A 72,089-nucleotide genomic window follows, 5' to 3' on the forward strand; every position below is an offset into this window, starting at 1 on the left:
ATTTTAGGGATGGTGGTAATGGTTTGAGCTCGTGTTTAGGAGGTTTCTCCTCTTCCTGAGGGATTTTTAAAGGTTCTATTATTCTCTTTGATTCCTCCAGATCAGGCTAAACATCTCTAAAGATGTCCTCTAGCTCTGATTCGGGACTCTCAGCCATATTGACCTCCCTTACCAGAGAGTCAATAATATCAACACTCATGCAGTCATTTGGGGTGTCTGGATGTTGCATAGCTTTGACAACATTCAACTTGAACTCCTCCTCATTGACTCTCAGGGTTACTTCCCCTTTTTGGACGTCAATGAGGGTTCGGCCAGTTGCTAGGAAAGGTCTTCCTAGAATGAGAGTTGCACTCTTGTGCTCCTCCATTTCCAGCACCACAAAGTCAGTAGGAAAGGCAAATGGCCCAACCTTGACAATCATGTCTTCAATCACGCCTGATGGGTATTTAATGGAGCCATCAGCAAGTTGAAGACATATCCGGGTTGGTTTGATTTCTTCAGTCAAACCAAGCTTTCTGATAGTAGATGCAGGTATTAGGTTGATACTTGCCCCAAGATCACATAAAGCTTGCTTAGTGCAATTACCTTCTAATGTGCATGGTATCATAAAGCTCCCGGGATCCTTAAGCTTCTCAGGTAAGCTTTTCAGAATGACTGCACTGCATTCTTCAGTGAGGTAAACTTTTTCAGTTTCCCTCCAATCCTTCTTATGACTTAAGATCTCTTTCATGAACTTAGCATAAGAGGGTATTTGCTCAAGTGCTTCTGCAAACGGAATATTTATTTCAAGAGTCCTGAGATAGTCTGCAAAGCGAGCAAATTGCTTATCCTGTTCCGCTTGGCAGAGTTTTTGAGGATAAGGCATTTTGGCTTTATATTCCTCAACCTTAGTTACTGCAGGTTTATTACCTACAGAAGTGGGTTGGGAAGCCTTTTTAGAAAGGTTGTTATCAGCACTTGTATATGATTGATCCCCCACTGGCGTTTGAATGCCAGGGGTGGAAGCTGGAGTGGCGTTAGACGCCACCTCCTTATTTGTTACTGGCGTCTGAACGCCAGAACTGTGCTCCCTTTGGGCGTTCAACACCGGATTTTCATGCTTGTTTCTGGCGTTGAACGCCAGGAATGAGCATGGTCTGGGCGTTCAGCGCCAGCATTATTCCTCTCTGGGCTCTGATTGTCCTCAGAGGGATTTTGAGTAGCCATTTGTTCATTTCTTGGCTTCCTGCTGCTTTGAAGTGAGGTATTTAATGTTTTCCCACTTCTTAATTGAACTGCTTGGCATTCTTCTGTTATTTGTTTTGATAGTTGCTTTTCTGTTTGCTTTAACTGTACTTCCATATTCCTGTTAGCCATTCTTGTTTCCTGTAGTATTTCCTTGAATTTGGCTAGCTGCTGAGCTAGAAAGTCTAATTGCTGATTGAATTCATTAGCCTGATCTATAGGACTGAGTTTAGCAGTTACTGTTTTAGCTTCTTCTTTCATGGAAGATTCACTGTTTAGGTACAGATGCTGATTTCTGGCAACTGTATCAATAAGCTCTTGAGCTTCTTCAATTGTTTTTCTCATGTGTATAGATCCACCAGCTGAGTGATCTAGAGAAATCTGAGCTTTTTCTGTAAGCCCATAGTAGAAGATGTCTAATTGCACCCACTCTGAAAACATTTCAGAGGGGCATTTTCTTAGCATCTCTCTGTATCTCTCCCAAGCATCATAAAGAGATTCATTATCTCCTAGTTTGAAGCCTTGGATGCTCAGCCTTAGCTGTGTCATCCGTTTTGGAGGAAAATAGTGATTCAGGAATTTTTCTGACAGCTGTTTCCATGTCCTTATGCTATTCTTAGGTTGGTTATTTAACCACCTCTTAGCTTGATCTTTTACAGCAAATGGAAACAGTAATAATCTGTAGACATCCTGATCCACTTCTTTATCATGTACTGTGTCAGCAATTTGTAAAATTATGCCAGAAACTCTGTAGGTTCTTCATGTGGAAGACCGGAATACTGGCAGTTTTGCTGCACCATGATAATGAGCTGAGGATTCAACTCAAAGCTACTAACTCCAATGGAGGGTATACAGATACTACTCCCATATGAAGCAGTAGTGGGGTTAGCATATGACCCCAGAGTCCTCCTGGACTATTCATTTCCACTTAGTTCCATGATGGAATAAAGGAGATGGTATGGATGTTGATATTATTTATTTTATAAAAATTTATTTTATAAAATAAAATAAAAACGAAATAAATAAAAGAAATTGAAAATATTTTGAAATTGAAATCTGAATTTTTATATAAAATTTTCGAAAATGTAGTTCAAAATTAGTTAGAAAAGATATTTTTTTTTGAATTTTGAATTTTATGATGAAAGAGAAAAACACACAAAAGACACAAGACTTAAAATTTTTAGATCTAATGCTTCTTATTTTCGAAAATTTTTGGAGGGAAAACACCAAGGAACACCAAACTTAAAAATTTTAAGATCAAAACACAAGAAAGACTCAAGAACACCTTGAAGATTCACAAGAACACCAAGAACAAAAGAGAGAACACCAAACTTAAAATTTTTAGAAAACCAAGACAAATTTTCGAAAATAAAAAAAAATTAACAAGAAAACACCAAACTTAGAGTTTGGCACAAGATTCAATCAAAGAAAAATTATATACTTTTTTTTGAAAAAGATTTTAAAGAAGATACCCAATTATCAAGAACAACTACTAATGCTCCAGCCAATTGGGCAGTAACTTCAATGTTGATTTTAAAGATGTATTATATTTATGGATAAAAGTATAATTTTTGAAAGTTAATGTTTTGAAACAGCACAAGAAAAACAAGAAAAGACACAAAACAAGAAAAACTCAAGATCAAACAAGCAAAATAAACAAGAACAACTTGAAGATCAATGAAGAACAAAGAACACAAGTTCAAAAATTTAAAGAAAAATATAAAATATGTAATTAACACCAAACTTAGAACAAGACACTAAACTCACAAAAATTAACAATTAATTAAGAAAAATAATATTTTTGAAAAGAAATTTTTGAAAAGAAACTATCCTATCAGGATTTAATGACTCTATAACAATAAAAATAAATTATTCCTAATCTAAGAAATAAAATAAACCTTTAGTTGTTCAAACTCGAACAATCCCCGGCAACGGCGCCAAAAACTTGGTGCACGAATTTGCAATCCGTACAACTAACCAGCAAGTGCACTGGGTCGTCCAAGTAATACCTTACGTGAGTAAGGGTCGATCCTACGAAGATTATTGGTTTGAAGCAAGCTATGTTTATTTTATTATTCTTAGTTAGGATATTAATTAAAATTATCAGTTGGAATTATTAGAAAAATAAAAGAGTGTGAAATAGTTACTTGTTGTGCAGTAATGGAGAATATGTTGGAGTTTTTGGAGATGCTTTGTCCTCTGAATCCCTGCAATATAATGCTTACTCACTTTCATAAATGCAAAGCTCCTTCCATGGCAAGCTGTATGTAGGGAATCACCATTGTCAGTGGCTACCTCCCATCCTCTCAGTGAAAACGGTCCAGATGCTCTGTCACAGCACGACTAATCAGCTGTTGGTTCTCGATCATGTTGGAATAGGATCCATCGATCCTTTTGCGTTTGTCATCACGCCCAGAAATCGAGAGTTTGAAGCTCGTCACAGCCATTCAATTCTTGAATCCTACTCGGAATACCACAGACAAGGTTTAGACTTTCCAGATCCTCAAGAGTGGCCGCCATCAGTTCTAGCTTATACCACGAAGATTCTGATTAAGGAAGCTAAGAGATACTCATTCAATCTGATGTAGAACAGAGGTGTTTGTCAGGCATACGTTCATGGATTGAGGAAGGTGATGAGTGTCACGGATCATCACCTTCTCCATAATTAAGCGCAAATGAATATCTTAGATAGGAACACGCATGTTTGAAAGGAGAAACAGAAACAATTGCATTAATTCATTGAGACGCTACAGAGCTCCTCACCCCCAACAATGGAGTTTAGAGACTCATGCCGTCAAAGTGTATAAAATTCAGATCTGAAAATGTCATGAGGTACAAAGTAATCCTCTAAAAGTTGTTTAAATAGTAAACTAGTAGCCTAGGTTTACAGAAAATAAGTAAACTAAGATAATTGGTGCAGAAATCCACTTCTGGGGCCCACTTGGTGTGTACTGGGGCTGAGACTAAAGCTTCTCACATTCTTGGGCTGTTTCTGGAGTTGAACGCCAGGTTGTGACGTATTTTGGGCGTTGAACTCCAACTTGTAACCTGTTTCTGGCGCTGGACGCCAGACAGCTGCATGATACTGGCGTTGAATGCCAGTTTACATCATCTATCTTTGCGCAAAGTATAAACTATTAGATATTTCTGGAAAGCCCTGGATGTCTACTTTCCAACGTCGTTGAGAGTGCGCCAATTGGACTCCTGTAGCTCCAGAAAATCCATTTCGAGTGCAGGGAGGTCAGGATCCAACAGCATCAGCAGTCCTTTTTCAGCCTAAATCAGATTTTTGCTCAGCTCCCTCAATTTCAGCCAGAAAATATCTGAAATCACAGAAGAACACACAAACTCATAGTAAAGTTCAGAAATATGATTTTTGCCTAAAAACTAATAATATTCTACTAAAAACTAACTAAAACATGCTAAAATCTACATGAAATTACCCCCAAAAAGCGTATAAAATTTCCGCTCATCAGGGATGATTTGAAATCAGCCGCTGAGGTGGTTTAATTTGGCGTCGCATGCGATGCGTACGCGTTAGGAACGCGTCTGCATGGTGGGACTTGTGTGCCCAGCATAGTTCCAGTCCCACACCGGCATAACTTTCTGGCCAAACACCTTTTACGCCGATTTTTCTCATCCACGCGTGCACGTGCTTTACGCGTACGCGTGGAGTGCCAAAATCGTAAATGACGCACACGCGTCATGGACATGTACGCATGAGCCAATTTGTGCGCGAGGCACACATTCTGCGCCACTCTCGCACAACTCTATGTTCACTTTTATTTTTCACGCACACACATATGACGCGTACGCGTCAACAACGCTTGCGCGCCGTGTGCTCATTTTTTTTGAAATATTTTTCGAAGTGTTCAGTTCCTTTTCTCATTTAGCTGCATGATCAGATAGAACTTAACAAAAATCTAATAAGTAAAAAAACTACTACTACGAAAAATAACTAAGAATGAAAAGGAACGATCATACCACGGTAGATTGTCTCCCACCAAACACTTTTAGTTAAAGTCCTTAAGTTGGACATGTGGTGAGCTCCTTATCATGGTGGCTTGTACTTGTACTAATCCAGGAATCTCCACCAATATTTGTAATTCCAATGGCCACTGGGATTCCAAACTAGGCGCATAACGCCTTCGATCAAGTTGAAGCAAGTGACAAGGCCCCAAGAGTGTTGATTGTGGGAATGAATTCCAGGGTCCCAAACCTTGCTTTTTTTACATCCGTCTTCTTGTGGATCACCATTGTTCCCACCGGGTGGCAAGCAATCTGAATTCTCACAGAGACATCCAAACAACCTTTTAGACCCATTTAATTGAGCTCTACACCAATTCTTGCACTTCAATTTAGAGCATGCAACCATATTGAACCTTGCTTGACAACTCTTACCACTAACCATCTTCCTCTTACTCTTAATGCCATAAAGAGCTCTAAGTTGACCATCCGTCTCTAGTAGCCCATATTCAAGTTGGAAAGTAAGGGTTAAGGATAGGAATTTTACCCACTTGAATGTTGTATTGGATGGTAATGGCTTTGGGAGAGGTCTTGCAAGCTCCACTTCCTTGTGTTCTTCTTTGAATTCTTCCACCTCTTTGCAAGCTTCCTCAATTTCAAACTCTTTCTCTTGGTAGCTTTCTTCTAATTCAATCTCTTCTTTATTGCTTACCATGGGCATGGGAGGTTGTGCATCTTTCTCTTCTTCCATATATGAGGGTGGAAAATTCTCTAATTCACTGGAGTATAAACTCCTTTGATTGATTTTCTCACTTTCATTCCTAGGATCTTGCATTGTATCTTTTGGGAAGAAATTTGCTTGTTCCTCTTCCTCGTTCTTGATTAATGACTGCACATGTTTCTCTACATTTTTGACACTCGTCTTTATATCATGTAGGAATTCTTTCATGAGGAGCTCAAGATCTGATGGTATTTGAAATGAATAGGGAGATGGTGGCTCTTGGTATGGGTAGAAAGATGATGGTTCTTGATATGGATAGAGAGGTGGTGGTTCTTGGTATGAATATGGAGATGGTGGTTCTTGATATGAATATGGAGGTGATGGCTCTTGATAGTTGGAACATGGAGCATTGAAGTTTCTTTGGTTTTGACTTTGCCAACCAAAATTTGGATAGTTTCTCCATCCACCATAATATGAATCACTACGTGGGTGTGAGTAGTAATCCATGTGATCTCTCTCCATTATTTTTCCTTAGCACAAAACACCAAAAAGGATTAAACGCACCATGTGGTAAACAGGAAAGCAAAGAAGAAAGAATAGAATTCTAAGAATTAAAATAAAAAAATTAAAATAAAACTAACTAGGAAACACCAAACTTAATTTCAGAAATTAAGAAAAATATTAGTGCTATTTATTTATTAAAATTTTTGTCGAAATTTTTTTAAATAAAATTTAAATAAAATTAAAACTAAAATGCCTAATCTAAGCAATCAAACAACTGATAGTTGTTAATCACAGTCAATCCCCGGCAACGGCGCTAAAAAACTTGGTGCGGTGTTAACAACCACAAACTAACCGGAAAGTGCACCGGGTCGTACCAAGTAATACCTCAGGTGAGTGAGGGTCGATCCCACGAGGATTGACAGACTAAGCAACAATGGTTGGTTAAACCACTTAGTTAGGCAAACAGAAAAGTGTGTTGGATGTTCAAAGTGCATTAAACAGTAAATTAAGAGTTTGAAAACAGGAGGTGAATAAGTTGGGAATAAAATATGGAGAAAATAGTTAAGGTTTTAGAGATATCTATTTCCAGATTAACGTTTCTTATTAACTATTTTAATCATGTGAGATTTAATTCATGGAAAACTATATATGACTAGACCCTAATTCCTTAGACCTTTCTAGTCTCCTCTAAAATTCATCAACCGCCAATTCCTTGGTCAATTAATTCCAATTAGAGGGTGAAGATCAAATTCCAGTTTATATGCCACAAAAATCCTAATTACCCAAATATAAGAGGATTATATGTCACGTATCCCCTTAAGTCCAGATAATTAGAAATTTAGGAGAATATGTTTTCAAGCTGTTGTTCAAGTAAAGAGCATTTCCAGGTTATACAATAACTCAATTAGAATATGGGTCATACTTCCGTTCCACCCAAATTCATAAAATAAAGAACCAAAATAATTCTTGAAATATAATTCAAAACATGAATTAAAATAGAAAAATAATAATATTAATCCATACAATAGACAGAGCTCCTAACCTTAACAGTGGAGGTTTAGTTGCTCATGATTCAGAGAAGAAAACTAGGATTGTAAATTGTAAAGTACAGAATGTAAATTAAAATAGAATTCCCTAATGGAATTCTCCTCAATCCCCCTAATAGAAGAAAAGTTTTTTTTCTTTTTATAACTAATCCTAATTAATTTAAAATATAATAAAATTAAGATAATATCTTTTCCTCTTTTTTAAATTCAAATTTGAATCAGAATCAATTAAATAATCCACGCCTTGTAACGTGGAGACCACTTGGCTTCACTGGATCCGTTCCTAACTTGGCAGAGAGCTGCGTCTTACTTGAGTGCCAAAATAGGGCCCAGAAATCGCCCCCAACATTTTCTGCTTTCTCTGCATGTCGCGCATGTCACGCATACGCGTCGATGTTCTATTCTGCGTGTCACACGTACACGTCAGGTACGCACACGCGTCGCTGCACAAATTCGCTTTTCACGCGTACGCGTCAGGTACGCGCACGCGTTGATGATTAGATTTTTGACAGTTTAGAATTTCTCAAATAAAATCTCGTCGAAGTATAGTTTCTAAACCAAGCAATAATCCTTTCATACAAAAAGTTGTTTGTCACTAAAACAAACCCCTAAATTTATAAACCGAAGTATTCAAACCTCGGGTCGTCTCTCAAAGGACTTGCAGGGTAGTGTTCTTGTTATTGGTTACGGACTTGTTTATTTTGGGGTTTTAGATGAGAAACATGAATAGTAAATGGTAAGAAAACTTTATTAACAAAATGGTCTTGGTAAGATTTGGTTGTCAAGGGTCTTCATCATTATCACTAGCCACAAGTATGGTAGTTGCAAGGATTAATCCTACTTAGTCATCCTTAAATCAATTAACAAAGGAAAGTCAAGTGAGTTATATCAATCCTAGTCCATAAATCCTAGCTTTCCACTAATTGGATTAATGAAGGCTAGAGTCAATGGCTATCAACTATCAATCAATTGGACACTAGTAATTCAAGAAATCCTAAGTCACCTTCTCAAACCAAGAACATAGAATTTTACTCTAACATCCTCTCAAGCATTTCATCAAACACTTGGAGGGTAATGAAAGAAAGCATTTTTATTTGTAAGAATAAAATGAATCAACAACTAACAATTACAAAGAATTAACAAAACAACAATCAACAACATCACAACCACATGAATTATCTCAAATTGCATTATTAAAAGAAAACAAAAGAACAAAAATATCTCAATTACAAAACCTAGAAACAAAATAAGAGAAACTACAACAAGAGAATAGGGATAGAGAGAAGAACCAAAGTGTAGCAATCATTAATTGAAGGTAGAAGTAGAAGGAGACTTGAATTAAACCTAGAACTATGAGATCCTAATCTAACCCTAATTCCTAATCCTAATTCTAGAGAGAAGTGAGAGCTTCTCTCTCTAAAAACTACTTCTAACTACTAAACTATGACTAATGATCAAAAGTATCTAAAAGTATCTTGATTCCCCTTCAATACTTGACTTAAATAGCATCAGAAATGAGTTGGATTGGGCTCACAAGGCTCCTAAAACCGCTGGGGACGATTTCATTAAAGTGGGCAAGGACAGAATCGGCGCGCGCGCGCAAATTGCACGTGCGCGCCCCTGAACGCGAAGAAACATGTGGCAAAATTTATATCATTTCGAAGCCCCGGATGTTAGCTTTCCAACCCAACTGGAACCGCATCATTTGGACCTCTGTAGCTCAAGTTATGGTCAATTAAGTGCGAAGAGGTCAGGCTTGATAGCTTTTTGGTTCCATCATTTCTTCATGAGTTCTCCAACTTTACATGCTTTTTTCTTCATTCCCTTGATCCAATCTTTGCCTCCTAAATATGAAATCACTTAACAAACATATCAAGGCATCTAATGGAATCAAGGTAAATTACATTTAGCTATTTTAAGACCTAAAAAGCATGTTTTCACTCTTAAGCACAATTAAAGGAGAATATACAAAACCATGCTATTTCATTGAGTAAATGTGGGTAAAAGGTGATAAAATCCCCTAAACTCAATACAAAATAAACCGTCAAATTGGGGTTTGTCAACCTCCCCACACTTAAACCAAGCATGTTCTCATGCTTAAGCCAAGAGAGAAACAAAGGGTATCAACATTTATTCCATGTAAATGAGCTATATGCAACCTAAACTATATGCAACTAAAATGCAAAATGGTTTTACCTACTTGGTTAAAAATAAATCAATCCTCCAAGTCATACATGCACAAGTAGGGTCAAGATCATATAATGATTCATGAATCCTACCAATTCAAATATAAAAATTGAAGTTCAAATAGACTTGCAAGAAGAAAGCTTATGAAAGCCGGGAATCATGGAATTGAGCATCGAACCCTCACCGGAAGTGTTTGCACTCTAGTCGCTCAAGTGTTTGGGGTTGATTCACTCAATTCTCCCCTAATCATGCTTTCCAAAATTTGTTTTTCATCTAACAATCAACAATTATTCAATGCATGCATGCATGTATCATGAGGTCTTTTCTTTAGGTTGTAATGGGGCTAGGGTCAAGGTAGGATCATATATGGCTAGTGGACTTAGGATTTGAATCTTTGATTAACTTAAACTTTCCCACCTAACCTATATAATGACCTATATAATTAAGTACTAATCTAACTACCCATTCTTCACTTTTTCACATACTCATGTATCCCTTTTCATTTCACAACACTTATGCATTGATTTTATTGAACTACACTTTGCTTTGAGGCATTTTGTCCCCTTTTTATTTCTTTCTTTTTCTTCTTTTTTTCTTTCTTTTTCTATTTCTTTTTCTTTTTTTCTTTTCCATATTATTTTTTCTTTTCTTTTCTTTTCTTTTCTTTTTGTTTTTCTCATTTTTTTCTTTCTTTATACAAGAGCATCAATGCATAAGGTCTATACATTTGATCAATACATGAGCATGTACCCAATTCCCAATAGTTTTAATAAAAATACAAAATTACCCTTTTATTCACCCAATGTCCCAAGATTCTCACACTTGAATGGTACTCACACACACTAGCCTAAGCTAATCAAAAATCCAAATTAAGGACATTTATTGTTTTCCGCTTTAGGCTTGTAATGTGCTAAAATAAGAACAAGTGGGTTAAGCGTAGGCTCAAATTGGCTAACAGAGGAATATAAAAGGTTGGCTATTTGGATAAGTGAGCTAATGAAATGATGGCCTCAATCATATAAATACATGAATACACAAAATAATGGACATAAAGAATCAAACAAATCAAAGATTACAATCATAGAAAGAGAATAATTCCACACAAGAATGGAAAATAAGTGGTTATAAAATGTAACCACACAATTATGCTCAAATCTCACAAGCTTGTGTTCTTAGCTCAAAAACCATGTTCCAAAATAAATTCTTTCAAGCAAGTTCAACAAAAATTTTGAAATTGGTAGGGTGCCCTAAAAACATAGTTTTTTTTTTGGGAAAGAAATCATCACCCTAACCAAGTAGTCCTAACAAAAAAGAGAAGTGGTAAAAATATGTACAAATTCTAACTAACATGCAACCTATCATGCAATACAATAACTAATCTAACAAAGAAAACTAAGAATTGGTGTTGGACAAGGAAATTGTTACCCATGGAGATCGGTCGACGACCTCCCCACACTTGAAGATTGCACCGTCCTCGGTGCATGCAAAGAAGAGCAAGGTGGACGGGTTGCTACAATTGATGAGCTTCTTCAAAAGGTTGTGCGGATGACTTGTTTGTTGCCCCATTTAAAAGCTTTTCCTTTCTCCCTTATTGGTGGCCAACCTAAAAGGAAAGAAAAGGAAAGAAAATTAAGCCTATAACAAAGATATCAAGGCAATTAGAACATAGGCGGGGGCTAATGCCAAATAAGAGTATGATTCCCTACTACATGTTAGCTAAGCATGTGAGTGAGAAAACAATGTAAGCTAAGGCATATTATTAAGCTCGATGCAAGAGGAAATTTAAAGCATGAAGAGTGTATTGAGCATCAAGTTCAAATGAGAAGAAGTGGGTCATGAAAGACAATAGGAGGTCATATCAATGCACCAAGACACAAGAGTCATACAAGATGAAGCATTGATTTAAAAGTTTCATCACCCAACAATATCAAACAAGTCAAGAAGCACCAAAATAATGTAAAAAAGTCTCAACAATTGAGTAGGAAAGTTCAACACCATTATTAAAATGGAAAACTTAGAAAATAAAATGAGAACAAGGTAGAAAAAAAAAACAAAATTAAAATGCAATGAATGAAAATAAGCAAATGCAATAAAAGAAAATGGAGGAAAAGAGAAAAAATTTTTGTTTTTTTTTAGTATTTTATTTATTTATTTATTTATTTATTTATTTTATTATTATTATTATTTTTTTAAAAATATTTTCATTTATATTAAAAGAAAAAAATTTCTAAGAGAGGGAGAAGAAGAAAAAAAAATTAGAAAGAAAGAAGAAGAGAAGAGGAAAGAAGGAGAAAGGAGGAGAGAGAAAAGCAGGGTGCAAATCCGCGCGCGCGCGCATAGCGCGCTTACGCGTGGATGCAGCAGGGACAATCCGCGCGCGCGCGCACAGCGCGCTTACGCGTGGATGAGCTTGGGACGATCCGCGCGCGCGCGCACAGCGCGCTTACGCGTGGATGAGCTTGTGCTCCCAGCACAATGCTGGCACAACGCGCGCACAACTCTCTGGTTTTTGTACCAGAAGTTGCAGAAGTGCAATGTGCGCGCGCGCGCACAGCGTGCTAGCGCGCCCATGGCCGTTTTTTTTTTTTTTTGCCCAAAAAGCAGAAAAAATGCCCAAGAGCTCCCTATAATGTCCAAAACTCTTCTTTATTCAATCAAATATCAAACAATTCACAAAAATGCAATTTGATTTTAGGATTTATTCATCTACTACTAATGAATACAACATACTAACAACCAATCTTTACCAACAAATCAATATGAAATGAAAATCTACCTACAATGGCAACTCAAATCACTTATTAAACAAAACTAAAAGAGGATGGAAAGAGTTTACCATGGTGGGGTGTCTCCCACCTAGCACTTTTAGTTTAAGTCCTTAAGTTGGACATTTTGATGAGCTCATTGTCATGGTGGCTTATGTTTGTACTCATCCTTGAATCTCCAAGGATCTTTGCCTCTCAATTGGTTGATAGAATTTCCAACCATCTTCACCAAACTTGGGTGAGGTTCTCCCCAAGATATGAGCTCCCAAAATTGGTCTTCATGTTGTGATCCGGGATCCCATATCTTATTTTCACATCCATCTTCTAGTTGATCATCATGATTCAACTTGGGTGGTAGGCATATAGAATTCTCCTTTATGCACCAAATTCTCCTTCTAGACCCATACAATTTAGCATTCCTCCAACCATAGTATTTATGCTTTGAGGGTTTAACCTTAATGAGCCTAACATTCTTTTTCCAACCATTACACCACTCCCTCTTACTCTTAACTCCACAAAGAGCTCTAAGTTGCCCATCATTTTCAATCAAACCATATTCAAGTGAGAAAGTGAAGCTTAGGGATAGAAATTTTACCCACTTGAATGTTATGTTAGGTGATGGTGGCTTGGGAAGGGGAGCCTCCCCACACTTAGCCATTGCGATGTCTACGCTCTTGTGCTCTTTCCTTGTAACTTCCACCTCTTGACAACTTATATCAACTTCAACCTCTTCCTCTTGGTAGCTTCCTTCCAATTTGATATTTTCTTCGTGGCTTACCAAGGGTATGGGAGGTGAGGTATCTTCTTCCTTACCCTCTATGTCAAGCTCAATGGGAGAGGATTCAATTGTGGATAGGAACTTATCAATAATTGAATCCATCTCTTGATCAACCTCTTCAAAGTCTTCAACCATGATATGCTTTGGAGGTTGCGCACCCTCCTCAACATCCATGTCAAGCTTCTTGGAAGAGTTTTCCATGATGCTACATTCCCATGGACTCTCAACGTCTCCTAAATCTTCAACCACTTCTTCCTTTTCTTCAATAACCATAGGCTCCTCCAATTGCTCTAATACAAAATAGCCTCCCTCATTTTCTACCGGGTTTTCCAATCTCTCCTTCATGCTATGATCTTCAATGGATTCTTCACATGTGGCCACGGAAGCACCTTGAGTGTTCAAAATTTTGTGGGCTAAGGTAGACACTACCTTGGTCAAGTTAGTCACAAACTCTAGGGTGTTCCTTTGCATATCCGCTTGTCCTTGAACTGTGAGAGAGTCATCTATTGGGGCTTGAGGTGGATAAGAGGGTTCATTATTTTGGAGAGAGGGTTTATAGTAGGAGGGTGGTTCTTCTTGGTAAGGGTATGGAGATGGTGTGCATTGAGGTGGTTCTTGAGAATAATTGTGTTGGAATGGTGGTGGTTCCATGTATGGTTCATATGGCTCATAAGGTGGTGGGTATGGTGGATAAGGATTGGGGTCATATGGAGGGTTTTGGTGATATGGGGCTTGTGAGTATGGTTGAGCATCATGTTGAGGATAAGATTCATAGGTATATGGTGGTGGTCGATTGTCATAAAAGTAGTCACCATAACCATTGAATTGACATGCATTAGGATGAGAATTATACCTATAAGTGTCCAGAGGTTGATGCCAATAGGAGTGATCAATTCCTTGAGGCTCCTCCCATCCTTGTTGGTTCCATCCATAATGAGTGTCATCATTGAGGTGCACATTTCCTACAACCAAATTAGAACCAAACTCATAGCCATAGGGAGAATTCATTATGGAAAGACAAAATAAAACTAACAAAATCTAGTAAACAAACAAGAGACAAACTATTTACAATATTCACATATGTACAATAACCAATAACATAACACCATTGCAAATCCCCGGCAACGACGCCATTTTGATGATTAGATTTTTGACGGTTTAGAATTTCTCAAATAAAATCTCGTCGAAGTATAGTTTCTAAACCAAGCAATAATCCTTTCATACAAAAAGTTGTTTGTCACTAAAACAAACCCCTAAATTTATAAACCGAAGTATTCAAACCTCGGGTCGTCTCTCAAAGGACTTGCAGGGTAGTGTTCTTGTTATTGGTTACGGACTTGTTTATTTTGGGGTTTTAGATGAGAAACATGAATAGTAAATGGTAAGAAAACTTTATTAACAAAATGGTCTTGGCGAGATTTGGTTGTCAAGGGTCTTCATCATTATCACTAGCCACAAGTATGGTAGTTGCAAGGATTAATCCCACTTAGTTATCCTTAAATCAATTAACAAAGGAAAGTCAAGTGAGTTATATCAATCCTAGTCCATAAATCCTAGCTTTCCACTAATTGGATTAATGAAGGCTAGAGTCAATGGCTATCAACTATCAATCAATTGGACACTAGTAATTCAAGAAATCCTAAGTCACCTTCTCAAACCAAGAACATAGAATTTTACTCTAACATCCTCTCAAGCATTTCATCAAACACTTGGAGGGTAATGAAAGAAAGCATTTTTATTTGTAAGAATAAAAGGAATCAACAACTAACAATTACAAAGAATTAACAAAACAACAATCAACAACATCACAACCACATGAATTATCTCAAATTGCATTATTAAAAGAAAACAAAAGAACAAAAATATCTCAATTACAAAACCTAGAAACAAAATAAGAGAAACTACAACAAGAGAATAGGGATAGAGAGAAGAACCAAAGTGTAGCAATCATTAATTGAAGGTAGAAGTAGAAGGAGACTTGAATTAAACCTAGAACTATGAGATCCTAATCTAACCCTAATTCCTAATCCTAATTCTAGAGAGAAGTGAGAGCTTCTCTCTCTAAAAACTACTTCTAACTACTAAACTATGACTAATGATCAAAAGTATCTAAAAGTATCTTGATTCCCCTTCAATACTTGACTTAAATAGCATCAGAAATGAGTTGGATTGGACCCACAAGGCTCCTAAAACCGCTGGGGACGATTTCATTAAAGTGGGCAAGGACAGAATCGGCGCGCGCGCGCAAATTGCACGTGCGCGCCCCTAAACGCGAAGCAACATGTGGCAAAATTTATATCATTTCGAAGCCCCAGATGTTAGCTTTCCAACCCAACTGGAACCGCATCATTTGAACCTCTGTAGCTCAAGTTATGGTCAATTAAGTGCGAAGAGGTCAGGCTTGACAGCTTTTTGGTTCCATCATTTCTTCATGAGTTCTCCAACTTTACATGCTTTTTTCTTCATTCCCTTGATCCAATCTTTGCCTCCTAAATCTGAAATCAGTTAACAAAAATATCAAGGCATCTAATGGAATCAAGGTAAATTACATTTAGCTATTTTAAGACCTAAAAAGAATGTTTTCACTCTTAAGCACAATTAAAGGAGAATATACAAAACCATGCTATTTCATTGAGTAAATGTGGGTAAAAGGTGATAAAATCCCCTAAACTCAATACAAAATAAACCGTCAAATTGGGGTTTGTCAGCGTCGCCATGGAAAGCTCCAAATCACGCGCACGCGTCGCTCCTCACTGTCATCTCCTTTAATTCTTGTGCTGCAGAAACTCCATCAAATCCAGCTGAATGCTACTTAAAATAAACAAAATTGCACAAGACTCAAAGTAGCATCCATAGTGGCTAAAAGACAATTAATTCTTGATTAAACTTAACAATTTAAATGCAAATTCACTATGAAAAGATGAGAAAGATGCTCACACATCTCTTTCATCAAATTATATAAAGTCAAATCACTTTACAACAAGATATTCTTGAAGAGAAGATTTTATACTCTTTGAATGAGTGAATCCACATCAGCAACAGATCATATCAACAATCTAAATATGCTATTTTTTTAACTCTCATTGTTAGAATACTACATAGCAAAAAATGAACGTGCAGAACTCCTACTTCAAGCTGTACCAAATTCATAATATCAACTCATCATTAACTTAATTAATAATACTTTGACTGATTATATTTTCTTTGATGACATGGCTTCTACAGTTTTTGAAGAAGAATCTAGACGCAAGAATGAGGAAGATAGATTAGAGAGCTCAAAGAAAGCACAGACTTTGTTGATGATAAAAGGAAGATCAATGGAGCGTGATTTTAGTGAGAGCTAAATTAGACCAAAGTCACAAGGAAAGAAGTAGTTCAAATGCTATAATTGTGGCAAGAGAGGACACTTCCAGAAAGATTATTGGAATAAGAGTATATAGAAGGTTCCAAAATGATCAAGTCCTCAATGATGTGTTGCGAGTACTTCTGATGATGGAAAAATCATGTATGATGAAGCAACAATTGGTTTTAAAGGCAGCAAATAGCTAACAGATGTCTGGATTATTGATTCAAGAGCAACTTGGCACATGACTCCTTATCGTGATTGGTTTTATACATATGAGCCTGTCTTAGAAGGATCTGTATTTATGGAAAATGATCATGCCTTAAAAATTGTTGGGTACTGTCAAAATAAAAAGTTTGATAGTTCTATTTGTTAACTTCAAGGGATAAGACATGTAAAAGACTTAAAGAAAAAATTGTTGTCGATTGGATAATTGGATGAACTTGTTTGCAAAAATCATATTCAATGTGGGATCTTGAAAGTTTTTAAAGGTGCTCTTGTGGTAATTAAAGCAGAAAAGATTGTAGCAAATCTATACATACTTATGGAAGATTGGAAGATACTTTGCAAAAGGTAAATGCATCAGTTGTTTCAGTAAGCCAAGAAGAAATGGCGATGACATGACATCACAAACTAGGCCACATGTCAGAACAAGACTTGAAGATTCTTCTAGAATGTAATCTGATTTCCAAGCTCAAATCAGTAAACTTACCGTTTTGTAAGCACTGGGTTACAAGAAAGCAACATAGATTGACCTTTGGTAGATCAACTTCTCGGAGCAAGCACATATTGAAATTGATTCATTTTAAGTCACCAGAAATATCCCTAGGAGGAGCAAAATCTATTGTATCATTTATTGATGATTACTTTAGGAGGCTATGCGTGTACTCGATCAAGAAGAAGTCAGTCGTTTTTATTATGTTCAAGGAGTTCAAGGAAATGTTAGAACTTGAATATGAAAAGAAGATCAAGTGTTTAAGAACAGATAATAGAGGAGTATATGTTGATGATGATTTTCTAATATTTTGCAAGCAATTAGATATTTAACGAAAATTCATAGTTGCATACATTACAAGAAAAATGCTAAGTACCATCGAATTTTTTGTCGAAAAAATGAGAAAAATCTGACAGTAATGAAGTTACCGTCGGGATGAATCAGACAGTATAAATCTCGCCGGTAATATAATATCAGCGCATTTCTTGCATCCGACGATAATTTTCGTCGGAATTAACGACGGAATATAGTTAGTACGAAACAAAATTTGTGGAACATTATCGGTGGAAATTTTTCGACGGTAACGTTAGTGCCATGTTGTACATTTATCCGCCAACTTTACCGGGGGATTAATCTGACGATAGTGCCGACGAAAATATTTTTAATTTTTTTTTGTAAAAAAGGTTGGGGAATTTTCGTCGGAATGTTTCGACAGTAGTCTTTTTTATTTTTTTGATAATCATTTTCCCTCCATCTATAATGTACCTTTAATAATTAGTAATTGAAATAGTGCTTTAAACCTGATGTGAAATATCATAAATATAAATTAAAAATATGGATTGACTTGGAATTGAAATATCAGAAACAATGCTAACTATATTACATTTTTTTGCATAGTTTCTTAAAGAAATACACATGACAGAACTATGTTTATATTAAACCTATTCATATTCATCATCTTCTTCCTTTGGTTCACTATCCTCTTCTTCCAGGTAGTTTCCTAGTTATCATTGAACTCGTCTTCCTCATCTTCGTCGCCATTGAACCCGTCTTCTTCTTGAAGATCGTCGTCCTTTGGTGGAAGTGCGTCGGCATCTATTCCAAGGTCAATAATGTCATTATCCATAATAGTGGACCTAAGGGTGATCGGCTCACCGGTACCAACCACCATTTTCAAAGGAGTTAGGTCATCAATATGGTAAGATTCTTGAACTTCTGTCCTATCATCAAACTCGATGCTGCCTCTTGCCTTAGTTTTAACCACAACCATCCAACTCGACTTGTATGAACCCAGATCAGGCAAATAGTATACTTGTGTATTTTTATCTATAATAAAAGGATTGTAGTGTCTATATTTCCTGGTTACATTAATTTTAGTGATATCGTAGTCCTTGTACTTTCGTGTTTCTTGTCGCAAACTTGGATCATACTATTCACATTTAAAAATGCACACCTTGTACATAGTACGACAGAAATACTCTAATTTAATTATGTTGTGCAACACGCCAAACCAATCAGAATGACCCCTTCCTGAATTCCCACGAACCGATACTCTGAAGTTATCTGTTTTCTTTCCAATCAATCACTGTAAGGTATAGAACCAATATCTATTAACATTGTATATCGGGTAACTAATGTCCTTATTCATTGGGCCCTAACTAAGTGCAACTAGTTCCGTATCTATTGAGCACTTAGCTGCACGCTGATGTATTCTCTGAACTAACCTGAAAAATTATTCAATAAGGTATCAGGATTTGTCTCTTGGAATAACCTATATGATTAATCATAGGATAAAGAAGTATTAATTAGGTTAAGAACTTAGTTACTGATTGTAGTATTTATGAAGACTTAAAAAACTCATATGAGGTAGGGTAAAATTTGATCACAGTTAAGCAACACATGCAGATGTGTGACATCGATTTTCTTCTGCTTTAACCAGTGGTCACTGCCCGCACCCATTGCAGCTCCTTCCGGCAAAAAGATTGGGTATGTTATTCCATTTGACGAGGATTCTCCCCTCTCATCGTTCTTTGTAACCCTTATTCTACGTGATTCAACATGAGGCTAAGGGTGTTCGTAGACCGGATCCAATCAACATATCCACGATGTTTATTCGAATCCGATCCAAAAATTATTGATATGGATCCGATCCGTGCACTAATAGGATTGGATTGCGGATTTTATATAAGTATCTGCATATCCGCAAAAATAAATAAATAAATTCAGTCCTACATGAGGCTGAAAATAAAATGAGCAAACGCGGATGTTTCTTAGTTAGGAGTGCTTCGCATATGCTGCCCTCAATCCGAGCTCTGTTCTTCACGGTGCACTTGAGTGAACCGATCATCCTCTTAAATAGGTACATCCACCGAAATTAGACCAAACCTAACAGGCCTACCCTGTGGCACGTTTGTACACTTGCTCAAGTTAGAGGCGTAACTATCAGGAAACCTCAATCCCCTAATCCACCTACAAATATTTTGGCTCTGGTCATTCGTTAGAGCAAACACCGTCTTTGGTCTAGCCCACCGCTTGTTATCAAGTCTAACTTAGTCTTGTCGTTATCTTTTGTTCGCTTATCATCCATTACTGTGTGCATGATAATTATCAAAAATGTTTTTTTATGTGCATTACATCAAGACAATATCGAACCAAGTTGTCTTTCTAATAAGGCAACTCCTATAATATACTCTATGTTATCCAATTATGCTCCATGCCATACCCCAGAGGTCTGATACCTGCCCTATTATTGATTATCCTTGAGATTCTACTAACACGATGCCAAACTTGCCTACCACCCAACCTCATGGGTGCCTCTTGTTATTCAGTTACATTCTTTTTGAACGAGTCTTTGTTGCACCAAAAATGTTGATCCATATCAAGGAATCTTCGATAGCAATCAAATCACGAATTCTTACCTCCATTCGGCAACCAAAATGCCTTTATATCATCCATACAAATGGAGCATGCCATTCTGCCATGAGTGGACCAACCTGACAGTATCCCATATATAAGAAAGTCTTTAATGGGCCACATCAACGCAGCACACAGTTAGAAGTTTGTCTTCGTCGAAAGATTATACATTTCTACACCATGGAACCACAACTCCTTTAACTCATCCACCAAGGACTGCAAGAAGACATCTATTTCGGTCTTTAGATTGCTGGGACCAGGTATGATGTAAGTAAGGAACATGTATGGGTCCTTCATGTATATTTCGAGACTTAGGTTATAAGGTGTCATGACTACAGGCTAACAAGAGTACGCGTTACAAAAACTGGAATTAGGTGTGAACCTGTCAAAGCACAAAGCTAGTCTAACGTTTCTCATCCTGCTCACAAATGTAGGATGGACCCGATCAAAATGTTTCTAGGCTTTTCCGTGTGATGGATACATCATCATTCTATCATCTCTCTTGTTGTTACTATGCCAGGTCATGTGAGGGGCCAAATTCATCGATACATACAATCGTTTCATCCTAGGGATTAATGGCAAGTAATGCATCTATTTCATTGGAACTTTCTTTAACCAGTGTTTACCACTCTGTTCTCTCTCGACTTGGAACCTTGGTGATCTACAAAATCTACATTCAATTAGGTCTATATTACTCTTGTAATACAATACACAACCATTCAAACAACAATCAATTTTCACTGAATTTAGACCCAATTTTGAAACTAGCTTTTTTGCTTCGTAGTGGTTTTGGGGGATGTCGGTGGTCCCGATAGGTACCAATTCGTTTCAAATGGTGGCCCACTTATCAAAAGACACTTATGTATGATTTGACTCCGACTTAATACTCATCATTTTAACACATGCAGACAACTCTGAATGAACACACCCCTCGAACAACAGTCTCGTTGGAGATCATAACAGATACGTTAGGCTCTTGTTCTGCCTCTTCCAATTTCGTAACACTTGTTACATCAAACATCAACTTGTTGTATCTCTCTTGGTTATCCTCTCAAGTCATTTCTTCCATGTATAGTTCTCTCACCACTCGATTCCTCATTGATCAATAGTAAGACCTATTCAAATTCGAGATAGACTGGTTAATTCCCTGATTGTTCACTTCTTCATGTTCCATCCACATCCAATACCCATCCTTGAACCTGTTACGGTAGAGGTGAATCATTATATCTACAGGTCTTAATCACTTAGTCAGCCGATACTTCTTAGCCAGACATCTGGATACCTCTTCAAACCTAAACGGTTATTGAACACATGTGCAACAAACGCGTCAACCCCGCCAAAGAATTTAGGTTTTAAATCCCCCGGCCACCGTTATCCCTCTCATACATCCATAGACGATGACTTGGAATCATATTAAAATACACACCTTAGAATTCAATGAACAAGACAAATTATTAAGTTTTTTAGAAAATTTGGCAAAGTGTGCCCTATAATTAGAATATTCTGCCAAATACAATTATCATTTTCTATAATCCAAAGATGTTTTACAATAACTTAAACAAAATTTCGGTAAAATATTCATTTAATTTAGAGACATCCAACAAATAAATTAATAGTTTTGATAGAGAAAACAGTTGCAGGCGTAAATTAGAATAAACACGAATTTAATAACACATCAAATCTTAACCATTCTAATGCGTAACCTCTTATAACTCCACAATTTTCCAGCAAACAAGAATTTTGAGAAGGCGCCTCTACACGACCTTCTCCGACTTCCGTCTTGAAATGCTATCCTAAGAAAAGTAAGTCCAACATAAAATTTTAACAATTGATTATTATTAGAGATAGAAAACCTACCTGAAACACTAATGCACAAAATACAGAAGAAGCAAAATCCAATTGATCTCAAAGAAATTGCACCGTTCTAATAAAAAAAACCCATTAAACTTATACGGTGAAATTAATTAATTCAACAAACAAGACAAAGTCTTCCAACAATGTTGAGCACTCTTAATCTCACCCTACTTAACCTACCTTAATGAAATTTCTATTTACATTAAATTAACATAAGATATCCTAATCACAAACTTCATTACCCTATTTTAATCAATGATTTAATCATAAAATACATAACAAAAGCATAAACTCACAAAAAACTGAAAAAACTAAAAATCCTAAACCAAACCCTAACCACAAACTTTGTTACCCTAATTTAATCAATAGTTTGATAAAATACCTATAGAAATCCTAAACTCACAACAAAATCTGAAAAACCCTAAAAAACTATACCAAATCCTAATCACAAACTTCGTTAGTTACACTAATTTAATCAATAATTTCATAAACTACTTAACAAAAAAAAACTAAACTCACATAAAGATAAAAAAACTATGCCAAAATTACCTCTGATGGTGGCTGCATGATGCTGGAGACATGGTGGTAATAGGAGGCAGCAGTGATGGCAACAACATCACTATCACTGACGGTAGTTTCTACGATAAATAGTGACGACATTCCCGACAGCTCAAGCAGTGATTGGCAGCTCCAGTGATGAGAAAGTCCAGTAGCGGCGGCAGCGAAGGCTCCAGCGGGTGGCAGCGACGTCGGCAACTTCTCTTCTGACGAAAGATCACGAGAGGAGAGAGAAAAGAGAGAGAGTGAACTCGCGGAAGTGAGGGACAAGAGATTCGTGTTTGAATTTTAACCCAATATTATCGTCAGATTTACTGTCGGAATGTTCCGCTGGTAACTTGCTTAAACGCAGCGTTTCACTCAAGCAAGTTACCATCGATAAAATCCGACGGTAGATCCGCTGGTAAAGTTGGCACCACTAAAATAATATTTTGCACTACTTATCATCGTCGGAACATAAAATCCGAAGGTAATCAATTCGTGGAACCAAATCTACCTTGTATCCGATGTAAAAACCCACACTAAATTTGATGGGAATGGACGCTGTTAAATCCGATGGCAAATCTAACGACATTCATCGTATTTTTTTAGTGATATTCGCCTCAAGAAAATAGTGTAGTAAAATGAATGAATAAGACTTTCAACTGAAGGTTTAGCCAAGTCTTTTTGGACAAAAGCTATTAAAACTGCTTGCTATGTGATAAATCAGTCATAGTCAACTGCAATTGAATTAAAGACACCAATAGAGATACGATAAGATAAGCCACCTAATTATTCTTCTTTACATATATTTGGTTGTCCTATATACGTGGTGTACAATTCCCAAGAAAGAACAAAGTTGGACCCAAAGTCTAAGAAATATATATTCTTGGGTTATGCTGATAGAGTTCAGGGGTATCGCATGTAGGATCCCACTGCCTGCAAGGTAGTTGTCAGTAGATATATAATATTTGTAGAAGATAAATTACATAGAGAACAATAAATTGACAGCACTATTAAAGAGATAACCACTATTCAAATAGATGAGAAATATAAAGAAGATGATTTTTCTGAAGCAGAACCAGAGCACAAAGAATAAGAAGTAGATGCCAATGACATAGAAGTTCATCGATCCACTCAATAAAGAAAAACACTATCATGACACTCAAATTATGTTTTGACAAGCCATGAAACATATTGTCTTCTGACAAAAGATGAAAAGCCAACAACTTTTATGGAGGCTATGTGCAATCCAGATGCTTCTATGTGGATGACAGTAATATAAGAAAAAATTGAGGCATTATATAGGAACTATACCTGAAAACTTGTTGCACTTCGAGCAGGTCAAAAAGCCATTGGTAACAAATGGGTTTATAAGATCAAACGATTGATCAGGTGGAACAATATTGTACAAGATTGGTTGTCAAAGGATATAATTAGAAAGAAGGCGTTAACTTCAATGAAATATTTTTTCCAATGATGAGACTAAATACTATGAGAGTAGTTTTAGTTATGTGTACTGTATTTGATTTACATCTAAAGAAACTAGATGTAAATACTTTTTTTTTATGGAGAACTTAAAGAAGAGATATATAGCTCCAACCAAAAAGTTTTAAAGAACAAGGAAAATAAACGTTGGTATGCATGTTGACTAAATCTCTGTATGATCTGAAGCAAGTGCCAAAGTGTTGGTATAAGAGATTTGATTCTTTTATTATTAGCCTTGGATACAATAGACTTAGTTTAGATTATTGTACCTATTACAAGAGGTCTGGTGTTGAAGAAGAGATATATAGCTCCAACCAAAAGGTCTTAAACAACAAGAAAAAGAAAACTTGGTTTGCAGGTTGAGTAAATGTCTATATGGTCTGAAGCAGGTGCCAAGGTGTTGGTACAAGAGTTTGATTCTTTCATTATTAGCCTTGGATATAACAGACTTAGTTCAGATTATTACACCTATTACAAGAGGTTTGGTGATAATGATTTTATTATTTTGCTATTGTATGTGGATGACATGGTGGTAGGCCCCAACAAAGATCAAATCTAAGAATCAAAGACACAGTTGGCTATGGAGTTTGATATGAAGGACTTGGGACCATCTGTCAAGATTTTAGGGATGTAAATCCACCAAGACAAAAAGGATAGGAAGATTTTTGGCTATCGTAAAAGAATTATTTGAGGAAGATCTTATGGCACTTCATCGTGCAAGAATGTAAGCCAATTTCAACCTCACTTCATATGAATTTTAAATTATCCTCAAGTATGTATCCTAGTAGGGATAATTGAAAATACATTCATTTGGTGATTGTGTGTTGTGTATGAGTGATGTAAACAAGTATATGGTGGGAGGATATTTAGATGTGGGTGGAGAAAAAGTGAGGTGTTATATGAGTGAGATGGTACAAGAAAGTTCAATAAGTGTGGCTAGTATAAGTCGCATACAAATAATGCTACAATTCTTGCTGAAAGAAGTGGAAATTAAAGAAGAGGACATCAAGTTGGTGACTAATAATAAGAATATGGTGGAGCGGATAAAAGATTAAAAAAAAGTGGGTTGGGAGCAAAGGTATTTAAGAAACAAAACAGTGAACAAGAAACCATGTGTTCAAAACTTGAGTGTGGAGTTTCGATGTGACAAAGACTTTTAAAGTCAAAGCAGAATGGACAAATATGGCATTAATGGGAGCAGAGGTATCGAAAAAATGGGTGCATTAATTAACAAGGACTAAATTGAGCAAAGCAAGAACATAAATAGAAAGACATATGGAAGGAACTGCTTGTTGTTAATATTTTGTTTTGCTACGATTTTATTTATGTTTATTTCTTGATTGTTGTTTGAGTTTCTTTGTTTGATGTAACTGAGTGGTCGGTCGTTGACTCTTAATGGCAATGCCAAAAGAGGTCTAATAGTGGGTCACGTAACTTATACTTCTCCCTTTTAGGTCAAGTGTTTTTAACAATCTAAAAAAAAGTATGTGTCCAACTAGTGAAGTAGAGAGGATGAAAATATCTTGAGTACCGTATGTATCAGCGTTGGAAAGCCTTATGTATGTCATGATTTGTACAAGGTTAGATATTGCTCAAGCAGTTGTGACGGTAAGTTGATTTATGGCAGATTTGGGTAAAGAGCATTAAAATGCTATTAAAAGGATCCTAAGATACATCAAAGGGACCTCAAATATTACATTATATTTTGGAAGATCAGAGCTCATTATCAATGGATATGTTGATTCAAATTTTGTAGGTGATTTTGATAAACGAAAATCTACTACAGGCTATGTGTTTGTCCTTGTAGGAGGCGCTATGAGATGGCTATCTAAGTTACAAATTGTTGTAGCTCTATCTAATACAGAAGTTGAATATATGGCAGCTATATAAGCATTCAAAGAAGCTATTTAGATCCAAAGGTTAACGAAGAAACTCGAACATAAACAACAGAAGATTCTTATTTATTGTGATATAGTAGAGTTCCTTGAACGTTGAAAAAAAAAACTGTCTTTTATTCGAGAACAAAATACATTGGAGTATAATATCATTTTGTTCGGAAAGTAGTAGAAGAAAGGAGTGTGGATATGCAAAAGATTCATACTAAAAATAACCTAGCAAATACCATGACAAAACCAATTAACACTAATAAGTTTGAATGGTGTATATCCTATTATGGCTTATTGGATATATGAGCAATATGAATTTATAAAATTTACTAAAATTAGCTTTAAGTGATAGATTGTAAAATTAGTAAAGCTAATTTTATTAGAAAAGAAAAAAAGCAAAGAAAACTAAATAATAAAAGGAGAAAAATACTCTTACTTAATAGGGCTGATTTTTTTAAATATTATGAAAAGGTGTGTGTTTTTCTTTAATATTTTTCTTTAGGTGAGTTTAACACTGCTATAGGAGAAAACAAATTTTTTGTCAGAAGATACAAAACGGTGGAAACGTTTTGTACGTGATTTAAATTTTTTTAATGAATAAAACCAAAACAGCACTACCGTATTGTTAGAAAAAAATAATTAAAAAAATGAGCAAAGTTGAAAACGGCGCTGCCGTTTTGTCCAGGGGGCAAAATTTTTTTAATTTAAAAAAAATGGCGGTGCCGTTTTGTGCTGAAACAAATTTTACCATTGAGAATAGTCAAAACGGTAGTGACGTTTAGTACAAGTGTGAATAAAAAAATATAAAATTAGCTATATAAGGTATTCTAGTGTTATGCGAGAAACACGTTGAGTAGAGTAGAAAGTGAACAACACAAAGTTATTTGCCTTCAAATTTCCAGAGAGCTTAGAGCTCTTTCTTCTTTAGCAGTTGAAGTTGTTTTGCATTTATTGAGTGAAATAATTTGTGAGTAAATGTAACAAGTGTATAAAATGGAGAGTTATGTTAGTTTAAGAATATATTTCAATGGTCAGATTTTGTATGATACACATGAGGGTGTGAGTTTTTTCTATGAGAATCCATGTGTTATTGTTATTCCTCTTTCAATAACATATGAAGGACTTAAGAGTGTACTCTGTCTGAGTGTAGGTCAGCAAGGCCTGAAGAGAGTGACCAATATTTTATATAGGCAGCCTGTGTTAGTATTTGGTGATTTCGTTCAATTTCAAATAATGCGCGTGGCTGATGAAGCTAGTATACAATGAATGTTTTCGACCTACCATCAAACTAGAGTACGAGCCTCACTTATCGAGTTATATGTTGAGTTCGAAGAAATTGAAGATATTGATTTTCCAGAACCCAATATAGACTGGATGGGTTATAATACCAAAAGTGATTAAGAGTTTGAAGGTAATTATGAAGTTGTTGGTCCAACTGAAGATGTGAAAGAAGATGATATATCAGTTGAGGGAGATGTAGCAGATGTTGCTAATGCACTAGTGGATTAACATCCATCGAGAGAGCTATCGTTTATGCATACTTTGAATCTTGATGCTATGCATATTCCAAAAGTTTCTTGAATGTCAATACAGGTAATTTTATTATTATTATTATTATTATTATTATTATTATTATTATTATTATTATTATTATTATTATGTAACGGTGATTATAGAAATTATTATTATTATTATTATTGTTGTTGTTGTTGTTGTTGTTGTTGTTGTTGTTGTTGTTGTTGTTGTTGTTGTTGTTGTTGTTACAATAATTATTTGAATTATTATTAGTATTGGTACGTTATTGTTATTATAATTAACACTAATTGTTATAAATATTATTATTAGTATTACTATGTAACGGAGGTTATTATTATTATTATTATTATTATTATTATTATTATTATTATTATTATTATTATTATTATTATTATTCGTGCAGTTCCTGCTGTTGTTGTAGACGGTGTATTTGTCGTTGGAATGGAGTTTAACTCCAGAGAAGCTGTGATTGTAGCAGTTAAAGAGTATACCATTCAGAGGGGCGTCGATTATAGGGTGTATGAATCTGAACCGACGATATTTTATGCTAAATGTGTACATTACGGAAATTGTGATTGGTTTATCAGAGTTAGTCTTATAAAAAGACAGTATTATTGGGTGATAAGGAGGTATAACGGTAGTCACACGTGCATCAGATCTACCATCTCTCAAGATCATGCCAAACTGAACTCTGGTACAATTGTAGAAGCGATAAAATCATTGGTTGAAGCCAACCCATCTCTAAAGGTGAAATCTGTAATTGCTGAAGTGCAGTCGAAGTTCAACTATACAATAAGTTATTGCAAAGAATGGTTGGCCAAGCAAAAAGCAGTTGAGAAAATATTTGGTGGGTGGGAAGCTTCTTATAAAGCTTTGCCGACATGATTTGAAGCAATGGTTGCAAAAAAACCATCAGCAACTGTTGAGCACGAAACTGCATATGCTTACCGAGGGGATGAGTTGGTTGAGGATCTCAGGATTTTGACGCGAGTCTTTCGGGCTTTCTATCCTTGTATTAATGCATTCAGAAGCTGCAAGCCACTGGTACAGGTAGACAGCACACACTTGTATGAAAAATATAAAGGGGCGCTCTTGGTTGCAGTATCACAAGATGGAAATGGAAATATCGTGCCTCTTGCATTTGCCATAGTCGAGGGTGAGACCGCCGATGCTTGGCACTTTTTTCTTAGCCATCTACGAACGCATGTAGTTAATCGAGATGGTGTTGGTCTTATCTCTGATCGACACGAGTATAATATCTCAGCTGTAGGTCGTAGTGATGGAGCATGGCAATACCCGAGGACTATTCACATGTTTTGCATCAGGCACATAGCTTCTAACTTCTTGAGAAGGTTTAAAACGCCACAAATGCAGAAGCTGATTGTCAACATAGATAAATAAATTTTTACATTTTATGCAGTTTGTGGCCGACGGCGAAAAGTTAACAACAAACTGATGGTATTATCTGAATTCCGTTGTTCTCTTATGGCAGGCTATTTTAGAACAATCCGTGAATTCAACATGCATTATGAGAGATATTGTGAGCGGGGTGTGGCTTACAAGCAGTGGCTCGACAATATTCCTCGGTCGCAATATGCCTTGGCATATGATGAAAGACATCACTGGGGACACATGACCACTAACCTAGTGGAGTACATTAACAGAGTTTTGAAAGGAGCACATAAACTTCTTGTGACAGCCTTTGTCAAGGCAACTTTTTACAAGCTTAATGTCTTGTTCACAAGGAAGAGGGCCGAGGCCGAGGCTCGTATAAGCGCAGGTCATCTATTTTCTGAGTATGCAACTGAGAAAATCCAGTTTAATCAAATGGCATCAGGAAATATCTCAATTAATTTATTTGACAGGCAGAATGAAGTTTTTAAAGTACGGGAGATGTCCAGTGGTTTAGAGTTTGCAGTAAATCTGCGTCTAAGACATTGCGATTGTGGTGAGTTTCAGGTCGATCGAATTCCTTGTCCCCATGTATTTGCCTGTTGTGCAAACCAGCGCCTAGATTAGAAGCAGTATGTGCATGAGGTATATATGATGGCAGAGATCCGAAAGGTGTACATAACCCAATTCAAGCCACTAGAAAATTCAACAACATGACATGTGTATCAAGGACCACGACTATTACCCAATCCTCACCTCAGGCGAGTGGCCAAAGGTTGTCCTAAAAAAAATACGCTTCTTGAATGAAATGGATGTGCGTGATTTACATGGTCCTAGACGTTGTAGACTTTGTGGTGGTGAGGGTCACAGCCGAAGTAGATGCTCGCATCGTGGAGGAGCTAGTGTTAGTGGTTCGGCTCCAAATGAGTAGTTGTCATCTTGGCTGATTTTTTATTGTCCCCATTTATGTTATTTAATCTTGTATTCAGTTGTATCCATTTAACTCACTTGCTCTTATTTTTAGTTGTATCCATGTAATTGATTTAATCTCTTACATAAATTTCCCTACTTACTGTGTCAGTCAAATGTTGGCACCGCTTTAGGGTGGGAACCATGCTAGTTTGACTCCGCTTCCTCTATGGTCGTTCGGGCCAGGAGCAATACCAAATTGGGTCATGTACTTATTCTCTAACCCACTTGTGCTGTGGTCAGTTGATCTGGTAACTGGCAAGCCGTGAGTTCGGAGTCCAAAAATTATCGCGACGTCCTCCAATGTAATCGTGCACTCGCTGTGTTAAAGATGAAACATGTGCGTCTCAGGCTGCCACCTTTCAACTAGTGCATCTATAGTTGGACCGTGAGACATGATTCTTCCAATCTGAGATACATGATAGAATCCGCTCTCTCTGAGTTGTACTTCCACCCTAGCATCATATGAGTCTATTTGGTGTAAGTGTCTAGTGTGCAAATTTCTTGAACCCTGAAGACAAAAATAATAACTAACCGTCAATAACCAGAACTAGTCAATATTACTAAATTAATACTCGGTTTAGTAACAAATATAATTAATAATTACTAAAAATCTAAATAATTTATAAGTACTAATTGAATTATTAATTATTAAGTATAATAGTAAACACAAAAATTACTTACATATATAAAATGTTAAAGATATTTTGATATATGCTCGTCAGCACGTATGATATCACGCTTTTTCATTTTTGTCTTTAACGCTATACTAAAATAATATAAAAAATTACTTATATTTTTCTTTTTTCTTTTTTACTGAAAACAATAATAATAATAACTCTTAATCTATTTACTAAACACATATACTAAGAATTACTAATTATCCGATCTAAATATGTTTCTATTATTTTTCAATATATATTACAAAAATGCCTAAAATTACTAAAAATACTAAAATTTAATAACAATGATTTTGTTTTCCAATAATTAATTAAAATAAAAAAACATAACGGTATATATATATATATATATATATAATTAATAATAATTCAATTTTATTATTAAAACTTCACGCACTACACATATAAATTAACTAGAAATTTAAACTAATAAAAACTGAAACATCTAATATTTTATATAAAAAAGTTTAAAAAATAACCCATACTCATTAAATAATAATCAAGGCTATATATTTTAGTTAAATTTTCACCTAAAAACCTAAATCACTAAAAAATTATATCCGAATTAAATAAATAATTCTGTTTTGAAATCAATTATTTTAGATAAAATTAAAATTATTAAATTTTTTTCTAATAAATTATTTAAAATATAACTAAAATTACTAAAAACACGTCTATTTTTCAAAAAAAATTAAAACAAAACTAAAATTCTAAAGTGGCCTGTTTTTCACATAAATTATATAAAATGAAAATAAAATTAATAAAAATTCTGTTTTTTTTAAATTAATTAAACAAAATTAAAATTAAAAAAATATATACTAAAATTTAACGAATAATATACACTAACGATAATTTATCAACGCTAACAATTAATACTATTATTATAAATATAACAAAAAAATATATTTTTAACTACTTTTAATCAACTAATAATTAATTTATTTATCTACGTAATCAAATAATTATTTTAAAAATATTATATACTGTTTTTTTTTTACTTTTAGTTAACAATAAGATTAACCCTAACTAACTACTAATAAAACGTTTAAAATACTAACTTTTTTCTATCTTTAACTGGCTGTCGTTATTCTTATTGTGGGAATGTGGGGCTGCCGCTTTTTTTGTTGTGGGAATGTGGAGTAAGTAAAATGGCAACTTTCAACTTCTTCAAACAGAATGAATAATAGAAATTATGACTGAAGAAGAAAGAATGAAAGAAGAAGGGAGTTGGCGTTTTCATCAACGTGTGGGAAGAGAGAGGAACGTGCCACATGTTGATCGTGCACTGATGCACAACAAAACGTCGGTGACGTTTTGATCAATACATTAGTGACGTTTTCCACATAACGGCGTCGACGTCTTCCTTGCGGCATCTGACAGCTCCCATAGCGCCGTTAAACTCTCATGTTCGGTCATTTTGGTGGGTAACACCGCCTTTGACCCAATATTAAAAAAAAAGTTCACATAATAGATGGTCACTTCTAAATTTAAAACTTTTTTATTTTCAACCAATTCAATCCAACAAGAGTAATAGAATCATTTTAGGTTCTGAGATTTTTTTTTCTTTTTCTTTGAGAGGTATTCTCTTATCTATTTAGAAAAAAGTGTATTCTCTTTTATTAAAGTGAGAATATTATTGTAATCTCTTGTGATAGAGAGAAGTTGTAATTTTTAAAGATAGATATTCAATTGTTTTTATATTTTATATAAATTTCTAATTTTTCATCTCTATATATTTTAACTACGTCAATTATCTGGTACCTAACAATGGAGACTGAATATAGATCTCATCTCACTTAAAAACTGAACTAAGATGTATCGCTTTGTCATCTTTTTCTTTTATCTTTAATAATGCATTTTTGAGAAGAGAAAAAAAAAGCCAAAATAATCTCTTAATTTATTAGTTCTGTTAGTTCTGTTGTACTAACTATTTTAAGTTACATTTTTTTTTTCTTTAACTCAACCCCCTTCTCAAATCTATAAAAAAAACCTTCACTCTTCAACATCTTTACCATCATTATTACCTAAATACTTTAGCCTCCATGCTTCTATGCATCCAATATTTTCGATATAGGCATCAAACTACACAAAGAATTTACGATATGGTAATTTATACTATCTCAAAAGTCACATAACCAAAAATTATACTCAATTTCAATTTCATCAAAACAAATAACATTATAAACCAATCTTATAGAATGGACACCTAAAAAATAGTACATTCATATTGATAGTTATGCTTAACATGTACAATAAGACATATACTCCACATAAACGCATAGAAAAAATGTCATCTTTTTCAACTCTTTGAACAATACTTGAGTCATAATTTCAACAGATCTTTCTTATCTTCTTTCACCTCTACCTCGACTTGTGCTTAATGAAGTCTCTGTCACTAGTAACTACATCAATCCACAGTGTTATGATTTAAGAAGTATTCGGTAGTCGGTTTCCGGACAGATCGGGTGAGTAGGTGAGGGAGAGGTGACGCCCTTGCCTTGGTCGTACTAGAGTTGGGTCTACCGAGTAGCCGAGCACTTGTTGTGGAGAGAGAATGAGGGGGGATACCACCTGCAAAGACACTCCGACGCTCAAGTCAGCGATGTGCAGGCGGGCAGAATAGTTATGCGAAAGGATATGACATACCTTGGGAAGGGCAGGTCCTTCCCCATTTATACTTGTCAGAGGTGGGCCCAGAGGGGACGAGCCCACTTTCCTCGAAGATTCCTCCCAGCTGTGTTAGGGGGATGTGAGGACGCGTGTCTAGGTGTCGTGGTGAACGCTGAGAGCTTGACCGTTCGGGTCGGGTTCTCGACGGGTCGGGCCGACCCGTACGTAGCTTTGGGCTAGCCCGTAACAGTGCCCCCACGCGCCGATAATCAGCCGTATAGGCTGTTGGCGGCGAGTCTTCTGTCATCGTTGTCATTTGGTCGACCGCTCGTGTAGGTGACGCGCTGCCCACATGCGTGCCCGTTCGTGGTTCGGGGCGTTCCTTCGTCGCCTCATTTTTCGCGCGGGGTATTAAATGCCCATAAAAGATTGAAAATTCCCGTGTGTGTAAAGACAGTTCTGCCCCCAAGTCTTTCGCGCTTCCACTAGAGCGGTTTTGAACAGTTTTATGCTTCTCTTCTTCTTCCATTTATTTACCTCCCTGATCATACTGCCCATTCGTCCCTCCTTTGCTCCCATCACACAAAAGCTGTTTCCATTGCTCTAACGCACATTGCTCTAGCGCGCTCCGTCCCTGTTTGAACTTCCTCAATTCTTCCAGGTAACTGCTTCTTTTCCCTTTACTCTAATGGTTGTTTGCATGTCTGCCATGATCATTTTTCCTGTTCTTACTCTATTGTTGCTCTTTCTGGTTATTTATGGGCGCATTTTGTGGATGCACTTTCTTTTCCTTTTGTTGATCATGGGGGGTTTATGCTTTTGTTCGGTCTTGGTTTGTCTGGTCCGCCTTGTGGCTACGGCACGAGGGGTTTCTTTGGGTTTTTCCCGGATTCCGACCTCACGGACTAACCGCGCAGTGCCCCCCACTGTAGGTATGCCTCGTGTCATTAGCCGAGCTTCGACCTCCACCGCGGGTTACGACCCGTACGCGTGGGTAGTTTCCGACCTCAAGAACTCTCCCAATCAGATGGGGGAGGAGGAGCTAACGGAGTTTCACCAAGCCGAGTATCTCTGTGGGGGTACCGACGAGGAGGCGAACTATGATGTTTATGTCCCCGCCCCTCACGAACGTCTTTATGAAATTAATTTCAATGCCCCCGGGTTGCCGATTGGATTTGGTTCTACAAGGCCATGTTCACTCAGGTCGGGGTCCGCATCCCCTTTCCCCCCTTTCAGATGGACCTCCTAAATCGGATATCCGTGGCACCATCTCAATTGCATCCGAACAGCTGGGCGTCCATTCGCTGCTTTGAGATGGTGTGCGAATATCTAGAGCTACCGACCTCTGTCGACATCTTCCTTTTTTTCTTTACTTTAACTAATCCTTCCAAGGAGGGGAAACACAAGAAGGGGTTCATGTCCTTCCGGTCTGCCCAGGGTCGAAGGATCTTTGGCTTGTTCGAGGACTCCTATCATGGGTTCAAGGACAAGTACTTTAAGGTCCGTCCGGCTAAGGGTCGCCACCCTTTTTGGTTATCCTTGGAAAAGGAGCGCCTCATCCCGATGTATTGGAGTTTCGGGGCGGGGTCTAATCCTTTTATCAAGGTTACTTATAAAGGGATGTCGGCCGTGGATCGGCGGATAGCCGACATCTTGTTGGCAGTTCTTGGGAGAAATAACGTGAATCCCCATCTCCTCATGGGAAATCGTGAGGTTGCCAGAGATTATGTCTGTGAGTTCCTCTTGCCGTGTGGTCACTTGTTTAAATTTTTCTATTGCTTCTTCTGTGTGACTTGTTTGACTTGTTCGTTTTTCAAATTGTTTTGTAGTGGGACTTTCTGCCGAGGTGACCGGCATGGACAACTTGTTTCATACTTTTTTTCAAGATGACGAGGGTGAGGAGACCGCGGGGCAACAGGCAACGGTTCCTCCAGAAGTGCCTGCTGCCGACGTCAATGCGTTCGCAAAGGCCGCCACCCCAACCTCCGCCGCCACCCCGACTTCCGCGACTCAAGTTCCTCCAGAGATTGCTATTCCTGGGCATTCATCTTCCTCTCGCCGGGAGGAGGAGGAAGATTTGTCCGTCATCCCTACTCCCAAGAGGCAGAGGTCCCAGTCTAGTCCTGAGGGTGTTTTGACTGTTATGGAAAGGAACTTTGATGCCGGGACGTTCATAGACGCGCAACTGCTTCCGGGCACAGAGGATCATTTCCACGGTACCGACCTCTCGGGGCAGGCTCGGTGGATGTACCGCACTCTTCTTCGCGGCGCGGCCATAGCCAGAAAAGCGGAGTTCGAACTTTCTGGTATGGCCTCGCTTCGTCGGAAGCTCGAGTCCTCTGTTAATGCCAATAATAAGTACAAAACTGAAGTTAAGACACTTCAAGATCAGCTGGTCGAAGCGGGAAATAAGGTTGATGCTGCTGAGAAAAAGGCTGCTTTGGCAGAGGAAAAATTGAAGACTGCCAATGCCTCTGTATCCCGTTTAACGGAGCAGGAGACGACCTTGAAGAGCCAATTGAGTGATGCGCAGAGTCGGCTGTCCGCTCTGGAGAAAGAGCGGAACGAAGCAGTGGCGGCTGCCAAGGTTGCTCGGGAGGAAGCCGAGTTGTTTAAGCAAAAGCATAAGGAAGTCAAGGAGCAAGGCAAGAATGCGATTTTTATGACCGAAGAGGCCCTCAAAGCTCAGGTGAAGGTCGTTTCCCCGGATTTTGATGTGTCGGCGATCGGAGTCTTCAAGACCATTAAGGATGGCAAAATTATCGATATGCCGAAAAAGTGATGTTTGTATTGTTTGTACTTTTTGTTGAACGTTGTTATGACTTTGGTGCCCGTTAGTGGGTTTGTGGGCTCGTTTGCCCGTAAGTTTAACTTTTCTTGTTTTACTTGCCGTCGTTTTACTTCGTGTTTCCGTTTGCCCGCGTTAGCCGTTTATGGCGTGCGTTCTTGTTGTGGTTGTTCGTCGTATTTTTTGAACTGAGGGGATCCCGGGGTGATTAGTCCCGAGGCCCCGCATCATCGTTCTTATAATGGTTGCTCAGAGAGTTAGCATTTGGAAAACGGCATAGGCAAATATATAATGTAGAAAGTTAAGAGTTTAGAAAATATCATAGGCAAATATAGCATGTAAAGAGTTAAGAGGGCTTAATCATTATGTCAAAGATACTGAAGTGCTATTACGAAATAGGTGACTTATGAATAAAACCTCCTTAAGTTATCGGCATTCCATGTTCTTGGGACCTCCTTGCCGTTGAGTCTCTCTAGCTTGTATGCTCCTCTTCCGATTACCTCCTTGATTCGGTATGGTCCTTCCCAGTTCGCCGCTAGTTTGCCTTCTCCTGGAGCGGACGGGCCGATGTCGTTACGTCTCAGGACGAGGTCGTCTTTCTCGAACTTCCTTTTGAGCGCTTTGGCGTTGTATCGTAGAGCCATCCTCTGTTTTAGCGCTGCTTCTGCCAGATGGGCCATTTCCCTGGTTTCTTCTATCAGGTCTTTCTCGACGGCTCCGTCTACTCCCTTCAAGAGTAGCCGTGGACTTGGCTCTCCGATCTCTACGGGTATCACTGCGTCTGACCCGTAGGTTAGTCGGAAGGGTGTCTCTTTGGTGGAGGATTGTTCTGTTGTTCGGTAAGACCATAGGACCGAGGCCAGCTCGTCGGCCCAAGAGCCTTTCTTGCTATCCAGCCTCTTCTTGAGCCCTTGCAAGATGACCTTATTCGCGGATTCGACCTGCCCGTTTGTCTGTGGGTGTTCTATCGAGGAGAATTTCTGCTTTATGCCCAGGCCAGTGAGGAATTTCGTGAACTTTTTGTCCGTGAATTGTGTCCCGTTGTCCGAGATGACGACCTCCGGGATACCAAACCGTGTTACGACTTGTCTCCACATGAATTTCCTGCAGTTGGACGAGGATATGCTGGCTAGTGGTTCAGCCTCTATCCATTTTGTGTAATAGTCGATAGCGACTATGAGGTATTTGACTTGTCCCGGGCCGACGGGAAAAGGTCCTAAGAGATCAATTCCCCATTGCGAGAATGGTCGAGAGGCCGTTAGCAAGTTGAGCTCGGAGGCGGGTGCACGATGGAAGTTGGCATTTTCTTGGCACTTGACACACTTCTTGACGAACTCCTTGGAGTCAGCCATCATGGACGGCCAGTAATACCCTGCTCGGATTAACTTCCTTGCTAGGGCTTTGCCGCCTATGTGGTGGCCGCAGCATCCCTCATGGACTTCCCTGAGGACGTAGTCCGTCTGGTCGGGATGTAAACACTTCAGCAGGGGATGATTGAATCCTTTCCTGAAAAGCTGGCCCTGGATGATGGCGTATCTGGCGGCTTCTCTTCTTACCTTTTTGGCATCTTTTTCGTCGTTGGGGAGCTTGCCGCTTTCTAAGAAGTCGATAATGGGATCCAGCCATGATGGGCTTAGCTTCGAAAGGTGTAATGTGACTGCTGGTTCTCTTAGTTTTCCTTGGATTAGAGACCGGTTACCCTCTCCCGGTTTGGTGCTAGCCAACTTTGACAAGAGGTCTGCCCGTGTGTTCTTTTCTCTCGGGACGTGCTGGATCGTGACTTCTTCAAACTTTCGGCTCAAGTCCTTGACTTTTTCTAAGTACTTCTGTAGCAGCGAGTCCCTAGCTTGGTAGTTCCCGTTTACTTGGGAAGTGACAATTTGCGAATCGCTGCATATCTCTAACCTCGTTGCCCCGACCTCTGCTGCTAAGGTTAGGCCCCCTATGAGGGCTTCGTACTCTGCTTGGTTGTTTGACACGGGAAAATCGAACTTAATTGATTGCTCGTATATGACTCCAGCCGGGCTTTCCAAGATAACCCCGGCACCCCCGAACGTCTGGTTGGAGGCTCCGTCTACATGGAGTTTCCACCGTGTGTTCGTGTCTTCGGCTGGGTCCCCCGCTACTTCCACTAGAAAATCCACCATTGCCTGCGCTTTGATAGCCTGCCGGGGTTCATATTGTATGTCGTATTGAGAGAGTTCAATCGACCAGGTCATCATTCTCCCCGCCAAGTCGGGTTTTTGAAGAACTTGTCGGATCCCCTGATCTGTTCTCACGACGATCTGGTGGCTCTGGATGTACTGCTTTAATCTTCTCGAAGAGGTCAGGAGTGCCAGAGCTAACTTCTCCAATTTGTTATATCTCACCTCTGCCCCTTGTAAGGCCCTGTTGACAAAATAGATTGGTTGTTGTGTCCTTCCTTCTTCTCGTACTAAAACTGAGGCCAAGGCTTCTCCTGTTATGGCGAGGTATAGGTACAACGGCTCTCCTTCTCTTGGCTTTCCGAGGACAGGTGGTGTCGCTAGGATTTCTTTAAAGTGTTGAAAGGCTTCCTCGCATGCGGGTGTCCATTCGAACGCTATTCCTTTCTTCATGAGATTGAAGAATGGTAGGGCCTTTGTTGCCGATGCTCCAAGAAATCGTGACAATGAAGTTAGCCGACCTGCCAACCTTTGAACTTCCTTGATACTGTCTGGGCTCTTCATTTGGAGTATTGCCTGGCACTTCTCCGGGTTGGCTTCTACCCCTCTTTGGGTTATCATGAACCCGAGAAACTTTCCGGCTTCCATGGCGAAAGCACACTTGAGGGGATTTAGCCTCATACCGTGTTGTCGGAGGGACGCGAATACACTCGCCAGGTCGGTCAAAAGGTCGTCAGGTCGTGTTGTTTTTGCGAGGATGTCATCCACGTAGACTTCAACTGTCTTTCCTATGAGGTCGTGGAATATCCTGTTCATCAGCCTCTGATACGTTGCCCCCGCATTTTTCAGGCCGAATGGCATTACCTTATAGCAGAAAGTTCCTCCTGGCGTTATGAACGCCGTCTTGTCTTCGTCTGGACGGTACATCGGTATCTGGTTGTAACCGGAATAGACGTCCATGAAACTTAGATACCGGTATCCTGCCGCAGCATCGACAAGTGCATCTATGTTAGGGAGGGGGAAGCAGTCTTTAGGACATGCTTTGTTGAGGTCGGAGTAGTCCACGCACATTCTCCACTTGCCGTTGTGCTTTTTTACCAGTACTACATTCGAGAGCCATGTCGAGTAGTCCACTTCCCGTATGAAGCCTGCTTTTAGGAGGCTGGCCGTCTGTCTGGCCACCTCCTCCGCTCTTTCCGCCGACATCTTTCTCCTCCGTTGGGCCACCGGGCGTGCTTCCGCCTTGACGGCTAGATGATGCGATATGATTTTTGGGTCTATGCCCGGCATGTCGGCTGGCGTCCAGGCAAACAAGTCACTGTTGGCTCTTATCATTTCGACCAAAGTCTCCTTCAACTCGTGTGGGAGGTTTTTGTTGACGAATGTGAATCTTCCCTCTTCGTCACCGATTTTGAACTTCTCCAGATCCCCTTCTGGTTCCGGTCTAGGCTTGTCGTCTACTCTGGCATCCAGGTCGGCTAGGAACACACCGGACGCCTCCTTAGACTTCTTTCTGAGGGAGAGGCTGGCGTTGTCGCAAGCGACCGCCGTCTCGAGGTCTCCCCTTATGGACCCTATGGAGCCGTCCTCGGTAACGAATTTCATGATCAGCAGCTTTGTGCTGATTATGGCTTCGAAATCATTGATCGTTTTTCTTCCCAGGATGATATTATAGGCGGTGGAGTCTCGGAGGATCACGAACTCGGCCATCGCCGATCTCCTGCCCTGGGATTGCCCTATTGAGATTGGCAAGGATATTATTCCATCCGGTTTGATGAAGTGGTCGCCCAATCCTATTACCCCGTGTTGGTGAGTCGTCAGATCGGCATCCTTTAATCCTAGCGCATCGAACACGTTGCGGAACATGATGTTTGAATCTGCTCCCGTGTCAACAAGGATGCGCTTGACGAGACCGGTCCCTATTCTGGCCGTTATGACCATGGGTGGGTTTTCCGGGACGTCGTCGAACCACTGGTCTTCTGGGCCGAAAGAAATGAATGGAGGCTTCTTAGGGTTTCGCGTCAACGAGGAGGAGATCGACAGTATCTTGGCGTCCTTCTTACGTGCGGATTTGGATCTTGGTGCGGCGTTTTTGGCCGTCACTACGTTTATCACGGTGAGGCCGTGTTCTCCACCTTCTGGTTCTTGCCGCCTTTTTGCCGAACGGGTTTTGCCTTCCTCGTCTTGGTCGCGGTAGCGCCTCCTTGGCTCCCTGATTAGGTGGGAGAAGGTCGCGAGTTTACCTTCCCTTATCACTTGTTCCAACGCATCCTTCAGGTCGAAACAATCCTGCGTTAGGTGACCGTAACCCTTGTGGTAATCGCAATAAAGGTTCTTGTTCCCTCCGGTGCGGTCTTTGAGTGGTCGAGGCTTCGGCAGGATTCCTTTCTCGGCTATTTGTTGGTAGACTTCCACGATGGGGAGGTTGAGCGGGGTGTAGTTGGTGAATTTTCCGACTCGGGGGAACGTCCTTTGTGCCTTACTCAGCGCCTCTTCCCTGGTTTGTCCCTTTGGCCTTTCCCCGTTGCCCTGTTGCCGGGTTTGATTGTAGCTGGGCTGCCGTTTGTTGGCGGCCACGACTCGGCTGACTTCCTCGTCGTTTATGTACTCCTTGGCCACCGTCTGGATTTCATGCATTGTCCACACCGGCTTCGTGGTAAGGTGTTTTCGGAAGTTCTCGTTGAGGAGGCCGTTTGTCAGACAAAGACTGGCCACCGAGTCGGTTAAGCCGTCGATTTCCAAGCATTCGTCGTTGAACCGATCTAGGTACCTCCTGGTCGGTTCTCCTTGTCTCTGGGTTGTCCCTAGAAGGTTGATAGGGTGCTTGGCCTTCGCTATCCGTGTTGTAAATTGGGCTAGGAATGCACGGCTGATGTCCGAGAAACTGTAGATGGAACCTTGCGAAAGGCCGTTAAACCACCTGATCGCTGGCCCTGCTAAGGTTACCGGGAAGGCGCGGCATCTTACTTCGTCCCCCACTCCCTCCAGATTCATCCTGGCCTCAAAGGCCGTGAGGTGTTCTAGAGGGTCTTGAGTTCCATCGTACCTCATGTCCGTTGGTTTGTCGAAGTGTTTCGGCAACCGGACCTCGAGGATAGACCGGTGGAATGGGGTGACGCCCATTATCACAGGTTGTCGTGTTCTCTCGGATCTCCCTTCCCCGTCTTCGCGACCTCTTGTCGCTCGGCGGGTTAGTCTGCCACGGGAGTAGATGATCGTGTCATTTCGTCTTCTCAGTATGGGAGACTCCTCCCGCGTGCTCTCCGCTTCCGTTCGGGATACGGATGCACGCCGTGGGCGGCTTCGGTGAGAGTCTTCCTCCTCGCTTCTGGGAGAAGGGGTGTAGCTGGGATCGGTAGTTCGTCCATCTCGCTCCCGGTCAGCCAGCTGTCGCTCTAAGTTTTGGACCCTGTGGCGTAGCTCCTTCATTATTATGGCGCTATCGCCGCCCGTTCCCCCGAATGGTCGTGTTCTCGTGTGTTGTTGGGGGGACCTCCGCCGCCCCCTTAGCGAGGCGACGGAGGCTGCCCCCTCCGCTCCGGCTGCTCGAGCTTGGTCTCCAGGACCCAGCACGACTTCCATTTAGGCAGGGAGTCCCCACAGACGGCGCCAATGTTCGGTAGTCAGTTTCCGGACAGATCGGGTGAGTAGGTGAGGGAGAGGTGACGCCCTTGCCTTGGTCGTACTAGAGTTGGGTCTACCGAGTAGCCGAGCACTTGTTGTGGAGAGAGAATGAGGGGGGATGCCACCTGCAAAGACACTCCGACGCTCAAGTCAGCGATGTGCAGGCGGGCAGAATAGTTATGCGAAAGGATATGACATACCTTGGGAAGGGCAGGTCCTTCCCCATTTATACTTGTCAGAGGTGGGCCCAGAGGGGACGAGCCCACTTTCCTCGAAGATTCCTCCCAGCTGTGTTAGGGGGATGTGAGGACGCGTGTCCAGGTGTCGTGGCGAACGCTGAGAGCTTGACCATTCGGGTCGGGTTCTCGACGGGTCGAGCCGACCCGTACGTAGCTTTGGGCTAGCCCGTAACAAGAAGCAAAATGAAAAGAGAGAGGTGTTTCGTATTTTAAGTAGTCGAAGATAGTTTTATATTTTTTATTTATCAAGGATTAATTTAATTTTAATGATAGAAATATCAGAGATCTATTTATTATTTTCTCTTGCTTTTATATGTTTTCTTTAATTATTAAGTATTGATTTGGATTGGTTTATTAAGTTTTAAACACGTTTAGATGCATCTTTTTTAAAAAAATATTTAATTTTTTTAAAAATAACAATATTTTGTTTTTAAAAAAATACAAAAACAAAAATCATTTTTAATATGTTAAAAAGTCTATCCAAATATAAAACAATTTTTATCTATTTAAAAAAATAAAATAAATAATTTTTTTCAAAACTTAATCAAAATTTATCCTAAATATAGAATTTTAGAGAAGTATTAGCACAATATTAAAGAATTGGTAGATTTCATGGGTTTATGTTAATGTTTAATTATGAAACTTATATTTTAACATCCAGACAAGAAGAGATTTGAAAAGAGAATTAGCTGAAAAGAAAAGAGGGTCATTTTTTTGTAAAAATAAATACATAATAAATAAAAAAATAAAACAAATTTTTTTATTTGATCAATTTTTTCATAAATAATAAAAAGAATAAACAGAAAACCCTTTTATGTAACAATCCAATATTTTCTTAATTAACTCTGAAAAGACATTAGCAGCAGAGATAATAAATATAATACACTGAATATGTTAAAAGATTCAAAATTTATACTCTCTTTACCACCTTGATAAATTTATGCAAAAACTTTTGGACAAAAAGAAATATGGGATACTCATTGGCAAAAACCTTTTTGTTTATCCTCCAAAAGAACGCCTCGTCGTATGTTATTATCGTAGTGTCCTTTGTACATGGAATTCTTCTATTGGGAAGCTAGAATGCAAGTAATCCTGAAACTTCCAATGGTCAAATATGTCCTCTTCATAGAAGAACCGTGTTATACATTTATACAATTAAATAATAAATAAGTCACTATTAAATTTTGTATTCAATCAATTCTACCCAACAATTAGTAGATTACCATATATTTAAAAATACTACATATAAACAAAAATTAACTATCAAATTAAATATTAGGTATTTACATATATATTTATATATTATTTATAAATTTTAATGTATATTTTATAAGAATCACTAACTTAGTAGGCGATTTTTAACATAATTGTCACGTATAAAAGCCACAATCAACTAATTTGAGTTAGTTAAATGATTAGTTCACTTATCTATTTAAACAAATATTAAAAATTTATGACAAATTAATCTTTAAACGAACTAGATGATATCGTGAGACTACAAAAAAATATGTATATAAAAGTCGTAATCATATCAAATGTCTTCAATGCTTGGTTGACGTATTTAAGAAAATTATTATTCATATTCTCTCGATTGTCTGACTATCAGGGATGGACATAAGGGGGGCGAGTGGCGGCCTCGGCTCCCCAACTTTTTTTAATTATTGTAATAAGTTATTATGTATAATTTAATTTTTTTAAAAAATTATTTAATATTTAGTTTAATATAAATAAAAGTCTAGTTTAATTTAAATATTAATAATTTTTAATATCTAAAAAGTAAGTAACAATATTAAAGAAATCTGAAAAAGATATTATTACTAATATTTTTTAATTAAATAAAAATTTTCAAATCTCATAAAGTGAATTCTTTTTCTTTTTGTGGCTGTCTTTTTTTATTCATTTGATATTAATTCTCTCTGTTTCAACTGCTACAATTAAGAAATCTTTTTCGACTATGAATATTGTGAAAAATAACTTAGAAACAAAATAAAAGATGAATTTCTTGTTAATTGTCTTTTAATTATATTGAAAAAAAATTACTGAAAAAATTGACACAAATTCCATTATCGGTGAATTTTATAATACGAAAAATCGACCACTTCGTTAGTAAAAAATATACACATATTTTTTTTACTTTAAAATATATTCTCTGTCGATATATTTTTGTAATACATCTTATATTATATAATTTTTTACATAATTTTTAATATTATATGCGTTATTGGTCCTCCCATAATATTATTTCTGGATCCATCCCTGCTGACTATCAAAATAGTAATAGCAATTGACTACCCTAATCTTGTAGGTTTTTGTCCTTTTCATTTTTTCTCATCAACTCAATGAAAATGAGGCATAAAAATTTAGAAGAAACTGTCTCCTCCAATTTGTCAATGTATGAGGTTCTAACTTCTAAACTTCATAATTTTTAGAGCAAAGGGTGGCAATACACAAATAATTTAAACACAAAGTTGAAGATATTGGCATATCACTATCGATATAACATATGAGTCACCGAGGGTAAAGCAAATATCTTATCTTGAAAAACTTTACCTTGAACTATTAAAAATAAATAAATAACATGTCTTTGTAGTACAAAATAGCAATTTTTAGTTTTTTACGCGCATTATGGGTAACAATGTCCAAAATGGGCGAGAACCAATTATATTAGAGTGAAAAAATAATTGAGATTTCGGTTAGAAATAATAGAGTAATATGAAGAAAGTAATTGTGTATTATTGAATAGTGTGGCAATGATTCAATAGATAAGGGTATATATAAGTGCTAGAAGCAAGAATTAAATCAATAAAAGTGTAGTATCCTATAATAAATATACATATATGTTAAATAAATATAACTGATGCTAACTGATTTTAATTGATTTTAATTATACTTTAATATTCTCTTAAAATTCAAATGGGAGCTAAGAATACTATATTGAGTTTGGATATTAGAGTCTGAAAACAAGTAGGGTAATGAAGCTTTGTGAAGATATCAACAGTCTGATCCAAAGTCCCAACAGCTATAAGACGAACAACATCAATAAGGAGACGTTGCTGGACAAAGTGGCAATCAATTTCAATATGTTTGGTGCGTTGGTGAAAAGCATCATTATAGGCAATCTGAATAGCACTGCGGTAATTCTCACAAAAAAACATCAGTCGGGGACGACTAAGAAGCACTCAAGCCTTCAAGAAGCTAATAAATCGAGACAACCTCAGCAGTAGTATCAGCAAGAGCATGATATTCATCTTCGATGCTCTATTGAGCAGTGAACGTTTGCTTCTTGACTCGCCAGGAAATGAGAGTCACCAAAAAAAATAATAACTAGTAGTAAAATGACGATAAGTGGGATCACCAGCCCAATCAGCATCAGAGTACGCTTGAAGGATTAAAGATGAATCGGCAGAAAAATGAAGGCTATGAAATAGAGTGCCTTTGATATAGTAAAGAATGCGAAAAACTGCCGCATAGTGAGTAGTATGAAGAGCTGACAAGAACTAGTTAAGAACATGAACTGGATAGGCAATGTCTGGTCGTGTGATAGTCAAGTAGATGAGACCTCCAATGAGCTATCGACAAAGAATAGGATTATCCAAGACATTGTCATCCATAGGAGTAAAGCGAACATTAGCCTCAAGAGGAGTAGACTCAGTGAGGCTATCTGTGATTTCGGCTCAAGCAAGAAGATCAGAAGCATACTTAACTTGAGAGAGATAGATACTGTCATCTGAGGATATGACTTCAAGGCCAAGAAAATAACTGAGAGAACCAAGATTCTTCATCTCAAAAGTGTAATGAAGAGATGCTTTAAGATTAGATATACCATCAACATCATCTCCAATAATGATCATGTCATCGACATACAAAAGTAGAAGAACAACCCTACACGTTCACTTTTACGAATAAAGAGAGCATTCTCATGGGGCTGCAAGTGAAACCGAAATTGCATATAGTGGTGCTAAACTTTTCAAACAATTCACGAGGAGCTTGCTTAAGACCATAAAGTGCCTTATGAAGCAGACTTTGCTATAAGGACATGGATATCCTAGGAGTGGTTTCATATAGACCTTCTTCTTCAAATTTTCATTGAGAAATGCATTCTTCACATCCATCTTACTAAGAGTCCATTTTTTTTACTACAGCAATGGCAAGGAGAGCGCGAATGGATGTGACACAAGCAACAGGAGCAAAAGTTTCTTCATAATCAATACCATATTCTTGCGTACATCCTTGAGCAACCAATCGTGCCTTATAACGGTCAATAGAATCATCAAAGTGAGTATTGATCTTGTATTCCCATCTACCATCCACAATTTCTTGATCAGAAGGAGGATCAACCAAGTCTCAAGTGTGTGCTTTTTCAAGTGTCTGGATTTCTTCCTGCATCGCTTGCTGTCAATTTGGATTTGTGGAGGCTTCTTGGAATGAATTAGGTTTGTGATGATGAAGAATAGTAGAAAAACAATGATAGTCAAAAAAAATAGGAGGTGAATTTCTTACCCTAGAAAAACGAGTGGAGGAAAGAGGCATGAAAGCAGGAGTAGGATCATCATCCGGTCTAGAGTCATCGGGAGATGGAGAAGGTAGAAGAGTAGGAGACTCGATAAGTTGAGTGGAGATAGAACCTGTAGTATCATCATTAGGAAAAAGATCAATTTGGGTGTTAGTGAAAAATAGGAACTGAGTAGAGGGAATAGACTCAAAAGAGGAGAAACTAGAGAACATGTGATGCTCCCAGAATACAATATGATGAGATATATGAATACGTCAAGAGATAGGATCCCAACAACGATAACCTTTATGTTCAGTGCCATAACCAAGAAAATAACACATGTGAGCCCGAGGTTCAAGTTTATTATGCTTATGAGGCTGAAGAAGGACAAAACATACGCAACCAAAAACACAAAGAGAGCTATAATCTGGAGAGGTATGATAAAGATGCTCAAAGAGAATAATGTTACCAAGGACAAAAGAAGGAAGTCTATTGATAGTATGGACAGTAGTGAGAACAGTTTCACCCCAAGTATGCTCAGGACATGAAGAAGAAACAAGCATAACACGAACAGAGTCAAGAATGTGACAATATTTACGTTCAGCTCTTCTATTTTGTTGAGAGGTACCAATACAAGAAAACTCATACAAAGTGCTCTGTTCAGCCAAAAAATTTAAAAGTTTGGAGTCACGATATTCATAGCATTATCGCGTCGAAAGACTTTAATGACCTTAGAAAAGTGAGTTTTAATCATAATAGTAAAGTTAATAGAAAGCTGAGGCAGCTCATGACGATTAGTCATCAAATAAACCCAAGTAAAACATGAAAAATCATCAATCAATACTACAAAGTATCGAGCCCCTCCCATAGAAGCAGTGGAAGCAAGGCTCCAAACATCAGAGTAAATAAGATCAAAAGGAGAGCAAGTAAGAGATGGATTATTATAAAAAGATAGTGTTGTTTGTTTTACAGTTTGACAAGAAATGTAATCAAAAGACTCTTGATTAACTTGACTTAAAACACCTTTAGACAGAAGATGAAGCAATTTTTCTAAGGAGCTGTTGGCAAGACGGCGATGCCACAGGTGAAGTGTAGATGGAGAAGAAACAGCACAGAGATTTGACGTAGAAGGAATGTGAAGATTCTCGAGGTCAAACAAACTTTTGACCTTACGTCCAGTCTCGAAGATTTATCACGTCTGACGATCCTGCACACGACAACCAAAAATAGAAAAATTGACATCGAAATCGAGATCAACAAGTTGACCAATAGAGATAAGATTAAAGTTTAATTTTAGAATAAAATAAGTGGTAGGGAGAGTAAGATTTGACTGTCAAATAAATTCCTTATGTGTTGCTTACAAGAGGAAACCATCAACAATGTTGACAGAAGGTGCATTTGTAGTGGTAGACAAAGACGAGAAAAGATGACGCAAAGGAGACATATGATGAAAGCATCCAGAATAAAAATACCATTTATAATTACTTGGAAGAGTAAAAATAGTAGCAGGGGTATTTCAAGAAAAGAGAAAAAGTTGCTTAAGAAGAGACTCAATGCTAGATGGAGAGACAGAAAGTGGGTTAAGAGAAGCAGAATTGGTGGATTCATTAAAAATAACAGCAGCAGTAGAAGCAGGCACATTCTTAGAGTAATTGGGACGAGAATGATACTTGTTCAGATCTGAACGTGGTGGGCGAGTAGGATAGGTAGTAATCAAGTGTCCAAAGAGCTTGCAATAATGACAGAATAGGTTTGGACAATTGTAGCTAATGTGACCTTTCTGGCATTTGCGATATTCAATAGAAGATAGTCTGAGAAGAGGTGCTCAAAACGGTTACAGTTTCGACAGAATTTACCCTTTCTATATGTGGTAACAAAGACATCTGATTTTTCCATAATAATAAATACAAAAATGAAAAAGAGGAAAAAATGCAAGATTGGAGCAAAAATTGAGGAAACAAAAGTCAAAATCGAAAAGATCTCACAAAAAAATCTTAGGATGGGTCCCATTATGTGTCACATCAGTGCACGTCAGCAAAGGATGACACGTGACGACGTGTGAGAGGAATAGGAAGACACGTTAGTGTTGAAGCGGATAGAAGTTGGCGCTCAGGTCAGGAAGCGGACCAGGCCGGGTTGACAGTGGGTCGGTTGGAGGCGCCATATCTGAACACATGTGATACTTCTGGGCTATTGATCCTGGGCGTGAATCCAATGGCGCTGGATGCGTCTGGAAGGAGGAAGATAAGCAAACGGACGGTGACCTTGAAGCGGCGCATGCCAGCGTGTTCGCTGGTTTTCGATGACGAGGCTGGACTCGTTGAACTCACAACGACGAGATGAAGACGGTGGTAAGGGCAGTGACAAACCAAAGCATCGGGAAAGGATTGAAAAACAAGCGCAAAAAAACACTACCGGAAAAAGAAAAACAAGGGGCTTTGAACTAATTTCATTGGAAAAAAAACTATGCTCTTGATACCGTGTTAGAAACAAGAGAGTAATCTAAAGAAAGTGATCGTGTATTATTAAGTGGTATGACAATGATTAAATATACAAGGGTGTATATAAGTGCTAGAGGAATTAAAGCAATAAAAACAAAATATCCTATAATAAATATACAAATGTACTAAATAAATATAATTAATGATAACTGATCTTAATTAATCCTAATTATACTCTAACCATTTCGATCAATCACAGCCAAGTAAATTGATATAAACTCAGTTAGTTTTATTGTTTTCTAGCTTCTAAATAATGAAAATTGACACTTCTCTTCATTGTATTGAAATCCAAATAATGGAATTCTTACTCGGTAACATTCCATCACATATTATATTTCAATTCATTCACCAGATTTATGGCCTCAAAACCACCAAGAGCATGAATCAGCTGACACAGTTGTTTTAATTTACTAAACTTTTTTTTTTGTCAACAATTTACTAAAGATTTAAATTCCAACCTTGAATATATATTTATATTGAACCTCTCAAGCTCAAAAAGATTACTTGACCACCATAGTGATTTGACCAAGAAGATTACCTTTAAGTTAGAAGAGACTTTGTACTTCATCCCCAAAAATATTGAAAATGAGACATAAATAAATCCCCTTAAGTTTTTCCATTTCTTCCCAAAAAATAAAATAAAATCAATTAAGAAGACTAATAGGAGATTAATACTTTTAATAAAATAAAAATAAACATTGACTAACATTGATTCAAATGCAAGCCAAATGTAAGATATAAAGAAAAATATTAATCACGTATCACTTCTCATCAATTAATAGTAAAGACATAAGAAAAAAAAGAAACAAAAGAAAAATTCAAGAGTTGCTACAAGTAGTTCCTAAAATTCCACATGAAAGAGGTGGATATATTGTTTTTCTTTATAAAGATTAATATAAAAAAAAAACAAAAAAGAAGAGGATAAAATGCGCATGAATCTATTATTTTAGATGTCATAAAATGTTCATCTCATTTATAGATAGCATATCATACGTGATATTATGATATTGGAAAATTTTCAAGTATACCAGTATTTCAGTAATTTTTAATCATTGATCTTAATTATAAAAAAAATACGGTTAAAAATTACTAAAATACTGATATACTTAAAAAGTTTCCTATGATATAGTATAGAACTTTAAGCTTGCACATTTTATGGTAGCTCAAGTAGTTAATGTTTATGTGATGCTAAACTTTTTTTTTTTTAATTGAGAAGTAATGTGTTGCAAAAAAAAATTAAAAAAAAAACACCACTTACCTCCCATTAGCCCTTGGGGCCAATCAAAATGCGGCGAAAGGAATCCAATCCTTTCGGACGTAGAAAAATGCTACATGACCAACAATTTTGTAATTTCAAAAACCCTAGAATTGTAATGTGATCTAAGATCTAAAAATATAGAAAGAAAAAATGTTCCTTGTCCATATCCATTAAACATGATGACCAAAATTTAGAACAATTATATAAACAAATACCACAATTTTTTTTTTCTTCCTATAATGGTACATGGTAAGATGTTCATCTGACAATGCATCATTCCAACTACCATTGCATATATCTCTTGGAAGAGAATACAAATGCTTGTGACAAAAACAACTAAAAAGAATCCATCCTATGCTAAAACTCATATAAATATTTAAAATACCATAGACTTCGACACATGTCACATGGCGACAACACTTGATCCTCTTGGACCTAAAATTTCACCCGTCGTCACCACCACTGCCGCTGCCGCCGCCGCCATCACCATCACATCACATGTATATATTCCACACTTCTCAAAAGTAACTAATGCAAGAATAAATCCAATGAATGTATCAAGTTTATAAGGGGAAAAAGTGGGGTTGGTTTGAACAAAACCTATTTTCAATACCCAACTATATATTTTTTGTTTTTTTTCTTTTTTGGTTTAAAAAAATCTTCATTCCAGCTTTGTCTCCTGTTGTTCAAGAAAGGTAAAAAGGTAGGGACAAAAGGGGGAGGAAAAACCACCATAACGCTAACCAGCAAGAATTGTTAGCCTATTTCTTCTTCTTATAGCTTCATTGATTGGACCTGCGACTCGACGACATTCTCAGCAACGAATAGCTGGAGGACCACAATAACCATCTACACCATCGACGATGACGACGGACACCCTTTTCAGCGACCTGTTTTCGCTCGTTTCATTCCGCTGGAATTGAAGGGAGACACGCTACCGCTTGGGCCAGGACTCTCTTCTCTGAAATTCGAATTCAGCATAGCTAATTCGCGCAACTGCTGTCTCTTAATGTAGTCCTGTGACTCATCCTGCACATTGGAAGTTAACATCCAAGATAAAGTGAAAAAAAATTATCCAAATGTGTGTCCTAAGACACTATCTTATACCTATATCCAACTCCAACCACATTTTTATGTATGTCAATATTTGCATTTGTGCCATGTCTCAACCACCAAATGTAGCGTTAGTGACTATAAATAAAGAGAAGGGGTTAGTTAAGGGTCTTTGATTATTTGTTGAGATTAGTACATTGGGAGAGTTTGAGACCGACGCTTATTCGACTTAGATTGTTACTGGTGATTTGACAATAGTATCTATTACTAATTCTAAAAATGTGACAGATATAAGAAATTAAGAATTCAAGAACTATGTCGGCGAGAGATCTCACAAGTGTCACTATGCTATTGTATTTTGGTTAACAAATAAAGCACTTTCTTGGGCATTCATACATTTTCAAATGCAACCCCACATATCCATGAAAATTAACAACCAAAATCACGAAATTGAGAATAAGTGATAAAGTGAATTGTTATATTCACTAGAGAATTCTTTTTAAAGCTTATAAATACGAGTGCATAGAAAAACAAAACGAAGCACATTAGCAGCTAGTTTGATACACATGACAGAGAAAGATGAAGTGGGATGGAACTTACCACAGGCTTGAGCAGTTCTTCAATGATTTCCTGAGCCTGCCTAAGTCTGATGTCAACAACATTAGCAGGCAAATCAGCCTCGATCAAAATGTGCAGCGGTTCATTGAGATGCTCATAGCCCGGTCTTCCTCGTAACTTCTCTTCCTTAAGATTGAAAGATTAATAAACTAAGTTACATTATGAAACACAAAAGTACACAAGTCTCTAAGAACTTTGCAACAAGACCTTAACGTTTAACATATGGCTTCATTACCTTGTCCGGATCCTTTATTGATCCTTTTCCTCTGATATACACGCGGCAACCTGTGGTTGCTTCAACCCGTTTCAAAGAATTTCCTCTAGGCCCCAGAAGTCTTCCAACAAAATTGAACTAATGCAATAAGAAGCAATGTATTTTTATTACTTCTAGTTCATATGACTTTCAATTCCAGAAGAAATGAAATATGTCTTATTAAGTAACCGAATTTGACTTTATACAGCTGAATTTTTTATTGGAACTTACATTGGGATATGTATCTACCGGAATTTCCAAGCGTAGGATTCTCTTGACAGTGTATGAACTAGGGCTTGCCGGTGCACCTTGCCAGTCCATCGTCATTCCAGGGGGTCCACATAATCTCTGCTTTGGTCAAAGTAATGTTATTACATAAAAATCAACAGTAAATTAACAAGGTAAGCAAGAACAAGTGATAAACTTTCCATCGTAATGCCAAACTTAACAAGCAGTAGATTGAAACCTTAAAGATAGGATGACATCCGAACCATTTCAAGCCTGTAAAGATTACATCACTTACCCCTCTTCCACCGTTAACATTTAGTTCATTCACAAACTTCAAATTCAATAACTTATGTGCTGAAATACTCAAACCTAAGACCTTGTTAGTTTCTACATTCATTTGTCTATATTCCTTTTGGTGTTCACATTATGCATGAATTTCAATTTTGTGCAGGCATTTATCTTTATGGGGGGTGTGTGTGTGTGTGTTATCAGGAACCCTTAATTACACAAATAGAAACACCCCTAGCACATGTTCCTGACATAATACAAAATACTTGCACGAGAAAACATATAAACCGTTGATATGTTAGACAATGAAAAGTAAAGGCATGTTTGTAAGATGAGAAAGTGATCATTAATCTCTTGGTTATATATTTTTATTCTCAATCTGAAAATAAAAGACTTTTACTTGGTTCAGCTGAAAATATTTTCAACATAAGCTTTTCCAGCAGCATTTTTGGTGAGCATTGACTTTATCCATAACTATGGAACAGTTGCTATCATGTCATTTTATTGGTTTGGGAGCTCTTTAGCAAAGATGCTATGCTTACTTTTCTATTTGGTATATACAGCCTGAGATGAATGCCAAATTCTCAAGGCCATTTCATCAACTTCTTTGTGGTGTTCAGATTATGGCTAACTGAAAGAACATCAACTTCTTTTGATATGGCCAAGTGCGAACCATACTTAGGTGCTCTTTTTTAGCATTATCTCTTTTAAGAGGATATCTTATCTTCGAAAACTCTTCTTGAAAAAAAAAGGGAAAAATACCACTTTTATAACAAGTAAATGTTGAATTTTGTTATAATATTAAAATTTCATCTGTAATATATGGGTATGGACCTCAGTAACTCGCTTTATCCGAAAGCTTAACACTCCTCAACTTCCAAGATCTTCCACCAACTTAGACTACTTAGTCTAGTTAGGCAATAGAAAAATTAAAACATATATATATATATATAGTTGAAAGTTGTGTCTTAACCTCACCCTATGGCTAACATTGCATTGCTATTGTGTGTGTGAATATATATATAAAATTCAAGAATGAGCACAATTAGCATCACAAAATCATGCAGCCAGTTATATACCTAACAAGGGTTGGCAGTGTCAATGTAACATAAAAGATGCTCAATATGACAATTTTCATTCTTCCCAAATCACAATCCAGAATTCAAAATCGTTAGAATATAGATAACGAAATCTTTGAAAAGTGCAATTTTCAAATTATATTAGCATTATGAAACTGATGATAAAAGCTCCAATATTGTAGCAAAACCAACATGAGCCTCTACTTGTACAAATGACATGCTCAAATAATATAAATATAATTTAAGGATATAAAGCATTCACCTCCTGCTGAAGACTATTCCATCCCCCTAACCCTGCCCCACTGACATTTGACATGAGGTTTGAAGAAGCCATAGGACTAGGACTTCTATGCCGCAATCTGTCAAAGTCGCCAAAACCTTGGTTGGACAACATTCCAGAAACTCTCAATATTTCTGCACATAGAGAAACACTGTAATGAGAAACCAATTCAAAAACTGTCGAAGAACACAAGTAACAAACGGAGAAGGAACTAAGATATTTTGCGATGAACAATATCGGATGAAGTCATATAGCTTCGCACACCGCAACGTTTATAAGGTCTAGCTCTCCTTTCCCTTTTATTTGCCACTATCGCTTTGTGGTATATCCTTGGATCAATTTATATAGATGTGAAAATTGTATAACAAGATAAATTAATCCAACGATGTAATGATAAGTGACAGTGATTGATAAAAGGTAACAAAGGAAGTAGGAGACTCTCAATTTGACAAGTCCTAAAATTCCTGCTTAGAAGAATCTCTAATGAAGTCAACCACCCCAATGCCAATGGCACCAGCAATAAAACATAAAATAATAAAGAAAATCCCGAGTCAGCACTCAGTCTCAGCAAGTAAGCAATGTTAGTTCCAAACATATAAAAGTCATGACAACACAGTTAAACTTAAAAAACACTTCAATCTCATGCTTTCAAAAGAGAATGCACTATATATATTCTAAACCAACCCAAATTATAAATACCATTGGAGACTTTGAGCATCACAAAAACTCATATCTTGCCCTCAAAATTACCATTATGCTGATATTTCATCAAAAAAATCAGAGAAAACCCAATGGGGATCCTTTATTGTAATTTTAAATTGCTTAATTATGCATTCCCCAACGGAAAAATCAGTGTTGAAGCTGCCACCACAAAGAAAGAGTGAAAAATCAGAGCAATACAATGTAATCAATTTTGAAGTTAGTGTCTAAAGAGATAAAACCCTTTTAAACAGAGGAAAACCTTATGTGACTCGATCTGCAACATAGAACATACCACAAGCTCAAAACAGCAAAAGAAATATAGCAATGAACAGAGAGGACAGATCCAGAAAAAGGAAGGTAAGAACCTTGATTCAACAATCTACTGCATATTGGAAGAACTTGCATGAAGGGTCCTAACTTCTGATGTTCTGCCAACAACTCTGATAAATACTGACTGCAAAAAATTAAAAATAAACAGCAACCCTTTATTTTTATCAATCAAAAAGTCCATAACTTTATGCAAAATCAAATTAAAAAATACAAAAAAAATAAGGAGATGGCATCAGAAAAATAGTTCAAGTTTGCATCTTTTTCACTACCCTAATTCAATTTTGATCTAAAAAACACAGAACAAAATTTGATTCACCATCGAAAACATAAAAATACACACCTATCAACATCTGGGGTGCTTCTAATCTGAGGAGAAGCAGCTCTGACAGGTGAGAAGTTTGGATTGTACAAGCCTGACATGGCTCTCACCTTTTTCGTTTTTTCTTTTCTTTTAAGATTGGAAGAGAACCAAACCTCAGAAAAAAAGTTGAAAAAAAAAAAGAAGGTTTAGTAGGTGTAGTTCTTGCAAAAGAAAAAGGAAAAACACAACACCATCAATAAAAGAGGGTTTCTGTAACAAATAAAAAAAAAAGAAAAAAAATGTGGACAAGTCTCTCTGAAATTTTAGAAAAAAACTAAAAAGGAAAAACAACAAAATATATGGCGTATTATTTAATATTATTTAATTTTTTTTATTTTAACTCTTTTATTTAATTACTTATGTATATATTTTTCTTTTTCTTGTCACAGGGCTGTGTTACGAAAATATGGAATAAGAACAAAAGGAAATAATGATAAAAAATAATTCATACTATTATGAAAAGTTGAAGACAGAGCACTAAGAAGGGAAGTGGGTCTCCGTTTTAGGAAACTGCGGCATGTGCATCTCAATTTTAAGGTTAAAAATGACTGATTTTGTGGTTGTGAAAAAAAAAAATTTCACAGTAGCCATGGTTTCGGTTGTTGAATGCAGTAAAACCCTGAAAGTCAAGTCACAAAGAAGTTGAGGTCAGAGGTGGTCCTTTCTCTTTATTATTGAATTAATGAGTTACACTATTTTTTTATTTTTTAATTATATTTGTGTGAAACTATTTTAATTTGTTTTTTTTTTAATTGAACTTTTTATTATTCTTATTAAGATTTCCTTTTAAAAAAAAGGTGAAACTACTTTTAGATTTACTAAAAAACTATTACTTAAAAGTTTGCTTAGGATAAATAAATATTGTATCTCTATTAAACAAAAAATATTATATACATATAAAAAATAGTCATTTTATATTTATATGTAAATATATATATATAATTTAATTTATTTTTAATATATTTATATTTTAATATATATTATTTATGAAGAATTAATTTGATTGTTAATTTTTATTTTTACCTTTAACATAATTCTTACTAAACAAGCACAAAAAATCTTTAAACAGATATGTTTGTTAATTAAATTTTTGTTTACAGAAAAATAAATAAATATCTTAATATTTGACAATCCTCTGTGCACAAATGATTTAATTTTAGAAATACAAATATAAAACGTTGTATTTAGAAACCATTGAGAAATACAAATATAAGGATACATGCATATCCAATATGATAATAAAATAATTTTCATAATACTTTAATAAAAGATTAATATATATATATATATGTCAAAATTAATTATTATATATTTATATATAAATATGTATTAATTAATATAATTTATATTAATAATTAATTTTAGTGACCAATTTTAATATGTATTTTAAATTTAATAAAAAATAAAAACAAATAAATATAATTATTGTTTACTACTAAAAAATTTAGATTATTCTACTGGAATCGAAGTACTGTGACACAATGTAATACATGGATCTAATTTTATTATGAATGTTTTTGCATAGTAGAATTATTAAATTTAGTATAGTATTCAAGATTTCAAGTAACAATGTGATTTGATTTTTAGTGGTAGAATTAATGCAAGGCAAAGGGCAGAAAGAACAACAATGTTTGTATTAAGAAAAAGGGTTCACAAACAACAAAACCACCACCAAAAACAGCCAACAACAGGTGTCAGGTGGATACGCGTGTTTGGCATGCAACGAATCAAATTAATCTCAATGCTTCCCTAATTAATAATATTGTTTCTTTTTGTTCTTCTTCTACTCCTACGTAACCAAAAATATAACATGGCCTAACTAGAATAATAGAATTCGTCTTTCATATAAAAATAAAAGAAATTTCAATAAAATCATAGGTACACAATGTTAATTAATTAGATTTGAAAAGAAAATAGAAATGAGAATGTGAATGAAATGAGTGTTGAAGGATAATGATGTTTGCCAAGGGGGTCTTAGCTGGACCATATATACACTCTCACAAAGCTACCTCCACCCTGTTCACAACTACGTCGTTTTGACATTCAACCAATCACCTACCTCTAATTTCACAAATATTTTTCACAAATACTTACATATTTTTTAAACAAAGTTACTGTGTCTATACAAAAAAAATCGTTATATATTTATTTATAATTTATATATTAGTTCACGTATTTTTTAATTAAATATTTAACTATCAGAATAATTAAATTTAATATAATAAAATAATTAAATATATAATAAATCAATAATCAAATTTTTTATAATCATATAGTTAAAAATTTATGAGATACTACATATATATATACAATGATTGATTGGTGGTTTTTTTTTGGTATATACATAATAAGATTTTTTTAATACATTATTTAATGCATATTCTAAAATAATTATGGCTAGCTAGATACTCATCATTTCTATATATACTATTAAAATATTTTTAAAATACGTATTAAATATGTTCTAAAATGTCATGTATATTGACCTGTCTTGTATATATAACAATGAAAAGTTAAATAATATCGCAAATTCGCAATGAGAAACCAAAGTATGTTATATGATATTTTTATTATAGAAGACCATGAGAATAATATTTTTTTTTCAATATTGCTGTACTATCCTTGGTCTTCGGTTGCATAATATGATGATTGAATTCCGGTCGGTTTATGTTGGTTTTTTGAATGAGCCATCTTATATTGTGATTTTAATATATATTTTTTGTGCGGCTATTTTGTGGAACAATTTCATTCATCCATCAAGGTTGCTAATTTTAATTAAATTATTGACTTTAATCTGTATATTGCATTATGCATTATTATTCGAATGAACCTACCAAACAATTGGAACCACTCTTGCTTTGATGCATGCTCCTCCTTTAATTTGCTCTTGGGACCTGGCCATGCTGGAGACAGTACATTTGTTTTTCTTTTTTTTTCTTTCAAGAAATATTTCTATATAAAATTAATCTATTTAAATTGTATATAAAACTAACCTAAGAACAACATATGAATTATCTATATTTTTTAAGCAAAATTTGCCTCTCTATAATCAAGTTTGAATTATTATTTTATTAGCATTATTCTTCGTTCTTTAAAAGGTCAAATTTGCTTATACATTATTAGGCACCGTTTTTTTAATAGATAGAAATAGTGATTATTTATGTTGACTTGCAAAGTTAAATAATTCTATTTTCATTAAGAAAAATATACTAGGTGAACTCATTTCATTTTATAGTGATTAACAGTTTTTCAATTAATTCATTTCTCATTTTGACATCTTTTACTTTATAATATCAAATTTTAAGGAAATGTTTATCTCACAAATAGAAAACAAAACTAATATTTACAAGAAAAGAGAATAACGAGAAGAATTTAAACTTTTTTTCCTTATACTTATTAATTGTTAATAATTAATAATTAACTCCTTTTCTAATCACCATTGTTCTTTTTTAATTTATTCTTTGGTTGATATATGGTTCTCAGTAGATTGTGCAAATATTTTATTTGTCTTATGTTTTGGACAAATTTCAAATATATTTTATAGTTTTTCGAGAACAGTCTGTATCCTGTACTGTGTGTGTTATTCTTTCATTTTAGGTTTAGCAAAGTGAAGTAGCTTTTCTTTTTTCATTTTTTTTAACTCCTTCTTGGAAGATCTCATAGTATAAATAACTTTTTCATATCTTCATAACATTTTTTTAATAGATTTATTAGAAAGGAAGTTGTGAATATGAATTATCTCTATAGCTATAGGTATATCCCCTCATTTGATACCATCATCTTTTTTTTTAATAGAAAGTATAGGAAAATAATATTTTTTAATAATATAAATAATAAGTTAAAAAAATTAATTTAAATTTTAAAAATTAAATTTTAAATTAATTAGATATAATTCTTATTTTGGATGGTTAATAAACTTAAAATGCAGTTCGTTATTTATGTTAATTGTTCGCATTTTTTATCATTCACCTAACAAAATTGTTTTTTTTTTTTTAATTTCAATCTTTAGTTTCCTTTTTTAGATGTTGTATATAATGATAAGGATAAACTTGTCTAAGACGCCTAACATTAAAATAAATTAAATTAATCAAAGAACATAATAAAGCCATCTTGGACCTATGTTAATCTGTCAAAATCAGCAGAATTATTATTTCCCACAAAGTAACACGCATTAAAAGTTTTATTATTTATTAAAATGGGTAACTAGTAAATGAAATAAATTAATATATCGGTTTACTTTTATTTAAAAGATTAACATTTGTGCCCATTATATATATAAATAAATCTGGATAAATTAATCCTTAATTATTCGAACTCAAAACCTTAAAATAATTCAATAAAGTTACAAGTCTTATCTCTCTGAATTAAATCAACAATTTTTTCATAGAATTAGTTTCCATATATAGTAGCAACTCATCATGCAAGAAATTAAGTATGTAAGAGAATATCCAATTAAAATAAATTATATATCCACTACAAATATTAACAACTGTGATTTATTGTTTTATGATATTATTGAATATTATGTAATAATTTTTTTTCTATATAGTCAATAGTCAAATATTAATTAATTAAAATTTTAATTTATATACATTATGATTATATATAGAAGATATACCAAATAAATTCAGTTCGGTATATTATTACTTATACATCATCAACAAAAATATTTTACTAGTAGCTACTCATTAACTTGAAAATTTTACTCATACAAATATCTTATTAAATTTTTAATTTAATTATTATAAGTGCACAACAACTAAAAATATATCGTTATATGGATTTAATTTTCATATACTATCAACATAAAAAGTTTTAGAAGATGATCAATTGTATATTGTCAAATTAGTTTAAAAAAAATATTGTACACGAGTCAAATTAGTAAAATTAACTAAAATTTTTAAATTTTTGACTTAAAAAGTTATCAAGTCATTTAAATATATAAATCTGGTTGGATAATGATATAAGATTTTTTACGTTATTAGTGTATTAAAATTAAATTTTTGTCTTATATATATTATATAAATTAAATTTGCAGCAAAAAATTAGTTATAAACAGTAAGATGAAGTTGAAATGTAAAGAAAAAACAGTTTAATAATCAACATAATTTATTATTTTTTATTAATTATTTTAAATATTAATTCAATTTTTTTAATTTAATAAAATTAATAATATTTTTTTAACTTATATTTTTAATTTTTTTTTTATCAAAAATAGGGAGACTCGAACTCGCGACTTCTTAGGTGAGTACGGAAAGATTATGACATTTGAATTATAACTCATTGACCTTATATTTTTAATTATTACTAATTAATTATTGATAAAAATAATAAACTATGCTGGTCAACTAGCATTTTTTTATTTTTGTATGTAGGGAAAAAGGGTGAGACAAGTGGATTAAGTATAATATTAAAGAAAGAAGAAAGTCATAAAAAAAAAAAAAAAGATGAAAAATGAAAATGTGGTAGGGTTATTAGGGATGGTGGAGAGGGTGGCATGAATATATAGAAAGAGTCCATGGGCATTAGGAGACAATGAAGAGTGGCCCCTTTTGTTTGAAGTGAATGCCTCTTCTCTCTTCTCTCTTCTCTCTTCACACATACATACACTCACTCGCTTGGTCTCTTCACAACAAGAATCCTAAGATGTTTTTTTGCATTAAAAATAGCATACTAAATTAATAATACATACACCCTTTTTCTCTTTGTCCTATTTCCACCTTCATTCCATTTCTCTTCTCCCATCTTCCATGTTAGTTGTCTCTTTCACTCTTCATTTATTCTTTCTACAATGACATAATGATACTCACAAATTAATTAATAAAATCACTGTTCAATGTTAGCTTATGCAATAAATGTAATAAATCACTTGTATTTGTAAAATAAAAATTGTTATTTGCACATTAAATTAGTTATTATGTATGAAAAATTTTTGAGTCAGTAATTTTAGTATTTTTTGTTATTATTTAATTAGTATAAATATTAGTACAAATTAATTTTAGTATTTTTTGTTATTAATTTATGTATGTAAATTCTAAAAAATATGAATATAAATTGTATTGATTTATGTGTATAAAATCTGATAAATATATATATAAATTATATAATTTTTGTATAAAATTTCTGTAAATATAAGTTCAAATTATTATTGATTACATAGCATTATTTATTATATATTTATATACAAATATGTGTTATTTAATTTATTTTTAATGTATATTTTATATTTTAATATATATCTTATACAAATGATTAATTTAGTGACTAATTTATTGCATAAACGTAATATAGTTATTTTAAAGTAAACCACTAATTTTTCTTTATGTTTAATTAGAAAAGACCCATCATCCATATATCCGAACAAATAAATATTTTGTTAATCTAAAATAATCTACAATAAGTGTGCTCGTAAAGTATTAAAAAGAGAAAAAGAAGAAAAAGAAAAGAGTGAAGATACAACTACATTTTTGGTTGGTCCTCTATAAAAATTATTGAAGTATTGATTTAGATCTCTCTTTTTTTTTCACATTATTAATATGATCATTTTAAAACGAAAAATATTAGGTGACTATTTTTTTTTTTTGTATTACCTTAAAATCGGGTCAATACTATTAATATTTTTTTTGGTGACTGTCAATACTATTAATATAATTCCCATTTTTTTCACCAAAAATGTTTCCTTCATTTTTTTTTTGAAAAAAATCATAAACTATATTTTTAAGTCCTTGTTAAGAAAATATTCAATTTTCTTTTACTTGAAAAATTTGTTTTTAATTAATATAGAAATTTTTTTTTCCGGTCATCATATATTAAATGAAAAACTTGGATAGGAACAACATATATGTAACTTTAATTATCAATATAAGGATAATTAAAAATGAATTGACCAACATATAATAAGGTGCAAATCTAAAAATGTTTGAGATAGGTTATATTGGTAATTAAGAGGGAAAAGAAAAAAGAGCATTGGGCTAGGTTAGAAAAGGGAAGAAGAAGTTTGAGTGGGAAAACGATGATTCCAACTAACAATAGACCTTCCACAATTATTGGGAGACTAAAAAGAAAAAAAAAGTGTGTAAACAAAGCTTGTGCATCCACTCAAGTATGGTTAGTTTTAATTTGGAGAGGTCAAATCTTAGGAGCACAAAGTAGTTGCGTTGACTAGTTCCATTCCACCACTATGGGAAAAACGTTGTCCAAAAAGTAGAGAGATACCACCAAGCAGTAAAATTTGACATTTCATTAACCTTGTTTCATCATTATTAAGGAAGGAAATCAACAAGAAAAAATTAGGACTAAGGAAACATAGAATGAATGTGGGATGCAACTTGGGAGCAGATAATCAAGTCGCACCTTTATTTAAATAAAGACTTTTTTTGGGTCAAATTTTAGATTTTTTTTTAAATATAGCTAAATGCATATTATAAATATACTTAGGCTGTGTTTGCTTACAGAGACAGGACACACTGAGACAGGGATACAAAAAGATAAAATCGTATTTGGCAGATGAGACATGGACAGAGACAATGTGTCCAGAGACACTGAATTAGTATATTTTGTGTCCATCCTGACAGGAAAGACACAGAGACAGTAATAAAGGACACAACTTATTTTTTTATTTTTTCTTTCATTATTTTTGTTAATTTTTTATAATTATATTTTTTATTATTATATTTTTTATCTCAAATTTTTTTTTGAATGAAAAAAAATGAGAATAAATTGGATTTTTATAATTTGTCTTAGTTTATCACCAAACAAGGTATAAGAATACAAAATTTTATGTTTCTGTCCATCAGTGTCTTGTCCTGTCCTGTTCTCGAAAACAAACGCAACCTTATAGACACGCTGCGTGTTAGGATATTTATATTTATATAATACATGATTTATTTTGTCTTTAGCATGGATGAGTTTTTTATAAACGTATCTCGTCATTAGTATAAACGAGATCTGTTAAAAACAATAACAACGTATCTAGTTTACAGACGAAATAAGATACTACAATTATATGCTGTTATTCTTCTTAATATATCTCATTTATATTGGAGATGAGATATGTTTATAAATAATTTGTCTATGATAAATATATATATATATATATATATATATATATATATATATATATATATATATATATATATATATATATATATATATATGACGAGATATTTGTCCATGATGAGTTCATTTTTCATATTTTCAAAACTTTATCAACTTTTTTTAAGGGGAAATTCCGTGTTGTTTGTTTTTCTCGTTAGATTTTAGTCCATTTGATTATAACACAAGTTTGTGAATATATGTGAACATCAACCAATTGAATGCGATTACACATATTGTCGGAGTGCTTGACCGTGAAGTTGATAATTGGATTAGTTGATTATTTTAATGTTATTATTATTAGATAGGTTTTGTTAATTTAGATTAGATAATAATGATTGTAGTTTAGTTTATATATTTAATTTATATTATGTTATTAGACTGGTTTTGAATTAATTAGAGTTTTTGTGACATGATAAAATATTATTTGAAAAAATATATTTTATTTATTTTGAAAATATCAAAATAGTTAGGTAAATACATTTTTTGTATTTTTAATATTTTTTGTGTATTTTATTTTTTTTAAAAAAATGAAATCGTTAGTTAGAATATTTTTATAATATTTTATTTCATATTTTATGTTATTTGTTCCAAAAAATCGTAGTGTAGTTCATTGGTGGCGTTAGTATTGATTTTTATTAATTATTTCTTATGTTTATAGCCGAGGGTGCTTCATCATAGATGGATTTTTCACACTATGACACTTTTGAATATTCTGTTGCCGTACCTTAGGGAGGTTGGATTTGAGTATGCAGCAAGGATAGAAACTTCTGTTTTGATAACACCTTGGTATTCGTATTTGTGGAGAGATAGCATCCAAAGACACACACACACACGTTCTACCTACCATGAGGTGAGTGTACCATCACACTCCAAGATGTGTTATATCATCTTGGGTTGAGTACAAATGAAGACCTAGTCGATGGTTGTCTGCAGGATTTTCAGACGCACCATCAGTGACCAATATGGGATTGGATGGCAGAGCTATCGGGAGCCATGCCACTGTAGCAGCCGAAGAAAAGTAAGGAGAGTTTTTCATTAGGATGACGTGGCTCAGACAGAGTGTAATAATGGCTAGGTACACTGGATAGGTCAGACACAACAATCGGTGCAGGTAAGAGAAATCTTCGTCCTAACAAAGTGTCCACTACAAACTCATCCTCCTCAAAGGTCGCCTAGATATTAGCAATATATTCCTCATTTGACTCAGAGTCCTCATCCATGTGATCAATTGGTATAGCATAATACAATGGAGATATAGCAATTAGTGTCCCCAAGATGCAAATATAGTCAGGCCAGCTCTACTAACGCCAATATCAACTACCGCGACGTATAGCTCCATGATTTGGTGTGCTAAGATTCTCCCATGTGCCTCAAATTTCGCATGGAACGTTCATCGCCTACAATCCAAAAAAGTTTGAAGTTGAAGTCTCAGCTTGCCAAAGAGGCGAGGAACCTGTATCCAATTCTAGTAACCTCCTTCCAATGTTAAAACTCCATCTTTATCAATATTAAATTCTTCAAATTCTACAGAATATCGAGCCGGATGGTTTGAAACAACACCAGATCCAGACAATTAAATACAACTTGTTCATCGTTATTTCTAATACAATCATTTACATAAAATATTCACAACAACATGCTCACTACTAAATATTTTCAGAGAATATGTGAAGAGAATTGATGAAATAAGAATGGTGTTACAATAACATGAATGAACTCTTTATATAACTGAAATTTTTTTTCATGTGTATTTTGTCTGCATATCTAACGATTTTTTTTACACAAGTATCTCGTTTTCACCGTAGACAAATTACTTATATACATATCTTGTTCTGATATAGACAAAATATATATAAAAAAATCGTAATATCTTATTTTTTTATAGATTAGATATATGATACACTACGATCCTTTTAAAAAATATATTTTGTCTATTCTACGGACGAGATATATTTATAAAAGACTCATCCATATTAAAAATGAGATCAATTATGAGGCATATAAACGTAAATACCCTGATGAGTGTCAATAAGTATATTTATAATATTTGTTTAAAAACACTCAAATTTTAGTAACATTCTATTCCTTTAAGGTGCTAGCTAGTGTGAATGTTATCCACAATTCCATATTCTCATGGGTACTTATTTAAGTTCTAATAAAATAAGGTAATTCAATTAGAAAAATTCCATTCAATTCAATATTTTTGGGGGATGGATTTGATTTTAAATATTTAATTTTTTTAACAAAAAAATATTTATAGAAATAGTCAAATAACATTTATAAGTTATCATTAACAAAGAGACATTATATCTAAATTTAAAGAAAAAATAAATATTATTTGTGTTGAATTGTTGTCATAAAACGAGTACAATTTTCAATTACAAGAAATATTAACAAATAAAAATAGAGATAAATATAAATTTTGTTAGTTTTTAAATTTACACAAAATATACTACCAACACTATGAGATATTATTCTCTCATTTTTGAATAAATTTGAACTTTTTAAATCTAAAAGTTTTTTATGAAAAAAAACTTTTAATGCATTCATTCAGGTAGTGTTTGTTTTAAAAGACTAAAATTAGAGGATTTGAATCTTTTAAAATTTGAATTTTACTTTAAAGAGTAAAGTGTGATATTTTACCATTGATTTTATGGGTGGGACCAAGAATAAATATGAAAGAGAAACTATTCAAAAATAGAAGATCGCACTTTACTTTCTAAAGTGAAATTCAAACTTTAAAAAATCTATATCCAAGATTGAAAGTAAAAAATTGAGAATTAATATTGTGTTTAGTGGCTAAAAATACAAATTAAAAATTATTCTCTACAATACTTTTAAAAAGTAAGAACACGGAAAAATGAAGTTGATTTTTCTATCCATTTTTTTCTACAATTTCTTTTTTACAAATTTTTCGAATCCAAATAATGCGTAAAGCTCTATTGTTTATTGTTTTATTATATAATTCATACGCTTCTAGTATCGGGTTAATTATTTGTGCTGTTATTGAATCAAATCCGAATTCTAAAAGATGATCCTATATAAAACTGGATCAAGTTTAATGGTAATATTATATAATTAAGTTATTTTAATAATAAAATTCAATTAAATTAGTATAATAATTTAAAAATTAATAACAAAAAATTTAATTAAAAATAAAAAAAGATTAATTAAATTTTGTTATATAAAGATAATTTATTCACTTGATATGTTTCTAAGTTTAAATCTAGTTCAGCCCTAATTTTAATTCTACTTACATTGTCTTAATTCAAGTCAAAGCCGTAAATATTAAAGTTTTTTATACATAGTTAACAACATTGTTCAACATTTTCATAGCAGAGGATATCGTTCTATAGCCTTACATTCCTAATCCATGGAAAGAGCATATTTATTGTTCAACTCAGTTATTCCATAACCTCATCTTCATTCTCAAATTAAAATTCGCCATATGTGAAATTGTGAGTAATTTCAAAAGTGCGAGGTAGTTCTAGAAGAAACACGACTGATGTACTATAACAATAATCATGAAGAAACAAGAGAGGAGTCAGCACCACCTTATCTAAAACTTACACATCATTATTTAACTATATATAACTCTCATATCAAAAGTCTTTTCTTTCTTATTAAGTTGTCCATAGAGAATAATACATCTTTTCTTGAGCTAATATAGAAAATACAGCTATCTCTTCATAAAACATGATCCATGAATCTCTGTCAGTCCGAGACGTGAAAGCCACTACAGTGTTTTTAGGTTTAGAATTTGCTCTTCAAGGATGTTTTTGGGACATTGTTTTGGAAAGTGATAGTCTATGAAGCACACTGCAATGATATTTCACTGAGTTGATTATTTGAGTATTGGACACGTTTTGGATATAACATTTATCGATACCAACACGTGTGTTTATTGTACTAATTTGTCTTAATAAAAAATAATTTTTTTTAAATACGTTTGGACACGTCTAAATATCATCACGTGCAAGCGTGGTTAATCTTATTCTTAACATATATTCTTAAAATAAATTTAGAATAAATAATATATATTATTATTTATTAAAACAAAAATATTTTAAATACTTTATATAATTGAAATAAGATATTAAAAATAATTAAAAAATTAATTTATATTTTAATATTAATAAAATATTAAAATATCATTATGATTTATTTAAAAAATAATTTATATTTTATATACATGTGTGTTTCCACTTTTCATATTTTATAAGATTTTAAAATTCACATATCAGTGTATTTCGTGTCCGTGTCAGCCTCCATAAATCATAGACTCGATCATTCTTCTACTGTTCTTGATGGTTGTGGTTCTATCCTGCGTCCAGGATAAGCCGGCATTACCTGAGGATGAGTCACGTGAGAGGGAAGAGGAAGAAACCGATGTTACGGCTGATGGCGGTTGTGATGCCATTCAACTGGTGGTCTTGTTCGGATTCTTCTAGTACATCTCTGATTGGATGGGGAGCAAGGTGTACAGTGGGGAGCATGGAAAGCTTTATTTTGTTGCAATACCATTATATACCATAGGCTACTGGTATGGAGTTCGGTGTCTTATGCTAACTTGGGCGGTTACGGGTCTTATGTCATTGGATGTGGAGCCCATTGTGCGAGCGCTTGGTGCCGCCAAGAACCTTTGGGCAGCTGAAAATTTTATTCTTGCTGGTAGCTTGGCTATAACGCTTTACATCAGTAAGCTAGTTAAAGACGAGCGGCTCGAGCGCAATGATTTAACCTTTACTCGTGAGCCCTCCAACGACATTCAGACTTGAGTCTTGCGTTTTTTTGGCGTTCTTGGCATTTCCCTTGCGGTAATTAATAATATCTTTTTATTGTATCATATATAAATTGTATACCATATTCAGGGGCGGAGCTAGATAAAATATTAGAGGGGGGCCAAAAATATTTATACAATAAACTAGGACTAAAATAAAATTTTAAGGGGGGCTAAACTAAAATTTACATATGATTTACATGTAAAAAATTAAATTTAGGGGAGGCCATCGCCCCCCTTTCCCACCACCTAGCTCCGCCCCTGGCCATATTAGGATATATTCTTGTCTTAAATGATTATTCATTTTGACCTCAATAAAACTGACCATATGAATTTCTTACTTTTAGACATATTAACCGTACTCTTATTTGGATTTCAAATAACATTGAGTGTCGCGCTTGCACTAGCATCCATCTACTCAAACGAGAGTATTACAGGAAAAGGTATGATATTCACCGTAAATTATACACTACAAATAATGTTATACTAAAATAGGATGACATCCACTTTTTAGAAAAAATAAAGTAGAATATAATTTGTTTACAGATAAGCCATGACCAATAAGCAAAATATAACTCACTGACATTTTTTAGGAAAAAAAATTAGAAATCAATTATCTTTTAGTCGAAACCATCGTATTAGAGTATTTTTTATTTTATTTTGAATTTTCATCAATTTATATGGAAAATTATAGTGAAAAAGTTGATCCGTTTTTTCATGTTGAAAGTTTTTAAGTTTACCTCTCAATCTTACAATTGGAGTTTCGAAAGTCAGAATATATTTATTAAATGTATAACTTATATATTAATTAGATCAAGTAAATATCCTTATTTTGTTTCATTTATGTTATTTATTTGAAAATATCTTTAATACTAATATAAAAGCTAATTAATCTATCAGGAAAAATATACTAAACTATTTTCAGACCACCGCAAAAAAATTTTTATTTGAAATAACTGAATTAACCAACAAGATGTATGTATGTATGATGTAATGATGTATGCAGATTATAGTGGCAACACTAAGCTTGCGATGGAAAAACGTGTTTGGAGGTAGAAACCTGTCCACCTTCGAGGTAGGTGCAGTGGCAGCCGCCGTGAGTGGCTAAATGACTATTTTTTTTTCTGCATTCTATGATGAGATCATATGCTATCAGAGCGGCTAAAAAAGTTGTTCTGTCGATCAGTGATTTTCATTTGGTGTATTTTCTTGTGTTGTTCTCTTATTTGGATTCAATGAAGCTGGTTTAGGATTGAGTTTAGAATATACCTACTTTATGAATGCTATATTTTCTTTTTATGTTAATATTGTATTTGGACAATCAATAAAGGTAATTAAGATGATACTGAAATATAAACTTATAATCTCACTTTTAAAACTAACATTTGTTTATGTAATCCTTTCACAGCATTTGTTTTACCCTTCTTAGCATTTTGAAACGTGCTATAGGTATAAAATCATGTTTATTTTTCTGGTTGGTAGAAACTCTGGCTTAGCACCACTATCTGGATACTAGACATTTTTTAAGTAAAACAAGATTGTTTGTTTGTTTTATTTATTACCTTTAATTTATTTTTAAAACAAGAATGCTTAAATTACATAGTTTTGATCTTATATTATTGTACTATTTTAGTCTTACCAAAGAGGATGTTCTCAAGAACATCAAAAATTTACCAAGAAGAATTCTTGCTTACCCTGTTTCATATACTAAAGCATTTTTCATGTTGAAAATTTTTAGGTTTACCCTCAATCCTGGAATCGGGGTTCCGAAGGTCATAAATATATTTATTAAATGTTTAACTTATATCTTAATTAGTGCAAGTAAATATCCTTACTTTGTGTCATTTATGTTATCTATTTGATAATATCTTTAATACTGATATTAAATCTAATTAATCTATCAAGAAAAATATACTAAACTATTTTCAGAACCACAAAAAATAAAATTATTCGGAGAACCCAGATGCATTTCACAATTCTTCTTCCAACGGATGCGCTAACGCACAAAGTCCTCTTAGAAATAAAGTTTTGATTTTAAAAGTTTAGTAATCAATTGAAATAATTACTCATAATTATATGGAGTATTTGTCATTTATATTTTGCAAATAAATAAAAATGATTAGTACTTTTGAAACAAGTGGCTTTGAAGGGTATTCAAGGTGAAGCATCGAAAGTCTTTCTGGCAAAAAGGTAGAGTTTATAAGATGAGAGACCCATTAACTTAACACCTTATAGTTTTGAGTTTGATGTGATGTCTTCTCATTTTTTGTTCTCTCACTGGATTCTTTCCCAAAATCTCTCTGGTGGTTGAGAGCTCCTCCATGGTGGCCCAACAAGTGATATCAGAACCGATGGTGGCCCAACATGTGGTATCAGAGCCAATGGTGACCTAACAAGTGGTATCAGAGATAATGGTTAATCGATCTAACGGTATTGAAGGGTATTCAAGGTGAAGAATTGAAAGCTAATTATGATATGGAGTTACGATACCTTCTTCTTTTACCAGTTACGATACTTTCTTCTTTTACCTAGTTTGAAAGCTCTCTCACCTCGCAGTGTCCCCCTCGATAGCTATCTCATGGTCATGAGTTCACTGTCACAGTTGGAATTGGGCTCAACACCGGTGCAGATCTCAGTCTAGAAGCTAGTTTTGGTGGCCTCTATGGTCGCCGGGATCCAACTTGTCAACACTGTCCAGATAGCATGGCTAATACCAGGCTACTTGATTCTCGGAGTACTGGATAGATGGGCCTCTTTGGTGTGGCTCGTCAGCGCTGTTTCTAGTTCTGTTATCCATCCAATCCTCAGTTATTACAGCAATCGAGCAACCTGTAAACTCAGGCGGCACCGTCCTTTTAGCTTTGCGGGTGCCGTTGCTGTCACCATAGCTTTTTTGACAATTGGCTTTGCCACAGACATCGGCTACGCCTTTGGAGACAACTTCTCCGAGAAAAATCGGCCACGCGCCTTAGCCATTTTTGGGATCAGATTATGGATATTGGAGATTTCGATTAACATTATCAATGCCCTCTACAAAGACTTCCTTGATGACCTTGCCAGCAGAGACCAACGGACGATTAGACTGATATACACGTACGTCACATTCTTCATGGCAGTGGAAAATGAACTAGGTTACTTTGCCATTTTTTTTAGGAGATTCGATGATATGTTGTCATTCACGGTGACAGAAGCATGCCACGAACTCCGTGCAAATGTGAAAACCTTATCAATTTTCTCGATCCTTCTTCTACTGTTCTTGATGGCTGTGGCTCTGTCTTGCGTCCAAGACAAACCGGCATTACCTGAGGAGGAGTCACATAAGAGGGAAGAGGAAGATGATAGATGGGCAGTGGTTAAATGCATCCGAAAATATTCCAGACCATAAAGGGGCTGAAGAAATCGATGTTACAGCTGATGGCGGTTGTGGCATTCAATTGGGTGGCCTTGTTCGTGTTCTTCTGGTATATCTCTGATTGGATGGGGAGCGAGGTGTAGGATGAGGAGCATGGAAAGTTTTACTCTGTTACAATGCCATTATATACCATAGGCTTCTCGTATGGAGCTCGGTGTCTTATGATAACTTGGGCGGTTACGGGTCTTATGTCCTTGGCTGTGGAGCCCATTGTGCGAACGCTTGGTGGCGTCAAGAACCTTTGGGCATCTGAAAATTTTATTCTTGCTGATGGCTTGGCTATAACGCTTTACATCAGTAAGCTAGTTAAGGACGAGCGGCTCGAGCGCAATGATTTAACCTTTACTCGTGAGCCCTCCAACGGCATTCAGACTTGAGTCTTACGTTTTTCGGCGTTCTTGGCATTTTCCTTGCGGTAATTAATAATATCTTTTTATTGTATCAAATA

The 72,089-nt window shown here is 35.3% G+C and overlaps 3 protein-coding genes across 3 annotated transcripts; 2 read left to right on the forward strand and 1 right to left on the reverse strand.

The window, feature by feature from the left end:
- The first annotated feature begins 28,357 nt into the window (after positions 1-28,357).
- On the forward strand, positions 28,358-29,482 carry LOC140184210 (uncharacterized). Its single transcript, XM_072234517.1, has 2 exons — positions 28,358-28,733; positions 28,956-29,482. Exons 1-2 carry the CDS (start codon positions 28,358-28,360, stop codon positions 29,480-29,482), a joined length of 903 nt encoding a protein of 300 aa, XP_072090618.1.
- A 20,816-nt stretch (positions 29,483-50,298) lies between these two features.
- On the reverse strand, positions 50,299-55,866 carry LOC112797259 (KH domain-containing protein At2g38610). The gene is made up of 7 exons (XM_025840106.3): positions 55,332-55,866; positions 55,027-55,115; positions 53,942-54,093; positions 52,316-52,432; positions 52,067-52,183; positions 51,814-51,957; positions 50,299-51,189 (listed from the first exon to the last, which is right to left on the reverse strand). The coding sequence occupies exons 1-7, from the start codon at positions 55,409-55,411 to the stop codon at positions 51,043-51,045; spliced, it is 846 nt and encodes a 281-aa protein (XP_025695891.1). The 5' UTR covers positions 55,412-55,866; the 3' UTR covers positions 50,299-51,042.
- A 15,025-nt stretch (positions 55,867-70,891) lies between these two features.
- LOC112795175 (sucrose transport protein SUC2-like) lies at positions 70,892-71,614 on the forward strand. Its single transcript, XM_025837121.1, has one exon. It carries the CDS (start codon positions 70,892-70,894, stop codon positions 71,612-71,614), a length of 723 nt encoding a protein of 240 aa, XP_025692906.1.
- Positions 71,615-72,089: the final 475 nt, after the last annotated feature.

Source organism: Arachis hypogaea, chromosome 4 (genome assembly GCF_003086295.3).
Source record: "Arachis hypogaea cultivar Tifrunner chromosome 4, arahy.Tifrunner.gnm2.J5K5, whole genome shotgun sequence".
Lineage (NCBI taxonomy): Eukaryota > Viridiplantae > Streptophyta > Magnoliopsida > Fabales > Fabaceae > Arachis > Arachis hypogaea.

What these genes read in the sequence shown, in the direction of transcription:
- LOC112797259 (XM_025840106.3), bottom strand. Translation starts at nt 55,411, where the DNA reads ATGTCAGGCTTGTACAATCCAAACTTCTCACCTGTCAGAGCTGCTTCT. An exon ending in AGCACCCCAGATGTTGATAG is followed by an intron (nt 55,116 to 55,331) that starts GTGTGTATTTTT and finishes AATTTTTTGCAG; the next exon opens with TCAGTATTTATCAGAGTTGT. An exon ending in CAATAAAGGATCCGGACAAG is followed by an intron (nt 51,958 to 52,066) that starts GTAATGAAGCCA and finishes TTCAATCTTAAG; the next exon opens with GAAGAGAAGTTACGAGGAAG.
- LOC112795175 (XM_025837121.1), top strand. Translation starts at nt 70,892, where the DNA reads ATGGTCGCCGGGATCCAACTTGTCAACACTGTCCAGATAGCATGGCTA.
- LOC140184210 (XM_072234517.1), top strand. Translation starts at nt 28,358, where the DNA reads ATGGTTGCAAAAAAACCATCAGCAACTGTTGAGCACGAAACTGCATAT. An exon ending in GTATAATATCTCAGCTGTAG is followed by an intron (nt 28,734 to 28,955) that starts GTCGTAGTGATG and finishes CTCTTATGGCAG; the next exon opens with GCTATTTTAGAACAATCCGT.